Below are 72089 nucleotides of genomic sequence, written 5' to 3' on the forward strand. Positions count from 1 at the left end.
GGACATCCCCAAGGTCTTCAGGTCACCTGCCTATCCTCTTCCCTCCGGTGCCCTGAATCCCCTGGGCTCCTCCATGGGTTAGAGGGGCAGTTGGAGTGAGGTCCAGAAGCCCCGCCGACCTCTGGTACTTCGGCCGGTTGTGGTGGGGGGGGGGGGGTAGAATGGTGGGGCAGGCCTCCAGCAATGGCCGCAGGTAGGGGGTATATGGCATGGCGTACTTCCCGGGTAAGCCGCTTTTCAGGGGCCGGAGAATCGAGGAAATGGCGCTTCCGATTCCATGCGCGAAAGCGGATTCTCCACCCCGGCCACGCCGGATGCGATTTCGGCATCGGGGTACGGAGAATCCAGCCCAAGATAAGATTGCCCCCACGGTTTGGGAATGGGGTGTGACTACCAGAGATCTGAACACAGAGCCAAAACTGCTGTGTGATGAAATGCGATTGCTGGGCATTGGGCTCTGTGTCGCAAATGGTGCTCACTGTGTCAGGGAATATGGAGGCAAAGAGGTGGGAGAGAACAATCTGCATGGTTATCAATGAAGACCCTAGACTAATGCCATGTTCTCAATATTGTCTGAAATCTTTACAGATTTAAATTGGTTTGTCATTTTTCAAATGTCCCTAATGACCATTTAAACTAGGCATTTGGCTCCTGACACAAGTAATTGAGGAGACTGACGCTTGTCTTAAATCTCCTCACAGAAACTGGGCAGTAAGGAGCTGATTCTTTAACAGCTGTTGTAGTCGAGACAGAAGCTAACAATTAAATGGAAGAGGAGTTATGTTGGTTAAAGTGTACAACAGACCCTAAATATAAACTTTGCTAATGAAGCTGTTTGAAAGTCTGGATTTAAGATACAATTTTGTTCCTAGATGTTGACAATCATAATGTAATCTTGCCCGGATGTGAGAGCCCGACATTTGCAGGTTTAGCCTTCAATTGCGAATTAGACACAAGTTTCCTGGAAAGATACATATAAACTCTCACACCCACACAGGAGCCTGATGCAGGATGATCCAGGGACTGAGGGAGAGGATGCACATGTTCTCATACCTGGCATTGGAAGTTCTGATGGAGAATGTTCAGAAGAGCAAGGAAAAGGCCCATCACCTTACTTTCTGGTCCCTCCTGTCTCTTCGCTGCATCAGCAAGAGCTGTTGTGCCTTGTGCCATGTCTTTCTCTCATTCCTTGTCCATAACTTTCGGGACTGTGAAGCAAGAGGTTCATGACCGCGCACTCCCTTTTTATGGTGACTCCTATCAAGGTGTCCCATAAGATGGAATAATACAGCACGTTTTAATGAAGTCCTCTGACAATTTCCAGAATAAATGTTGCTTGAGTGTTGATGAAGTGTTTTTTTTAAAGTAATCTTTTTATAATAATATTGATTGTCACAAGTAAGCTTACATTAACACTGCAATAAGGGGGCAGCACGGTGGCACAGTGGGTTAGCCCTGATGCCTCACGGCGCCGAGGTCCCAGTTTCGATCCCGGCTCTGGGTCACTGTCCGTGTGGAGTTTTCACAAACTCCCCCTGCCTGCATGGGTTTTGCCCCCACAACCCAAAGATGTGCAGGGTAGGTGGATTGGCTACACTAAATTGCCCCTTAATTGGAAAAAATGAATTGGGTACTCTAAATTTATTAAAGAAAACACTGCAATAAAGTTACTGTGAAAAGCCCCTAGTCGCCACATTCTGGCGCCTGTACGGGTATACTGAGGGAGAATTCAGAATGTCCAATTCACCTAACAGGGGCTGGTGGGAGGAAACCGGTACACTCAAAGGAAACCCACGCAGACACGGGGAGAACATGCAGACACCACACAGACAGTGACCCAAGCCAGAAATCCTGGAGCTGTGATGCAACAGTGCTAACCACTGTGCTGCCGTGCTGCCCTTAGTGTCTGCGAACGTCTCCAACTGTGTTTTAGAGGTCCTGTCCACAATTCCACCAGCGACTGAAAATGAAATGGTGAATATCCACCCCCCCCCCCGATTGCCCATTGCAAATGTCATCCCTGGACGTACTGTTAGGTTACTACCAGTGAATAAAGTGGCCTACAGTTGTGTTTCCCAACGCATGAGCAGCCTGTGAAGGCACAAACGGTGCCTGCAGCTCCCGCATAAAATGTTTACGAGTCCCAAGGCATGAAACAAGGTATGAATTTTTTACCGCGTAACACATTGTATGTCTGTCTGTGTCATTTTTATCACTTTCCTCATGTGTAGCAGTTTGTTGTGCCCTTGAGAGGTGGTTTTGTGCTAATTTCAGTTCAAGGTGTGATTTATGGAAATAGTTATGAGCAGTGCCTTTAATTTGATAAATACCCAATGAAGTAGGATGTTGGCCAACTGTGAGATTCGACTGTCTTAACTTGCTCACAACAGGATTGATGATTAGTAGGATTAAAGGATTGTTCCACTCAGTTGTTTTGTCACAAGTTACCCCGCATTGCTGAGTTTCAGTAAATCTAATTTGTTTTACTGAAAGAACTAGCAAACAATTGAAGCGACAGTACATATCAGTTTCAATAAGTTCATTTCAATATATTTATGGCTAGTTTAAACGTTTGTGCTCACCATCTGTCTCTTTGCATTACTTTTTGATTAATAGATAAAGTGGAGCCGATAGAACAAAGAGTTAATCAAAATGGATTCATTTCAAATAATAAACCCAGATGTTTAGCAGTTACAGCAAACAATATGTAATTCATACAAATGTTAGTGCTAATCAATTATGGCATTCGAATATGGTTAAATATTAAAGTAATAGCCATTGTTGGTACCTCTCCTCTTCTTTTCCATGGCTGCCTTCTTCAATCATACACTATATTATTCATAATTCTAGACCGGTTTATGGCACTAACTTCAAGAATTAGAAATAATCTCGGATCCACTTGATGTAATGCCTGGTGAAATTTAGAATGTATATCAATCACTGTAGTTAGCACAGTCAGAAACACCTTGAGACAAAAATCCTCGGGTGGGATTCTCTGATCTTGAGGCTAAGTGTTGACGCTGTCGTAAAGGCCGTCACGTCAACGGGCCCCTAGGAGCAGTGATCCTGCGCCCTACAGGACGGGACTGGAGAGATTCACGCAGCTCCAGCTGCTGATACCAGCGTCAAACGGGCGCCGCGGGTCTGCGCATGCGCGCTATGGCTGGTGCGGATTCGCGCATGCATGCTACGACTGGTGCGAACTCGCCCATGCTGGCCCCAACACAACATGGTGGAGAGCTACAGGGGTCCGGCGCAGAGGAACATAGACCCCCACCAGGAGAAGCCGGCCCACCGATCGGTAGGCCACGGTGGAGGCCCACCCCCACGGGTGGAATCCCCCCCCCCCCCCCCCCCCCCCCCCGCAGGATCAAAGCCGAGGTCCCGTCGGGTAGGACCACACGTCAATAGCGCCGGTGGGCCTTGGCCTATCTCAGCAGCCACTCGGCCCATCACGCGCGGAGAATCGGCGGACCAGTGTCGGAGAGGCGTCGCGTGAATTGTGCCCCCCCCCCCCCCCCCCAGCGATTCTCCGACCCGGCCCGGGATCAGAGAATCCCGCCCCTCATTTTTCTTAAGGTGAGTAAAATGAGTAGAAACTGCTAACAAAATTTCAGGAGCTAATGGTTTTCAATCAGAAATTTTGAAAAATGTCTGGAGCCAATGACAGCATGCACACCACATTTGTGATCCTTCATACTGCTTAACAAGCCAATGAGGCACTTAACCAGTCTGAACATCATAAATTATGAAGAAGGAAGGAAGGAAGAACTTGCAGTTAAGGCAACTCTAACTGGTTGAGTTGAAGGGCCTGGTTTGTGGCATAATTTCTACACAGCTCAATGATGGTAAAAATTGAATATTTGGCATCGAGTGGCAGCAGCGATTGTGGTAATGCAAGGTGGAGTGTCCTTACTGTGTTACATGTAGATACAAACGTTAGGCCAGTGCGAAACAGAATCTGGAATTCTGAGTGTTATAATATTGAGCAGTCACTTGCCTCTACACGTGACAGTGCAAATTAATCTGTTTTTCTTTGGCCGAGTCTAACACATGCATGTATTGCCAACTCCCACACCAGTAGTTACCTGCACTGCAGTGTACCATTAAGCATATGGCACAAACAGCAGCATCAGCAATGGTGCATCAATTAAGCTTGTCATAGGCACAGAAGGAGAATTCCTCATGTGTGTGCCCATTAATGCTTTGGAGGCTTTGAGGCCTAAATTGCAGAATGTAGTCATGGCCAGCTTTGGCTCTCAGAGAATACTTACAAGAAGTCATTAAATAGATCTACACTCAAATAGATCAGTGCCTCCACGGAACGGCCTACAGTGTTGAAGTAGCATGTCTGATTTGCACAACTGATCGTCATGGAAAGGAATTAGTCCACAACATCTCCAGAAAATGATTCTCTGACAGATACAGGGGGCTGGTTTAGCACAATTGGCTAAATTCCCATACCAGCTTTCCCGAACAGGGGATTACGCTGTAATGTAGCGACTACGTGCTTTTCACAGGAACTTCATTGAATCCTACTTGTGACAATAAGTGATTATTATACAGGACTATCAGTATTCATCATTACAGATACAAGTGGACAACCTTCTATGGAAACTGCAGATAGCTACTTAGGGGCAGCACGGTAGCATTGTGGATAGCACAATCGCTTCACAGCTCCATGGTCCCAGGTTCGATTCCGGCTTGGGTCACTGTCTGTGTGGAGTCTGCACATCCTCCCCGTGTGTGCGTGGGTTTCCTCCGGGTGCTCCGGTTTCCTCCCACAGTCCAAAGATGTGCAGGTTAGGTGGATTGGCCATGATAAATTGCCCTTAGTGTCCAAAATTGCCCTTAGTGTTGGATGAGGTTACTGGGTTATGGGGATAGGGTGGAGGTGTTAACCTTGGGTAGGGTGCTCTTTCCAGGAGCCGGTGCAGACTCGATGGGCCGAATGGCCTCCTTCTGCACTGTAAATTCTATGTAATATCCTGCTGACCATCCCAGTCACTTCAGTTGGTCACATAGTAGCATGGCAAATTTGCAACAATTTAAGAAAACTCTACAAGACACAAATAAGTACCAGTTTACTTAACATTGCAAATAACAGGTGAACGAGAAGGAAATAAACATGTGTTGACCTCTGATATTCTTAACATGTCGATTTCTATCATTGTTAATATCAGTGATAAATTCCTGATTTGGATACACACCACAGACAGAATTAAATGAATTGATTAACCATGGGGCGATCTATCATATATATATATATTTTTCTTTGTGACCTTGCAAGTTAGTGGCATATTAATGTGGCTGGAGATCAAAACAGCTTTAATTTCCCCTTTCTAATTGAAAGAAGAATTATTCTTTGTTGTTGAAGACTTGTCGATTCAGACCTGCTTTCATTATTGGGGGATGGGACTTCCTAATCCCTGGACATTCAAATTCAGTGCATGCATCACTGATGATCTAAGCATCCTGCCCACGTTGCTTCATGTGAATTCTCAAAATGTTATTTCTTCTGAGTGGGTTGTTGGAGGGAATGGGAGGGTGGGCAGGAGGATTTTAAATGCATATAAATTCCAGCAAGTGGCATTTGTTAGTGACATTTTCGCAGATGTTTAGTTTATTTCCCTTTTTACCTCGAGTTAATCACCTCATCAGATGTGGTCAATATATCATTAAAAAATAACTTGTCGTGCATGGGATGTTACATATGTAATGCTCAAGTTTTTGGAATCCAAACTGACTTATAGCGAGCAAACGACTCAATTCCGACTTTAGCTGGCGATGATCCACGATGATAATACCATTATGTCCATAAATCAGAGCAGAGTTCTAAAGATTGGGGATGGAGGGAATATTTTGAATTAACTACAAAAAATATTGGATCAGTGATTTGGATGCATACAGCATTGTTTATAAATCCTTCAGAGAGATGGCCACTGAACCTTTTTAATAATAAGAATCTTTATTGTCACAAGTAGGCTTACATTAACACTGCAATGAATTACTCCTTCCACAATTATTATTTAAATAGAGAGCAGCCAGTAGACAAGTTTTCTCTCGACGTCTGGAGCAACTTGTGATGGCTTTAAAGTAGAATTTGAGTTTCAACGGATTTTCCGTTGGCCGACGCTGAAATAGCAGAACACGATTGGGCAGAGAATCGGTTCTGACGCCAAAATCACAGTGAGCGCAATTTGACGCCAAATTGCAATTCTCCACCACATTGCCAGTGGTGTCACTGCGTACTGGAACGCATGTGCAGTAAACACCGTTTGCATATCATTAGTAGGCCCGACCCGGTATTCCCCGGGGCCTCCGTGATTCTCTGCCTCCAATGGGCCAAGTACCCGACAGAGTGGTTCACTTGTGTTTTTAAAAATCGTGAAACCATCGTTTTGGCTGATGAGGGAGAGAGAGGAAGTAGGACAGAGAGAGGTACCACTGTGGGCTGCCAGGCCGGGCACTGGCTGGGGTGGTGGGGGGACACTTGCAGGCTGGGGGAGAGGGGGTGACAGGGTAACAGGCCGAGTGGATGGGGTGACACCCCATGGGATTGGTGCGGTGTTCAGGCGTGGACCGGCATTACCACAGTTACCTTGCTGTGCACCCACTGACCACACACCCTGGCTCCTGGTTCTGCAGAATGACACCGGTCACATGGGTGCCCCCACAACCCCACATCCACTCCCATATCCCACCCTCTGCACCCCCACCCACACCCACCCACCCAGGGCAACATACACATTAGCCCCTCCAGGGACGCAGTGAGGAAAGCTCTGGTGCTCCTCAGTTGTTGCCAAAGTCTCACTCCTTTCTTTCTGCTTACAGTGCTCACACCCATCCTCAGAATGTGGTCTGCATCGGGGCACTTGATCTTAGGCCACTGTACCCGGTGCGGGGGTAGGGTGGGGAGAGCGAAGCTCAACATGGGTTGGGGGGGTACAGGCAGGCAGGCCCACTGTGAAGATTAATGTGACAGAGGCTTCACATCCATAAGGTGTTACATGGTTTAACAGTGAACATTTTACATTTCCATTCCCCCTAGTTATACATAGTGACCACCCCACTCCCCGCATCACCACTGCCTCCCCCATCCCCCCACCCATCGCAGTGCTGACTCAGGGTTCCTCTCCTTGATCTTTTGTGGTCCACTGTTACGTTTAGGTGTGTCCTCAGGATGCACATTGGAGGTGGAGGCAGCCTGCTGCTTTTCATGCCCTGTGGCCTTCGATGCCCTTGATGGATTTCCTCTGAAGGGCCCAGAGTCAGAAGGCCCAGCTAACTTACCATTGATGTGCCACCCTTTTCTGCCTGATGCCCTTAAGATCCATCAGTGTCAGGATGGAGGGATTTGGAAGAATTGGAGACTGCTGCCATCTCCTTGGTGGCAGACCCCAGGCTGGCCTCCAGTGCTTCCTCCTCCCTAATAGTGCCCTTTGGACCCTGGGGTCTCCATGGGATGGAGGGCAGTTGGATTGAGTTCCAGAGGCCTCTGAGTCATCTGGCTTTGCCAGTCCTTGTGGCTCCTCATTGTTTGCACCATGGTGTCGACGCCCTCAGCAACTGGGCCATGCGTTCCAGTGCCTCGGCAATGCCCACCTGCATCTGGGACATGTTCCTCAGCAACTGGGACACACTCTGAAGTACCTCGGCAATGTCAACATGCGTCCGGTACACATCCCTCAGCGACTGGCACATGATGTTGAGGTCCTTAGCCATGATCATCACTGACTGCACCATGCCTTCGATACCACCACCCAAGATGTTGTCATTGTGCTCCAGGCTCTCCACTGCAGTCACCATCCCAGCAGTGTTGGTGTTGATGCCACACATTGTCAGTATCAACTCCTGTGCCCATAGCCTTTGCAACTCCTCCAATTCGCTACGAACTCGCTGGAATGCCAGACACAACCCCTCCTGTATCTCATTGCCATGTCCTAGCCTCTGCAGCAGCTCTGAGATAACCTTGTCCAGAGGCTCGGCAACTGACTGGGACTCAGCTGAGTCCTGGGATCCAGTAGACCTCCAACTGCTGTTGCCCTTCGATGTTCCTGCCTCCACCTGAGTTGCATCAGCAACTGTGTGGTGCTCACCAGATTGTGCTCCAGACATCTGTCCACTAATGTTGCTCACCGAGGTGTGTGTCTCTGTGCTGGTGGAAAGTGGGGGTGATAGCTGTGATGCCTTGATGGTGGTCTCCTCAGACCTCCCCTCCAAGGTGGTCTTTTGGGTGGTGGGATCAGGACGATTCTGGATAGCCCCGCCCCATCTGATGGAGTTACTGTGAGTCAATGGACACGTGGTCAGTTGGAGAGAACGATCATTTTGTCTGACATAAACAACTCAATTGAGACAGGTCACTGGGTGAAGGGGGAGCAGATCCTTACCTCTGTGATGCAGGCCAACCTATCTGTCACTGACTGCTCTGTACTCCGTCAACTCCACATTCTATAGGCCCGTTTCTTATAGGGGATGAGGACTTGGATCTCTGTGACTTGGATCTCTGTTATGCACTCCCCCTCCCCCCCCCACCCCCCCCCCCCTCCCACCCCCCCCCCCCCTCCCCTCCCCCCCCCCACCCCCCCCCCCCTCCCATCCACCACCCCCCCCCTCGCCTTGGCCCTTTCCATCTACTGTGGGCTATCTTTTCCTTTGGAGACAAAGAGATAGCTTTGTGAGCTGTAGGCTTGATGGATCAAGGGGGTCAGTAGCAGGAGGCATGTGTGGACACTGCAACTAGTTGTGCTAGTGGGTGCCAGGGCTGCTGAGGAACAAGCATGAAAATTGGATGTGGGGAGGGTGCAAGGTGTCAGCCAGTGATTTGTGGGGAGGGGGGCTGGGAATTTCAGGGGCGGCAGGAAGAACCGATGACAGGAGAGAGGTTGCAACGTACCCTTGCAGCTTTGTGCAGGTCGTTGGTCTTCTTCCTACATTGGACGCTGATTCGCCTGGTCATGCGGCCCACACTGACAGCTGCTGCACTGCATCCCAGGCGATATTAGTGGCCCTGCTGCTGGCCTGCCAATGCCCTTGGAGGAACAGGATGTCCTCTCTTGCCTCCAAAGTGTCCAGAAACCTGGCAAGGTCAGCATCAGGGGTTGGTTTAGCACAGTGGGCTAAACCGCTGGCATGTAATGCAGATCAATGCGAGCAGCGCGGATTCAATTCCCGTACTGGCCTCCCCGAACAGGCGCCGGAATGTAGCGACTAGGGGATTGTCACAGTAACTTCATTGAAGCCTACTCGTGACAATAAGCGATTATTATTATTGTCACTAAAGCGAGGATCAGGTCTGCCTGCTGCGATGCTTGTGTGTTGACCAAAGTGAGCTGTAGGGGAGCATTTAAAAGCAGCTCCCCCTTGTTTGCAGCGAGCTGCTGAAATCTGGTGAATCAGACAACTTGTGGGGGCTCATTTCTAGCACTAAGTGCCATTAAATACGGGCTACAATCTTGCCAATGCAGCCATTGTGAAACATCTTGCGAATCATGCCCAAAATTATAGTTCAAAATGTTCCCATTAAATCGTGCTCATTAACCTTTCACCTTTTCCCCGGCCCAAATAATGATTAAATGGAATTGTGATCTCCTCTCTCTCATTCATCCCCATCCTCTTTCTCGCCATCAATTCTCAGTTTGGCTCCATCGGCCTGATTGCACAATATGACTGGAGAGGTGGGCAGCATGATACTCTCCTAGAGAGGCACGGTTGGTGAGTTTGATTGATTGATTGATTGATCTATTGTCACATGTACCAAAGTACAGTGAAAAGTATTTTTCTGCGGCCAAGGGAACGTACCCAGTACGGACATATTAGACAAAAAGAATAATCAACAAAGTACATCAACAAATAGTGATTGGTTACAGTGCGAAACAAGGCAAATAAACAAACAAAGCAAATACATTAGCAAGAGCAGCATAGGGCGTCGTGAATTGTGTTCTTACGGAGAACAGATCAGTTCCAGGGAGAGTCGTTGAGGAGTGTAGAAGCTGTGGGGAAGAAGCTGTTCCTATGTCTGGATGTGCGGGTCTTCAGATTTCTGTATCTTCTACCTGATGGCTGGGGCTGGAAGAGGGCAAAGGCTGGGTGGGAGGGGTTTCTGACAATGCTGTCTGATTTCTGAAGCAGCGGGAAGTGTAGACAGAATCAATGGAGGGTGGCAAGCTTGTGCGATGCATTGGGCTGAGTTCACCACACTCTGCAGTTTCTTGCACTCTTGGGCCGAACAGTTGCCATACCAAGCAGTGCAGCACTGAGGGTGGGCTGCACTGAGGGCGGGCTGCACTGAGGGCGGGCTGCACTGAAGGAGGGCTGCATTGAGGGAGCGCTGCACTGAGGGCGGGCTGAACCGAGGGAGCGCTGCACTGAAGGAGGGCTGCACTGAAGGAGGGCTGCATTGAGGGAGCGCTGCACTGAGGGAGCACTACACTGAGGGCGGGCTGCACTGAGGGCGGGCTGCACTGAAGGAGGGCTGCATTGAGGGAGCGCTGCACTGAGGGCGGGCTGAACCGAGGGAGCGCTGCACTGAAGGAGGGCTGCACTGAAGGAGGGCTGCATTGAGGGAGCGCTGCACTGAGGGAGCACTACACTGAGGGCGGGCTGCACTGAGGGCGGGCTGCACTGAAGGAGGGCTGCATTGAGGGAGTGCTGCACTTAGGGCGGGCTGAACCGAGGGAGCGCTGCACTGAAGGAGGGCTGCACTGAAGGAGGGCTGCACTGAAGGAGGGCTGCACTGAAGGAGGGCTGCAGTGAGGGAGCACTACACTGAGGGAATGCTGCACTGAGGGAGTGCTGCACCTCCATCTTTCGGAGAAGATATTAAACCAAAGGCCCCATCTGCCTTGCGTGGGTGGAAGTAAAAAGATCCCATGGCACTATTGGAAGTGCACGCGTGTTATCCCTGGTGTCCTGGATGATATTTAACCTTCAGTCAAGGTCACAAAAAAGGGATTTTGCCTGGGCTGGTGTGTTTTAGCCTTGAAGAGGGGCTGGCTTGGCTGGGGCTGTTTTCCTGAGAGCAGAGTAGCTGCGGAGCGACCTGATCGAGGTGTACAAAATTATGAGGAATATAGAGAGCGTGGATAGGAAGGATTTAGGGGAATTTGGTGAAACCTTTTCAGCCAGAGGGTGGTGGGAATCTGGAATTCATTGCCTGAAAGGGTGGCAGAGACGCGAACCGTCACAACTTTTAAGAGGCATTTAGATAAGCATTTGAAAAGCTATGGCATACAAGGCTACAGACCGAGTGTTGGAAAATGGGATTAGAATAGATAGGTGTTGAATGGCCGGCACAGACACAATGGGCCAAAGGGCCTCTCTATGCTGTAAAACTCTCTGACTCTATAAGATGATCAACTGCATTAGCAGACCAAGCTAAACAAATACAACACTGCAACTACGTCAAGTTGCAATGTTTATCTTGTAGTTGTTTATTTTATAATGTACTAACAAAGGGTTAGTTACCCAAAATTAAGTATGACAGAACCCAGACATGCCATGGTTGAAGCCTGCTTTGGGGGAAGCCTTTGCACAGGATATTTACAGAAATTCAGCTACTGCTGTGGGCCTCAGAGGCCTGAAGCCACAGCAATGGTCATCCACTGCGAGACTCCAGCTCCAGAAGTGCCCGATGGTTTTTCTGGCATGCATCTTGGAACAGAGAAGAAAATGAGGCAGCTGATTCCCTTCCACTTCATTTGCATGGACTCACCCTGCTTCACATCTGTCATGCACAATAATCTGCCCTCATCTATCACAGAAGCCCTGTCAAAGCCGAGCAATGCAAAACTGGTGGAGACCAAAGGGATCCATGCGTGTTCTTCTATCAATTTGAGGCTGAGAACTGAGCAATCTCAGGATGTGAAAAAGGCAATAATTACAGCGATGCAGTACTCTGCTAATAGATAGTAAATATTTTACACAGAAAGTAATTGCAGAGGCTACTCTGAGTGGTTCATGAGAAAATGTATTGTCTTAACTTTACCAAAACGCTAAAATGGATCAACAAAGTGTCAAAAAATTGAAATTGTAAAAGACATTTGCATTTACATAATGTCTTATACATTGAGATGTCTCCAAATATTTTATTTGATGAATTAATTGTTATGATAGAGAAAAGTAAGTTTTAAACAACACCCTGGCTGCACAATGGTTAACACTGTCGCTTCACAGCGGCAGGGTTCCAGGTTCGATTCCCGGCTTGAGTCACTGTCTGTGCGGAGTCTGCACGTTCTCCCTGTGCCTGCGTAGATTTCCTCCGGGTTCTCCGGTTTCCTCTCACAAGTCCCGAAAGACTTGTTTTAGGTAATTTGGACATTCTGAATTCTCCCTCTGTACCTGAACAGGCGTCGGAATGTGGCGACTAGGGGATTTTTACAGTGACTTCATTGCAGTGTTAATGTAAGTCTCCTTAAATTAATTAGAGATTAATTAAGATTAAATTAATTAAAATGTTTAAGTTATTACTGCTGGCCAATAGTTATGATTCCCAGATTTGTTTAACTCACTTGAACACTGACCTGGATCTTCCAAATGAATTAGCGGTGGACTTTCAGAGAAAGACCCAATGTGTGCACATGTAAGCTTCTTACTCAGGAATTTCAAACTTCTGACGGGTAGAATTACACTGCCTGCGGCCCTCCATATAAGCCGCTAACATTGAACCCCCATTATAGACATGAGCTAGATGCTCTGAACTTGCCCAGGAATTTAGAACCATAAAATCAGTAGTGTGGAAGGAGGCCATTCAGCCCATTGAATCTGCACTGACCCCCTGAAAGAGCACCTTGCCTAAGCCCACTTCCCCATCCTATCCCCGTAACCCCACCTAACCTGCTCATCCCTGGAAACTAAGTGGTAACTTTATCATAGCCAATCCCCTAACCTGCAAATCGTTGGATTATGGGAGGAAACCAGAGCACCCGGAGGAAACCCACGCAGACACAGGAGCAAATACAAACTTCCCACAGTCACCCAAGGTTGGCATTGAACCTGGGTCTCTGGTGCTGTGAGGCAGCAGTGCTAACCACTGTCCTGATATTCCAGGCTCCTGATTACTTCAGGATACTCACACTGTTAGTTACACTGTAGAACCGTAGCGGTGGGACACTCCCCCATAGAGATGCAGGTCGGCACTGCTCCTGAGGCGGCAGAACACCACAGAACACTACCACCCGACCGCAAAACCAGAGTACAGGTTCCGGCTGGCGGTTGCTGGTTGTAGAACACCAAAAAGCAGCCAATCCAGGGAGCGCTCTCCACCCCATTGTCCCGCCAGGAACGACCGCTGCCTCAAGGACCAAGCCCACTACTCCAAGGACCAGGCCCACTACTTGGATGATGAAGAAGAGGCCTGTCACAGGTTGCACTGCGTAACTTCACCTTGGGTTGCACCCATTCAGCTTTAGTTGCAGGTGAATGGGCGAATATCCTTCACATGCAGTTGGACATGGGGGCGATGGTATCCATGGTCAGCCACCGTACCTTTGACCGCATTCACTCCAGTATCCAGACATTGACCCTTGGGGACACCAACGTCCGCCTCACTACATCTACTGGTGAACCGCTGGCAGTAACGGGTACCTCCATGGTCCCAGTAGAACATGGGCAGCAGGTGGCATACCTGCCATTGGTGGTCATAAATGGCAGCGACCCGAGTTTGCTGGTGCGCGACTGGCTGCGCCATCTCAGATTAGACTGGCAAAGAGTTTGCCAAGTGTACCCACATGGCTTTGAGGGGGTTCTGGCCAGGTTCAAGACCATATTTCAGGAGGGGTTAGGCAACATCAGAGGGGCTGTGGCCAATGCCAGCGTTGGCCCAATGGCCCAATCGAGATATTTCCAGTCCCAGCCTGTCCCGTATGCATTATGATCGAAAGTGGACACAGGGTTGGACCATGTCGAAGATTTAAAGATAATACGCCCCTGTCCACTTCTCTAACTGGGAGACACCAGGATCCCAGGCATTGTGTTAGCCCAGTCAGGACCGGTTTCTTATCATGTGAGGGCACAGGGGTGTAAATCGAATTTGGTGTGTGGATCACACCTGTGGACGCATCCCTGAGACGCCAGATCGGACTCCGGATCTTCTGGACCAAAACTCCTCCCCCTCAGCTGGAGTTACCACCTCGGTCCCAGCTCCCGCCATTGACCCTGGTCACACCTGCTGTGGAGAATCCGATTTCGGACATCGAGGATACCGAGATGTCGGACGAGCTCTTGCTAAGCTCTGATTCTGAGGCTGACATCGACATATTGCCACATATTGCCGACATATTGCCGGAGCCCGTTGTGCCGGCGCCCACAGCTGCCTCCATTACGACGATCTCACCAAGGCCTTCATGCAGAAATTCTGCTCCCCAGTTCGATGCACGTCTCCGGGTGCCATGCGGTCTGCCACCGGCGGCTGTCCCCAGGCTAAAATGACTAGAGGTTCCTTGGATCTACCTGCGGACATGGACATGGACATATCTCTGGACTTGGAGGGGAGGGCTGTTATAACCCTCTTGGTGGTCACTGCATCGGGACTATCAGATTCCCTGTGACTTCCATTGAATGCAACCTTTCCCAGTAATGAGGAAGCATGTTAGCATGTCTTTCGGGACTTATCGGAGGAAACCAGAGCACCCGGAGGAAACCCATGCAGACAGGGGGCAAACGTGCAGACTCCACACAGACAGTGACCCAAACTGGGAATCGAACTCATGTCCCTGGCGCTGTGAAGCAACTGTGCTAACCACTATGCTACTCATGTTGCCCTGTTGACCTCAAGGAAGGACAGCACTTTGAAGCTTCTGCAACTCACCATTACCGATCATGGCTGCCTTTATCAGTGACTGTATCCTGCAGCGAAAATGGGAAAGCCACAATTTTAATTGCGGCCGGTGGCAGGCAACTCAGCATTGCCACTGACCAGAAGATCTGGGTCATCATATTTAGTTACCTTGCTATTATTTTTCTCTTCTACAACTGTGCAGGTACTTCTGACCAAAACGTGAATCTGTGACTGGCTTCAAGGCTTCACGGCCTCTACACAAGGTGGTTCTATAAATCTTTTCTATTCATTATGTTCACTAACTCAAGGTCTGACCTGAATAAAATAATCCCTTTCTGACTTAACACTTTGGCTGTGCATCATTGCACAAATTCATTAATTACTTCCACAGCAAAAAAAAATCTGCTTTCTTTTAACTAACTTTTCATTAATGTCTGTTAATGTATTTGGGGTCTGATCAGGGTGCTTCTAACCACAGACAATTAATCTGTTAATATTTTCCACCTACATTTCACTACGTTTTATCCATCCATTTTCTCATTAAAATTTATGAAAGCATTAGGATTTCAGCTGCTGTTTCAACTTCATTGTCCAATATGGGGGATATTTCCATTCTTTGTTATTTGAAAGAAAATTGTAAACATGGGCATAGAACCCCTGCAGTGCAGAAGGAGGTCTGCACCGACCCTCTGAATGAGCACCCGACCGAAGGCCACTCCCCTGCAATCCCACCTAACCTGCAAATACCTGGACAATAAGTAGAAATTTTTTCATGGGAAATCCACCTAAACTGCACATCTTTGGACTGTGGGACAAAACGGGAGCACCTGGAGGAAACCCACAAAGACACGGGGAGAAAGTTCGACCTCCACATAGATAGTCACCCAAGGCTGGAATTTGGTCTCTGGTGCTGAGAGGCAGCAGTGCTAACCACTGTGCCATTGTGCCGCCGCTGGAACTACACTTTTGTGATCTCACTACAAGTCCAGCACGGTAGCATGGTGGTTAGCATAAATGCTTCACAGCTCCAGGGTCCCAGGTTCGATTCCCGGCTGGGTCACTGTCTGTGCGGAGTCTGCACGTCCTCCCCGTGTGTACGTGGGTTTCCTCCGGGTGCTCCGGTTTCCTCCCACAGTCCAAAGATGTGCGGGTTAGGTGGGTTGGCCATGCTAAATTGCCCGTAGTGTCCTAAAAAGTAAGGTTAAGGGGGGGGGGGGTTGTTGGGTTACAGGTATAGGGTGGATACGTGGGTTTGAGTGGGGTGATCATGGCTCGGCACAACATCGAGGGCCGAAGGGCCTGTTCTGTGCTGTACTGTTCTATGTTCTATAAGTCAAAAAATAGAGGACGTTTTCCCATGATTCACCATTCTAGTTTCTTTGTCAAATTTACCTTACGATTATTTACAGTTTGTTCTACAAGATATGTGGATTAATGATAATTAGAGTTAGGACACTCAATGCATTTTACACTGATCAGTGCACAATGCTCTATCTGCTATTTAACAAATGCTTCGATTGCCCATTCGAAGCATTCCCTTGGTGTTGTCTGTTGTTAAGATTTCCAACAGGTAATAGTGCATCGAAGGTAGGCCCCAGGTACCTCTCACTTCACTGTTGCTAAGTACTGGATTAACAGCCACATTTATGATTTGTGTTAAATCTACAACATTCCGTTCAGAGCATTTCAGAAAAAGATAAGGATTTGCAAATGTCCATGCAAGTGGGTAGAGCTTGGTTAACTGTCATCTTTAAATGCTAAAAAAGGAGTATATTGGGGGAATTAAGCTGCAGCTATGGAAGTTAATGATAAAAGTACATTGAACAATAAAGAAAGTATTGAAAGTATGCAAGTAACTTTTTCTTTCGGTCATTAATGCAGAGTAATTCAGATTTTTCATTTAATATGAACAAAAGATTAATGTTTTATGGTGTCATTGTATTTTTTTGCCTCCTATTACAGAAAAATGTTTTGCGAAGCACTTTTAATCAATTCTATTTCTTCCTAGCACGTCTGTGCTGGACCATTCTGTTATCAAAGGCTACCACCTGCTCATAAGTGATTGCAGCTGTACTACTGGGAGAAAAAATACAGTAGGACTAATAATCTATAAAATTCCAGTGTAAAGCCAATTTCATCTGTGCGTGCTTTGTGTGGCACTTGCAGGTGTACAAGGGTTTTATTCTCCTGGGGAGCTGTTTCAACTTCAAGTAATGTCTGGATGTCATTCAGCAGATTACTGTGAAATAAGTAAGGCATGAAATTCCACTAGGCTGAGATCCAAGGAATCACTTTATCATGTCCGATGTCTGCAGAGTCTTTGACTCCAGGCCTCCATTTTACCCAGAACTCGGTTACCAAGTAATTTATCACTCATGTTTCTTTTGACCTTTAATGGGAAGAATCTTTAGAAGACAGAATATAATTGACTAAGAAGCAAATACTTTAGAGTTTAAATCAGTTTCTGGTTTTGTAACCTATGCAGGACATATGAATTACAGCAATTTGAAAAAAAAAACCTTTCGGAATGGAGTTCAAAAATCGTTATCATAGAAAAGAATATGAGATAATGAATGTTAGAATTTTTGTGCCGTTTCATTGTTGGTTTGTTATTTTCTTTGCTGAACACAGGTTGTTAAAGTTTTATCTGTTACATATTCAGGCAGAGCTGAATCCACCTTTATCCAACAGCATTAACAATACACTCTTTCCCCATAGCCGAAAGCTGATTCATTGAAATTAATGTTGGTTACCTTATAGCTGCTGTAGTAGAGCACTCTCAGCAAAGAATTCATAAGCAGAACAAGCATTTATATTTGCATGTACTATACATTCTGTAGGTGCTTTCTCCTCACATTATTAAAGTGCCCTGTGGAGCATTGTGCAAAAAGGATTAAAAGCTGGCACACGTGGTATTCTTTCATGTCACTGAGTCAAAAGTACATGTTTTTAGTCTGAATAAATTTCAACGGCAGTACATGCCATTTTCTTAATCAATTCAGTCAAGCAATTATTATACCTTGGGCATTATATAACATAAATTCAAGATAGGTTATTCCATTAATTTTACATTTACTAAAAGTCAAATATATGGGGTGAAATTCTCCCCAAAATGACTAAATGCTCGATTCAACTAATTGGGAAGAAAGTCCCATAGCGAGAGCGTTTAGCCGCTGTATTTCCCAGTGCTCACAGCACCGAGAAACACGTGGCTATACAACACAAATCGCATTGTGTAAGGGGCTTCAGTGGGAACGCGCAGCCGACGAAGCATTTGGCCCCGTTTTGAGCACTGGGGAGCTGTGCTCGCTGGAATTCCCTAGTGTAGCGAGAGATTAGGATGCCATTTTGCCACCCCAGCACTTATACTCCGATTGGTGAGGGGCGAGCAGCCGTGCCACGTAAAATTGCCCGACCTCCACGACAAAAATGGCCGTCGAATTGCCAGGCCTGTGGCCGCGCATGCACATAGCCACGACCTGCAGCGGTTGCTCTGTACAACATCCCGTCGGCTGTTCGCAGACCCGACCTGCCAGATGATGCCCCCCGGACACTCCCTCGTCACCCCCTGGCCACCCCCCACCAGTCCCCCCAGCCCTAACCGAAGTGCCCCCAGCCAGCAGTGTGGCTCCTGCCTGACTGTGGCATCGCTGGACAGTCTGCAGCCACCACGCCGGGTTCCCGACTGTTGAGACCATACGTCAACCGCACAGTCAGGAACTGGGCCCATCAGGGTTGGAGCATCGGGGAGGGCCTTCAGGTGACATCTTGAGGCCGTCCCAACAGCGTGAGCCACGCCTCACGATGACACTGTTTTGGAGGGGGCGGAGCATGCGCAACTTCTATAAAAAAGGCATCGCCCCTGATTTGGCCGTAAAAATGGATTTTCCGCCCGATCGCCAAGTAGGAAATTGGCGTCAGGAAATGGAGAATCCCGCCCCTGGTCTCTGTTTGTGGAGACCAGTAGTGATTCATGCTGGCTTCACATTGATCCGGAAGGTGGGAGAATTGCAGGAGCAAGGAGAATTTGGTTTCAAGTCCGTTTGCTTATTGAAATTAAATTTTAATGTGGTACTCAGGTTCAGGCCCAGTGAGGGCATGAACCAGATTACATCTACTAGAAGGGCCCGGAAACATCGTGTATTGTTTGGTCATGGCGCAAATCCTGTTTCAAAGTTCTCCTCGTATTTTTCCAACATGGCGGGATTCACACAGGGTGCAACGTGGCGGGAAAATCGCCCCCATAATTTAAAGTTTTAAATATTGGTATACATGTAATTTGGCTCAAAAGCAACGTTGATCATAGAACATAGAACAGTACAGCACAGAACAGACCCTTCGGCCCTTGATGTTGTGCCGAACATTGTCCGAAACCAAGATCAAGCTATCCCACTCCATGTCATTCTGGTGTGCTCCATGTGCCTATCCAATAACCGCTTGAAAGTTCCTAAAGTGTCCAACTCCACTATCACAGCAGGCAGTCCATTCCACGCCCTAACTACTCTCTGAGTAAAGAACTTATAGTTATGCCCCCTTGTAACAGCTACATCCACCCGAGGAAATAGTTTCTGAACATGAAAAGCTTCTTTCTTTAACCAAGTCATTGTCATAGAAACATATGAATTGGGAATAGGAGTAGGCCACTTGACCCCTTAAGCCTGCTCTGCCATTCAGTAATATCGTGGCTGATTGGATTGTAGCCTCAAACCCACATTCGTGCCTAACCCCGATAACCGTTCCCTCCCTTGTTAATCAGGTGTCTATCCAGCTCTGCCTTAATAATATTCAAAGACTTTGCTTCCACTCCTTTTTGAGGAAGAGAGCTTCAGAGACTCATGACCCTCTGAGAGAAAATAAATCTCTTCATCTCGATCTTAAATGAGTGACCCTTTATTTTAAAATTGTGACCCCGAGTTCTAGATTCTCCCAGAAGAGGAAACATCCTCTCCACACCCACCCTGTCAATGTCCCTCAGCATCTTGAAGGCTTTAATCAAGTCGCCTCTTACTAATCTAAACTCAAGTGGGTACGAACCTAACCAACCAAACCTTTCCTCATAAGACAACCCACCTATTCCTGGTATAATCTAGTAAACCTTCCCTGAACTTTTTCTAATGCATTTACATCTTTCCTTAGATAAGTCGACACATCTCATTGTTTAAGGATGGACTAACACCTAAAGACCATGATGTTTCCAGGTAGTCTGCCTCCATGGGTAAAATGTTGTTGCCCATAGCAGCATTTGACTTGGCCTGACTCTCTGGACCCTGGTCCTGATGATCCTCTTTCGAGTCATCTATCGAGTTATTATCTAAGGATGCCAGGCAATCCATGATGTCCCTAATCTGTCAATTCTTCAAACCAACACCCCACTCTGCAATTTCAAGTTGTGCTGCGCATGGCAAACAGCAACGATCCAGGAGGCATGAACCGGTGCATACTGAAAGTTGCCAGCTGATTGGTCGAGGCGGAGAAATTTTGGTTGGGATTCTCCATCCAGCAACTCTGGAATCGCGATTGGGTGAGAATCACATATGAGGCAAAAGTCGTGGCCGGGGCCAGGCGCCTGACAGAATGCCATGCTCCAGTGCCTCCACAGCGGCGTCAATGCATTCTACTCCACACGTACAATAAATGCCTTTCGCTTATCATTAGCAGGCCTGACCTGGTATTCGCCTGGGTGTCCACGATGCTCCACTTCTGCCATGAGGAATAATCGGCAGTGAGTATCACCTGTGGTTTTTTAAATTTGGAAATAGACCCCATGGCTGCTGAGGGAGAGAGCGAAAGTAGGACATGCAGAGGCACGACAGTGGGGTGCCAGTCCTGCCGCTGGCAGAGCTGGTTGCAGGGATGGGGCATCTACCAGGGGATGGGATGCACCCTGGGGTTGGGTGACCCTAAGTCACCCAACCCAAGTCCAGGGTGTCCAGGCATGGACCACCATTGTCAAGGTCTGCAAGGCTGCCACCTCGCTGCGCAGCCACTGACCACCCGCCGGCCGTATGGGTGTCCCTACCCTGCACCACACCAACCCCGCACTCCACCCATCCCCTTCACCCTACCAACTCCCTCCGCTCAACTGACCACCACTTGCCAGAGGGCATTAAACAGCCCACCCAAGGGCAACACCCACAGTAGCCCCTACAGGAGGGCACCAGACGGGGCCGCGGAGCATGCTGTTGGCATGGGTAGCGCCAGCCACCGGTGCCATTGCCGGCAGTGACGTGTGCGTGCCAGCATGGACGGTGCCGTGGCCAGAGGCCGGGCACCGACAGGACCACAGCTGTGATGTGGAAGGCAGAGAACCAGGAGGAATGGTTGGTGGTTGGCCTGGAAATGGGGGAGGAGGTGGGGGGAACACACGGAGGCAGGGGCTGCAAAGCAGGCCGGAGCCATCATGTAGCCCATTGGACCTGGTTGGGCATGCTAACATGTCTGCCTTTCATCCTTTGCAGGCAATGGCTATTGGAATCCAACAAGGAATGTTGGCCTTCATCCTGGCCGGCACAGCCCTGGGGGATGCACTTAGGCTTAGGCTATACGAGCAGGAGCTGCTCGAGGCAGAGCCTGCCCCAGAGGAACATGGGGCAGCCGGTGAGGATGGAGAAGTGTCTACCCAACGGGCCGAGGAGGAAGTGGGAAGGAGGCACCGCATGAGGCCTCATGTTCATAAGTTCATAAGATGTAGGATCAGAATATGGCCATTTGGCTCATCGTGTCTGCTCCGCCATTCGATTATGGCTGATTTCATCCTGGCCTTAACTCCATCATCCTGCTCGTGCTCGATAACCTTTCAACCTGTTACCAATGAAACATTTGTCGACCTCCTCCTCAAATGTACTCACTGTAAAGGCATCCACTGAACTCTGCCGTAACATATTCCACAGAATCTCAACCGTTTGGGAGAACTAGTTTCTCCTCAATTCTGTTTTAAATTTGCTATCTCGTTTCCTAAGATTATAACCTCTCGTTCTAGAATGCCCCACAAGAGGAAACATCTGCTCCATGTCTACTTTATCCACACCTTTTATCATCTAGTTTATCTCAATTTGATCTCCCCTTATTCTTCTAAACTCGAGAGAATATAGGCCTAAACTATTCAATCGCCTAATTTCTGGAATCAACCTAGTGAACCTCCTCTGAACTGCCTCCAATTGCATTACATCTTTCCTCGAATAAGGGGACCAAAATTGTGCATAATACTCCATCTGAACTGGCAGCGCCTGTCCATCGAGGGCCTGTCAAACCAGGCATGTCGCTGAATACTCTGGCAGTGCAGGGGGACCGTACGCATATCTGCAGGATGATGGCACCGTGCAGGTGTGGGGGAGGACACCTGCTCCCAGTGGCTGTCAAGGTGACAGTCACCCTGAACCTTTACACCATGGGGTCCTTCAAGGTGCCAAGTAGGACCTATGACAGGCCGGTCTTCACAAAACAGAAGGGGTTCCACTTGATGAACGTGCAGCTGGTGTGTGCCTGATACATGTCTGTGCCTGATACCAGGCAGTGTGCGTAGCGCCTTCATCCCGACACACTCGATGGTTGCTGACACCTTCAATATGCACCCCTGGGTGAAGGGCTGTCTCTTTGACGACAGGGGTTATCATCTGTGGTCATTGCTGATGACACCTATTTGCAGGCCACAGACCAACACGGAGAACCGCTACAATGAGCCCATGCACAGGGGTGTGATCAAGCAGTGTTTCGGCATCGTGAAGATGCTGTTCAGGTGGTTGGACTGCTCTGGAGGAGCTATCCAGTATAGTGGTAGGAGGGTCTCCCACATTGTGGTGGCCTGCTGCATTGTCCACAACATTGCTCAGCAGAAGGGTAATGTGCTGGAGGAGGGGGATGAAAGCCAAGCCTCATCCGACGAGGTGGATGTGGACGAGGATGAAGATGGGCACAACATGTGGCATGGGCAGGTCCAGGAGGCTGCACAACGTATGCACCTGGACTGGTGTCCATGGGTCGCCCTCATCGCCTCCAGGTTTGATGACTAAGGAGCCTGGCCAGCGACACGGTCACCCGTCCCAACCCTATATCGATGGTGGGGATGGTTGGCGGGGGTTTGGGATGGAGAGGGATGGGGGTGGATCAGTGCAGGGGCGGTGGCTGAATTGTTGTCCCTGGCCCACACTCACTCCAAACGTCCGCCTATCTCCCTCCCTTGCCTCCTGGCGCATCCCTGCAGCCAACCCATCCCATCCCTCACACCCTTCTGAAAGAGCACCGAGGCAGCTTGCAATGTTGTGAACAGTCGTTTATTGTGAAACGGTAACATTTTTGTACAGGTTTGTGCCCTAGCAGTTAACGCTATACGGCGTGCTGCACCAACTTAATTGGTGTCTACCTTTCTAGCCTTACGGGCCCTAATGCTACATCTAGGTGAATCCCCAGGCGCTATATCAGGAGTGGAGGTGGCCTGTTGCAGTGCCCGCCCTATTACATGAGTCCCCTTTGGTGCCGGCCTCTGGAGTAACCGTTCCTGGATGGGCCTGGCAGGTACTCAGGTGTCACATGTGGTGTAGTTCCACCCTGTTCTGCCCACTGCCCATCAGATGTGCCAAGGACAGGAGTGGGAGGGTCCAAGGCGCTGTGGAGCTCCAGCACCTCCCCCGCGGGTGTCCTATCACATTCTCCCCCCTCAGGTTTCCCAATGGCTCCGGGGTGGGTGGGTGACATGAGCAAACCCCTGAGGTTCCCCCGCCACATGGCACTTCCAGTCCTGGAGGCCCGCTGCCCTCTGGACTAGGTTCCCAATTCTCAAGGCTGTGGAGCACAGGGAGTGGGCCACCTCCCTCTGGGGCTGTGCTACATCACCCAGTTACTGTGCTACATCCCTTTGGGACTGGGTCACCTCCATCTGGGACTGTCCCCCATCACCCAGTGACAATGCCACCTCCCTCTGTTACTGGCTCAGGTCAGCCAACGCCCGGGCAATGCCGCTGACACCCTCAGCAATGATCCGTTGTTGCTGGGCCAAGTTCTGGAGCGCCGCTGCAATGTCCAGTTGGCTCTGGTACATAGCTGCCTGTGACAGGGCAGCCCTGCCCTGTGTGTCGGCCACCGCTTGCACAGCGTTCCCCAGGCCTTGGACATCCTGATCCTTGGCCAATTACTTCACCCCCAAGGCCTCCACCGCAGATGTCACTGTGCGGTATTGGCCTTGGTACTAATCAGCGGCAGAGTGACCACTTGCTGGGGAGACTGCTGGATGATGGGAGGCCATTGGATAATGGATGGCTCTCGTTAATTGTATGGAAATGGGGCTTAAGGGGTGATAATTGGTTTCTCGCCATGTCACGGCGAGATCCCAATTTCACCTACGGGAGCGGACCGGTTGCATCGCAAACTGTTTGGCTCTTGGCACGGTTCTCACTTTTGGCCTCTCCCACAATTCACTGTCCTCATTTCGCTTGTGCGAGAGGGTAACAAGGCTGGAAGATCTTGGTGGCTATAAGAGCAAGTCAGATGCTTGGAATCCTGTCACGAGTAACTCACCTCCTGACTCCCCATTTATAAGGTATAAGTCAGGAATGTGATGGAATATTCTCCATTTGCCTGGATGAGTGCAGCTCCAACAAAACTCAAGAAACTCAACATCATCCAGGGCAAAACAACCCGCTTGTTTGCTATCTGTCCACAAACAATCAATCCTTTCACCAACAACACACAGTAGTAGCAGTGTGTACCGTCTACAAGATTCACTGCTGGAACTCATCAAGGCTCCTTACATGGGAACACCACCACGTGTAGGCCCCTCCAAGACACTCATTTGTATCTTTACTTCAAAATATATCGCTGTTCCTTCACAGTCGCTGGGTCAACACTCTGGACTTCCCTCCCTTACAGCATTGTGGGTGTACCTACGTCTCAAGGACTGCAGCGGTTCAAGAAGACAACTTACCACCAGCATCTGAAGAACAACTAGGGAAGGACAATAAATGCTGGCCTAGATAGTGATTCCCTTATCGGCTAAATGATTTTTTAAAAATGGGCATCACTGGCAAGGTCAGCATTTGTTCCCTAATTGTCTTTGAAATGAATAGTGCCCTTGGCCGTTTCAGAGGGTGGTTAATAGTCAACCACAATGCTGTCAATCTGGGCTCACATGTCGGTCAGACCAGGTAAGGCTGGTAGATTTCCTTCCCTAAAGGACATTCATGACCCTGATGGGATTTTAAGACAAACTATGATAGTTTTGTGGCCACCATTACTGAGACTATGGGCTAAATTTTATAGGCCCCCCCCCGCTGTGGAAATCATCGCAGATGGGATGGATAATTTTGTTGACCTCAGCTGGGAATTTCCAGTCTCGGAGCCGGTGGGACAGGAAAATCCCAACCTATAGCCCCAATACCTCTTGCACTCTCAGCCCAACCATTGCGATCAGTGGTAAAATTAATGAAGGCGCCACTGCCCTGAACAAACTACTTTGATGCAATGATGGACTGAGATCGGCTGCTGAAAGGAGCTTGAGATATAGAACTTTAGAATCACTGTGACCTTCAGTGCCAGAGGTATCGGATGGTCATCCACCTAGTTGAAACTTAACTCTCCCACAAGCAGCTTATAGATTGATGTGACTGCCTCCCTGGAGAGACTCAACTTTTAGCAACTCAAGGAATTTGAGTGCTTCCTTCTAAAAGAACAAAGAACAAAGAAAAGTACAGCACAGGAACAGGCCCTTCGGCCCTCCAAGCCCATGCCCACTATGCTACCCGACTAAACTACAATGTACACCCTTGCTTCAGGGTAATGTCTTCTCCTCATACAGTCCTGCCCCTGCTCCTCTCTGAAGTCTTCAGGTCCATCACTATGCTGCTCATGTGACTGCCATGCTGCTGCCCCTGACCAGATTCCCTTCTCTCCCTCTCCCTCTTTTCATCTTCCTCACTTGACAAGCCTCCCCCAGCGTCAAGTCCCATGACCCCAGTGCCTCCTTTGTTGAAACTTGATCTTTAATGTTCCCTTCTTGCCTGAACCCCCTCTTCCTAGTGATTCCCTTGAAGCTGAATCCTTCGCTGGCTCAGTCTCACAACACAACCTGACTCAGTCAAAGCTGCACCCGCTCTGGTGCACTTTTGACATCTGCTGCAGTTCCTACCCTCCTGCCCGCCCACCTATGCACGAGTTCTGAAAAAGAGCAGCAAATGTGCAATTTGCTCAGGTACAGAAATTGGGCGGCGCTCGGACTTTGTTTCTGGTTCCCTTACCTAACATAAGAATTGAGCATAATGACTTGGCCCGATGTCATGAAGCCTGATTTGCAGCAGATTAGGAGGGCCATCTGTGTGTTTCCCAACCGTGAACCTCTGCCCAACGTTTTTTAAATGGGCAAGCTGCCTGTGGAGGTATGATAGATAATTGCAGCTCACCCAAATAATATTGACGAGTTGCGAGACCCATTTTTAGACTGATCTTGAGTGTTCCAGTTTGACCTACATCCTGCATGTATGGAAACTACTTCTGGCTTTCCAAATGGGCTGAAAGGAATCTCCACCCAGGTGTTACCTTGAGACATGTCGTACCTTCCAGACATGTAAACTATACTGTCAAAGGTGTGAAATTCTGGTATTTAATCCAGTAAACCTGGATCAGCACCCAGTCAACATGATAAAAAGTTTAGTTTATTTTTCAGAATCAATTAAATCAATGATGGAGATGGAGATAGGTGGGTTATAAATAATGAGAGAAGCAGATCCAGTATCATCATGACTATAATGACTCAGGAAATTGCACACAAAATAAAAACTAAGGTACATCTCCTTGATGGAAATAACTGCTAAAGTCTTGAATTGACTGCTGAGTGGATTAATAAATCACTAAATCTACATCCAAAAGGAAAACACTTATTCACCAGAGAATATAAGAACAGGTTGGGGTAGATGACACATGGCATGTAGGATTCTCAAAGGACTCGGGCAAGCCAGCTGAGCTGAGCATCTTTATTATACTTCACATCTTTGTGTTCTCTTCGGAGATGGCATGAATGAGATTTCAATTAATGTGTCAGAATCATAGAATCACAGCATTGTTACAGTGCAGAAGGAGATCAATTGGTCCATCATGTCTGCACTGGCTCTCCAAATGAGCAATCCATTTAGTGTAATTCTCCTGACTTCTGTGCATGTTTTCCTTTTCAGATAACAGTCCAATTCCCTATGAGCGCTTTGTTTGAACCTACCACAACCGTACTCTCAAGCAATGCCTTCCAGAACATAGTACCACTCACTGCATGAAAAGTGTTTTCCATATCACTTTTGCTTCTTTTGCTAATTACTCTCAAGGTGTGCTTTCTCGTTCTTGATCCTTTCACAAGTGGGAACAGTTACTCCCTACCTGCTCTGTCTGGATCCCTCATGATTTTGAACAATTCTATTAAATGTCCTCTCACCCTACTTTTCAAGGAGAAAAATCCTCCTTCTCCAATCTATCTTATTAACTGAAGTTCCTCAGCCTTGGAACCATTCTTGCGAAACTTTTCTGCACTTTAAGCAACTGAACGGGCAGCTGGTGGCTCGGCTGAACTTCCTGTAGTTCAACCTGGCTGCAGAGAGAGAAAGGTCTTTACTTTAAACTTTTTGACAGAGCCCCTCAAGTAAGAGAGACAAAGATAAGGGCTGTGGCCCTCTAGCTTCTTGATCAAACCAAAACTAAAAATGAGATGAAGCCCTTGGCCCTTTAAAACTGGTGCAGAAAACTTTGCTCATCTCTCAGACCATTCTGGTGAAGTTGGAAGCAAATAAGAATTACATGTTCTTTTGAGTGAAGACCCAGGTTAGTAAAAGTGAAAATGACTCCCCAGAGGGAATCCTACAGCCTGGAAGTTCATACTCAATATTGCTGCTGGAAGATCCTCATTTGCAATTCAACTGATGGTATCAACACTCCACGTCCTGGAAAAATAGTTGGCTTCAACAACGTCAATATTAGAAACAGGATACTCATCTCTCTTATTCCATTTTAATCCTTATCATTTTACCTTTTCCCTTTCTTCTGTGTGTCTTTCTTGTGTGTAGACATTTGGGTAGAGGGTGGGACAGTAGAAGGGGAGTGTAGTAGATTAACTGGCTGCTATTTCAGTTACAGTTATTGCATGTTTCAACTTTGTTCCTGTTCTAAATAAACAATTAATGTGTTTAACCTTCAAAACTGCTGTATAAAAGTTATTGAGCAGTCAAGGGGCCAAAGAGTCCACAAATTGTATACAAATTATTGGTTAACTCACTTGCGTTGGGACTCCGGGGTCTGGGGGGCTAGAATCAACCACACAGTAGCTCAGGGTGTCCTAACACTATTTAATTACAATTGGTGTTAATAATAAAAAGTCATTTGTGTTTATATTCATAAACCTAGTGACTGCAGCTATTGGGCAGCCAAAGACCATGGGTATTTAAAAAGAAAAGTTCATTTCAACCATGTTGCGAGTCCAGGTCACGTGGAGCTGATACGAAAGAGAAAATGCTGGAAAATCTCAGCAGGTCTGGCAGCATCTGTAAGGAGAGAAAAAAAGCTAACGTTTCGAGTCTGATGACTCTTTGTCAAAGCTAACAGACAGAGAAAGTGGGAAATATTTATACTGTGGAGTGAGAATGAAAGATGAGTCATAGCCACAGAAACCCAGGGAAACCAGGTGCTAATGGCCACAGATACCAAAGTCCCCGGAGAGAACAAAAGATGTGAAAGGTCAAACAGCAGCGAAACTAACATCAGAGGATGAACTGTAGATGTGGGGGGAGGGGAATGGGGAAGCAAAGAGGAGAAAGGTAAAGGAAAGGTGGATAAGATTGGGGAGGGATTAAATATATATTAAGAAAGAAAGAAATGGTAAAAGACAGTTGAAATGAAATGGGATGAAAGCAAATGGGTCGAGGTTGGATAGAGCTGATCATCTGAAGTTGTTGAATTCGATGTTGAGACTGGAAGGCTGTAGTGTGCCTAACCGGAAGATGAGATGTTGTTCTTCCAGTTTGCGTTGAGCTTCACTGGAACATTGCAGCAGGCCAAGAACAGACATGTGGGCATGGGAGCAGGGTCTTTTGTTAAAATGGCAAGCAACAGGATGGTCAGGGTCCTGAATGTGCACAGACCAAAGATGCTCAGCAAAGTGATCACCGAGTCTGCGTTTGGTCTCTCCGATATAAAGGAGACCACATTGGGAGCAGCGAATGGAGTAGACTAAATTGGAAGAGATGCAAGTGAAATGCTGCTTAACCTGGAACGAGTGTTTTAGGCCTGGAATGTTAAGCATGGAAGAGGTGAAGGGGCAAGTGTTACACTTTCTGCAATTGCATGGGAAGGTGCCGTGGGCGATGGGAGAGGTACTGGATATGGTGGAGGAGTGGACTAGATTATCAAGCGGGGCTGAAATTGACCATGCAGTGGCCCAGGGTTTCATAACAACATCTAGGTCATTAATGTACATCGGGAAAATTCTCGACCCAACACATTTCAATCTTGAGAACAAATAACGAAGAACAATACAGCGCTGGGACAGGCCCTTCGGCCCTACAAACCTGTACCGATCATGATACCATCCTTATCCAAAACTCTCTGCACTTCCTGGTGCCATATCCCTCTATATCCGTCCTATCCATGTATTTGCCAAGATGCCTTTTGAACACCGTTAATGTATCTGCTTCCACAACCTCTCTGCGGCACGTTCCAGGCATTCACCACCTTCTGTGTAAAAAACCTGCCTTGCACATCTCCTTTAAACTTTCTCCCACAGACCTTAAATCCCCCCTAGTGACTGATCCCTCCACCCTGGGAAAGAGTGTCTGCCCAACCACTCTATATATGCCCTTCATAATCTTGTAGACCTCTATTAGGTTGCTCCTCAACCTCAATTGTTCTAGTGAAATTAGTCTATTCAGACTCTCTACATAGCTCCAGACCAGGCAGCATCCTGGTAAGCCTCCTCTGCATCCTCTCCAAAGTCTCCACATCCTTCTGGTCATGTGGTGACCAGAATTGTGCGCAATATTCCAAGTGCGGCCTTACCAACGTTCTATAGAACTGTAGCATGACTTGCCCGTTTTTATACTCGACGTCCCGTTCAATGAAGGCAAGCATTCTGTATGCTTTTTGGACTACCTTGTCCACTTGTGTTGCCACTTTCAAAGATCTGTGGTCCTGCACGCCCAGATCTCTCTGACTTTCTATATTCCTAAGAGTTTTGCCATTTATGGTATATTTCCCTCCATGTTAGACCGACCAAAATGCATTAACTCACATTTGTCTGGATAAAACTCCATTTTCCATTTTTCTGCCCAAGTCTCCAACCTATCTAAGCCCTGCTGTATTCTCTGACAATCCTCAAGACCATCTGCCTTTCCACCAATCTTTTCCTCCAAATCGTTTTATGTATACTTTAAACAACAGAGGCCCCGGCACAAATCCCTGTGGAACCCTCTGTCAATCAGTTGCCTCAAACCCTGGGCGGCATTCTCCCCTACCCGGCGTGACGGAGGGTGCCGGAGTAGGGGAGTGGCGCCAACCACTCAGAGGTCGCGCCTCCCCAAAGATAGGGAATTCTCCCCACCTTTGGGGGCCAGCCCCGCGCCGGAGCGGTTTGCACCAGAAGACTGGCGCAAACACCCGGCGCCCCCGGCAGCGGGGCTGGCCGAAAGGCTTTCGCCGGTCGGCGCATGCGCCGGCAGTGACGTCAGCGGCAGCTGGCCGCTGACGTCACTGCCGGCGCATGTGCGATGTGCTGTTCCCTTCCGCATCTGTCATGGCGGAGGCTGTGGCGGTCGCGGAGGAACATAGTGCACCCAGGGCACTGGCCCGGCCCCTGATCGGGGGGGCCCCGATCGCGGGCCAGGCCACCGTGGGGACACCCCCCGGGGTCCGATCGCCCCCCCCCCCCCCCCCCCCCCCAGGACCCCGGGGGCCTGCTCGCGCCGCTGAGCCCGCCGTTCCAGAGGTGGTTTAAACCTCGGCGGCGGGAGAGGCCTCCCAGCGGCGGGAACTCGGCCCATCCGGGCCGGAGAATCGCCGCAGGGGCCTCTCCGATCGGCGGGGCGAGATTCCTGCCCCCGCCACTTCCCGGGTGGCGGAGAATCTCTGCCACGGCGGGGGCGGGATTTTAGGCGCCCCCAGGCGATTCTCAGACCCTGCTGGGGGTCGAGAATTTCGCCCAGGCCTGTCTCAGAAATTCATCTGAGCTGACAATATCTTCTGTGCCTCTCAGGCTCAGACACGTTCTAAACTAGAGGCAAAACTAAACAACGATGTTTCAAAGCTGGACAAACATTGCAAGATATGGTGCCTTGAACCTAACAGCAAAAAAAAGGTCTCAAGTTGATTCCACCTCCACAGTGTCAGCGCCAAGAGGGAACTCAATATTTCCTTGAATGGCAAGAGACTGAATCACAACAATATTTGGTTTATCTTTGATGAGAGAGATTTCTATTCTTCTGGCAGTCTATCTCTAACTATTAGTTCAAATCCTGTGTCTCCATAAATAAAATGGTGTCCTTTACAAATGCAACACAGTGGCTGCTATGGACCAGTGTCCTTTGCTTAAATTTTTCCAGAAGTTCAATTTATATGTCTCTGACTGATAGCATTATAAATGAATATTCTATGAAGCACAACTTCATAACACCTCCACTTCACAGGGAATGAAGCGTGATTTGCAGACGTTTCATTGCAAGATGTTCAAAGAAAATAAGAAACAGATACATACATATTCACTCTTTCAGTCCAACTGATACTGCTATGTTCTTTAACAATCTTACTACCAAGATAATTCTGACTGGAGTTAAATTCTAAACAAAACATCAACTGCCACTTCTCCCTGCAATGTGGGCGATCTATAAATGATATTACTGGAATAGCAAACTCCACCAAAATACCATGGCCAGGATTCTCCAAAATCCCGGCCAAGTGTTGATGCCGGTGTAAACACCAGAGTGGTATTCACCGGCGTCAACGGGCCTCCTGGCCCAGCAATTCACCGCTCTTCAGGGCGCTAGCACAGCGCGGAGGGCTGCGTGCTGCTCCGGAGCCGAAAGGCGGCCTTGCACGACTGGCGCGGTCCGGCACATGTGCAGGTGCATGTGCGTGGTTGCGCCTCCCCGCCGGCATGGAGTAACATGTCGGGGACCTCACAGCAGGACGCGCAGAAGGAGGTAGGACCCCTCCAGATCGCGGCTGCACACCGATCAGGCCATTGCCTGAGGCCTGTCCCCGAAGCTCCGCCCCTGACCAGCTGAGTTCTTGACGGCGTGGGACACGTATGGTCTCATCTGTCGGGAACTCAGCATGGCGGCTGCAGACTCAGTACAGCGCCGCCACAGTCGGGGGAGGGACGATCCGCGGGCTGGGGAGCACATTATTTGGAGCTGGGGGCACTGTGGGAGGGCAGTCCAGGGCACGCGAGCTGGCCGAAAGGGGGAACTATTTCTTGGGCCAGTTCCCCGAGCAGCCTTTGCCATGAAGCACGGCGCGGCCCCTGCAGGCTATCGCTGTTCGCATGCACGGCCACAGTCCCAGCAGTTCTCCGGGGCATATCGGAAGCTAGAGCCGGGTGCGCTACGCTGCCGTCCTGCTAGCCCCCAGCAAAACACGGAACCGGTGGCAATTTTGCGCCAGCTTTTCTGGCATTTCCGGTGTTCCCACACCGGCATGGGGACATAGCCCCCGAATCGGAGAATCCAGCATCTTACCTTTTACTGTGGCCTGGGAAGCATCTTCTTCCTTGGCAAAATCAGATGTATAGCAGAGGTAATCATTTAGTAACTCAGCTATGCCCTCTGCCTCCATGTGTAAATTCGATTTTGGACCCTAATCGTCCTTACTCCTCCTTTTATGGCCGTTTGACTATTTATATGGCTATCAAAAATTTGGGGGCTCTCTCTTATGTTAACTGCCAGTCTTTATTAACACTCTCTCTTTGCTTCTCTTACTTTCTTTTTCATCATTCAGCCTGGTCTTTAATTATAGTTTTTATCTGACATCTGTCATAAGCATGCTTTTTAAATCTTAATTTCTAACTCTTTTGTCATCCAAGAAGCTCTGGGTTGGTTTGTCCTAGACTGAGAGGGTTGTCTCTCTGATGAGAGTAAATTGGGCCAATGCTCCCTGCAGCTTTGAAGAATGAGAGATCATTCTTTCCGAAGTATAATAGATTTGTAAGAGAATAAACGCAAAATGCTATGAATGCTGGAAATATGAAATAAAAACTGTGAGTGCTGGAAAAACCCAGACAATCTGGCAGCATCAATGAAGAGAGACATTTAGTTAACGTTTCATGTTGAACATGGCTCTTCTTCAGAACTCAGCTTCTGAAGGTGCTTGACAACTGAGAGATTGGAGAGAATTATATGAAATGGGAATAAGGCGGGGTGGCTGGTAAAATGGCTCCAAAGCTGTGGTTAATGGGCTCTTCGATGATGTCCCAGCATCAGGAAAATTTGTTGGCAGCAGGAAAGAGATCAGACAGCCTTCCCACCATAAGAAGGCCACCAGTTGAATATGAGGCAAACTTGCAGCACCAGCCCAGGCAGATTGAAATGAAATGAAAATCGCTTATTGTCACGAGTAGGTTTCAATGAAGTTACTGTGAAAAACCCCTAGTCGGCACATTCCGGCGCCTGTCCGGGGAGGCTGGTACGGGAATCGAACCGTGCTGCTGGCCTGCTTGGTCTGCTTTAAAAGCCAACGATTTAGCCCAGTGAGCTAAACCATCCCCTCGTAAGCCCCCTTGTATTTTGGAACCATAGAGAGAGCCATGAGCAGAGAAGGAAACTGCGGCCCTAGCCATTTCCATGGAATGGTGCCTCTCCATCATTTGAACATTTATCTTTTACTACATTTTTCTAGTGTAACTCTTCAAGGCTGCTAGGCCCTTGCCTGTCCCAATGGTGGCCACTCTTTCTGGTGACGTTGCGGAGGCTGCTGAGCTGTTGGGCTTCTGATTGGGATGACAACTCTCGGGGGTGGATAGGCATCTTGAGTAAGATGGAAACCTTGGCAGCAGCCATTTAAAATCAGGCGAGTGGTCTCTCTGGCCACCCGTTCCTATTGCCAACCGGCATTTCTAGACAATGTTGGGACCTTGAATCTATTGATAAATATCATGCTCATTGTTTCTCTTGCTTGGGAAATCAAGATTACAGGGGTCACAATCTCAGTATAAGGCATCCATCATTTAAGAATGAGATGAGGAGAAATTTCTTCACTCAAAGGATGGTAATTCTTTGGAATTCTCTGTACCAAGGATTATGGGTGCTCCATCATTGAGTATATTTAACGTTGAGATAGACAAGTCTTTGGTTTTGTCATGCCCAGTACGTGCATTTCATATTAACTTCAAAATAATTTTCTATTTGATAATAAAAACTAGGCAAAAAGGCTATAAAGATGTCCAAAGTCACTTGACTTCTCTTGTGATTTTAAAGAACTCCCCTGTCTCAAGAGTAAACCAACGGATATTCCAGACTGTTGTGAGTTGATGTTCTTTCTTGAAATTGATCAAAAGTTGTCTGATTTGAATGGGTCATTCTAAACTAAAGGCGCTGACTGTCTCAACTCTGCAAGGTATTAACCCACAACACAGGATGTAGAATCAACCTGAACACAACATTTGATTGGGAAAAGTGTTAACTTGTCAAAATCCATATGGAGACATCCATGGACTCTTTGCCAGTTTAAAAGATCAGCCAGGAGCTGTTTGGAACCAGTTCCACCAAAGTCATCAGAAGCATCAGTTCAGCCAACCTGTGAACAAGACTCAGGAATAAGCTGCGAGACATCAGGCAGCCAGAATATGTAGCATGAACTAATTTACAACCAACCTCCTAACTATTTAACTACAAGGAAACTAACAACCTGTTGTGAACCCTTCTCACTCCAACTTTAAATCATCACATTTATTCAATTGACCATATACCTGCCACATGGAGACCGTAGGCTGAAAATCAGTGACTGAGGTCATCTGTATGCAATCTTTGTGCATGTGGGTAAGTGAGCGAAAATGAGTGTGTGCGTTATTGCATTTAATTTGGTGTGTGTGTGTGTGAGAGAGAGAATAAATCACCTTCTTTATTTTAAATTCACCAAAGCTTGCTCCTGAATTATTTAGTTGGAGTGTACACTTCAAAGATAAGATAAAAAAGACATGCTTCTTTCCATACAAAGCAGATTGATTATGGGAAGTAAGAAAACAAATACATTCTTCCATGGCAATCTGTTAGTGAATCAAGAGATATGGGAAGTGAGCAGGAAGGTGGAGTTGGGGCAGAAGACCAGCCAAGATCATATTGAATGGCACAGCAGGCCCAAGGGGCTCCTGCTCTGACTGGGTCTGCTCAGTCTGTTGCCCAACTTCACACTTTACTTGCTGCTCTAATCCACTGAAATATCTGTACTGTCAGATACTTATAAGAATGCATGCCTCTGGGAAACTTTCACACTCAGTGTCATTTGACACCATAACTTTTCCCTTCTGGCTTACATGCCAGCTATTACATATCAGCTGAGTTGCAAATCAGATCAGTGCTCATCCTTGTTGCATCATATACTTTTGTATGTTGCAGACTTCTTTCATCAGAAGTGTAGGAGATATACCGTATAAAATCAGACATACAATCTTATTCTACTACTTCTGACTTTTATAGTCAAACATATATTGCTAACTGTGCTTGTCCAGAGCTACCCCAGGCTTATGTCTAATGTAATTGATTACTACTACTGACTTCATTACTTTCGCCAGTCATCCTGTCTCTCTTGCTTGTACACTTGACCCCCTGCACCATAGAAGATAGACAAGGCATAAATATCATTCTTATCTCACCATTATAGAGCCAACAGTAATCCATCACTTAGAAAACTTTATTTCTCCTTCTTTCAGGTGACCTTGGTGCAAGATACAAAAAAAGACTTATCACAGTTAACCAGGGCAAACCTTTTTTTCCCCAGCTAGATCATGGAACAAATTAACAAAGTTGTAAAAGTGGTCAAGATAAAGAATACAGCTAACGTTTTTCATGATGCTTCCGACCAAATTCCATGTGAGTTCTGTTGAATTTTCTTTTTTAGCCTAGAAACCCCAAAAAAATAACTGGATCACATTTCAGAGAGACAGAATGCTGTCATTCGCAGGGAGTAATTAAATTTGGAATGATCGAGTTCGAACTAACATTTTGTAGAGGAACATTTTGTACATGATCAAGGAGAGTCATAAAGATGTACTTTCATATATATTACTGAGAGACAGAGAAAATGTTGGAACAAATATTTTATGGTTAACTAACTGCATCCTAGAAAAAGAGAAAAAAAGTTCACCCGCGCAATGATGTGACATTGTGACATATAAACTGTGTCAAACTGAAATAATACACAAAAAATCTTTCCAAGGATTTCATGCTGCACAGCAGGAGATTCGACCACTGTCAGTCTAAGTCATTCTATCAACAGAAATAACATGAGAAAAGCTACTGTCTCCTTTTTTGAAATCTTGGTGTGTTAACATGCTTGAAATCTGACAAGTGTTGGACATTCTTTAGTTCCACACACCATGAGTGCCCTTTGGGTTCATTTCAGCTGCTTTACATTCCCCCTTTTATCGATTTACTATTTTTGCCTATTTTCTGAAAAGGATATCTCAGAATGCTCTCTTCTGCCTTCACATTTTTCACACCACTTACATTTTGAGTGAAAATAATTACTGATATTTAATACTGTATGAAATTGTGTCTAATTGGTGCCACCTGTATAGTAACTTGTCTCTCGGGTAAATATAAACGGCATGCTAAATTGTTATTTTACTTTCCCTGGTTTGTCTTTCCAATATATTGTCAAGGCATGGAAACTCATGACAGTATAGTAGCACAGCACGTTGATGTTCCAACTCACTGCCTTGCAAAATTGTAGATCATGGTTACAAATCCAGCAATGTTATCAGCAGGAAAATGTCATGCAGATGTCAAGCATCTTTAAATTCTGAGGTGAGAAAAAGTGAACTTGCACTACAAGGATATTATATGTATTAAACATTAATAGTAAAATATACATTAAAAAATTGCAAAGGGAATGGTTTGCATCTTTTGATTTATGCTTTGTGTTACAGACAGGTTCAGGAGAGGACTGAATCACATGTACCATTTCCCTTACTCTCCGTAATCTGCGTGCTTTTTTTGAAAAGGCAAGTGTGTGTGCCCATTAGCCTCCAGAGTGAGTGATGAATTTAAATAACAGCAGCAAGTTTTTGTAAATTTAAATAAAAATTATTACTTACTCTTGCATTCACCCCAAAGGTCGAAACGCTACATGATTTTGCACACATGAGAAAGAAACAGTTCTCGAAAATAGTGCACTTTTACAAGTTTTAAACAAGAGAATAGTTAATTGATAATGGGTGGGATTCTCCGACCCTCCGCACTGCAATCGCGGTCGGCACGGGGGCGGAGAATTGGTGTTGACACCGGAATTCGGCTCAACGCCGCTCCAGCGATTCTCCGTTCTCCAGAGAATCGGCGCAAATCGCATGTGCGTGGTCTATGCGGTGAGGGTAGGGGGCCATTGACAGAGGCCCCCCAGGCGATTCTCTGACAAAAGCTGGCCGAATTCTTGACGGCGTGGCTCTAACCATGGGCGGAATTCTCCGCAACGGCCGACGCTGCCGTGAAACCCGGAGTGTTTCACAACGGCGTTGGAGGCCGCTCTTCACCCCCCTATTCTCCCCCTCCCCCGGGGGGGACTAGGAGCGGCGTTTCGTGCAACTCGGTTGCCAGGCCTTGACGGTGGCGTCAAGGCGGCGCGCCGAGAATGATGCAGCCGGCGGTGCCTAATGATGTCAGCCGCGCATGCGCAGGTTGGCCGGCGCCAACCCGCGCATGTGTGGTTGCCGTCTGCCCCTCCGCTGTCCCGCAAGATGTGGCGGCTTGATCTTGCTGGGCGGCGGAGGGGAGAGCGTGCGTCTCTTGGAGACGCCGGCCCGACCTTCGGTGGGCACCGATCGCGGGCCAGTCCCCTCCCGAGCACAGCCGTGGTGCTCGATCCCCGCTCCGCCCCCCACAGGCCCCAAACTCACCTTTTGCGCTATGTTAACGCCGGCAGCGACCAGGTGTGGTTGCCGCCGGCGTGAACAGGTCAGGAACGGCAGACCGCTCGGCCCATACGGGCCGGAGAATCGCGGATCGCCGTGAAAAACGGCGACCCGCGATTCTCCGAGTGGCGTGTTGCAAAACGCGACACGCCATTTTTGGGGGGGTCGGAGAATCACGGGGGGTGCCAGAGCGGCCCTCCCACGATTCTCCCACCCGGCCTGGGCAGCGGAGAATCGCGCCCTATGTTTTGCCTGTCGGGAACGGCCAGTGGCGACTGTGGAGTCAGTCCGCGGCCGCCCTGGTTGGGGGGGGGGGGGGGGGGGGGGATCGTCACTGGCGGGTGCTGGAGTGGGGACATAGCCCCATTATTGGAGAATCCCGCCCCATGTGCTTGGCTTGTTTTAGGAAAACAGTATTATGTGCCCATCAGAGGCAATGTTTTAACTCCAAAAGGGTAGTTTAGGATTATTGAGGGATTCCCTTTAAGACATGAATGTTCAGCAGGCTACAAAATTATTCACTGGCAGTTTCTCTTACTAGTAGGTCAGATATCTTAATAAGTGGGTGGGAAATGTAAAGGCTGGGAGACATCTAAGATGGAGCTGTCTCCAGACTTAAAAAGACAGGTATTACTGCCTGGTTTGGGATCTGATGTCCTGCAATGGGTTTTCTTCGCATGTGACTGAAATTTTCCCTGTATTTTGAGATATGTATTATTTGTTATCTGAAAATGATTTTGATTAGATGACCAACCTATATTGACCAACACCTGGAAGTCTGAAACCATGGTTACATAATGGGATAATGGATGAGTTATCCACACTCACTCGAGATGGATTAACTTATGACCTGTTTTCATTGTCAGGGTTCAAATTCTGAGAAAAAGAGGGTAAATCAGTGAACAGTAGCAATTGTAAATTCCACAGATAGCATTCATCTTCGTATTTCCTTTGAAGGGGGAGAACCCCACCCATAGGCATCCAAGTGCAAACTTTCTGAAAACCTCAGGTAGTCTGTGTAGTAAAAGGCATTTATCCCTCGGCAGCCATTTTAACAGTCTTGCTGGTGTGCATTTTATTAAAAAAGCAGGCAGTTCCAAAAAAGTATACACCGAGCACAATCCACATTCAAAATTATAGATCGGATTTGCCTTCACTGGGCATGATATTCTATATGTGCATATCCCACAGCAATTATGTAGCACATGTTTTGCAAGGCCAACTTCATTCATGAGACCATATATGCAGCCAGCACATGGCGTAAAATTGCAGGTTCACTGTCCTTGATTTTCCATGTTTAGAAACAATGGGGCTGATTTTGAGCACTCTCTCTCTATCCATGAGAAACCTGGCACAGGTTCTAAATCCTCAGAGAATCAAAAAATGTGATTCTCTCCGGCGTGATTGACTTTCAGAATCCTCCCCCTGCCAGCGGAATAGTGCGAATCGGACTGTGCGAGGCCGGGACCCTCGGCCAGAATTCTCCGACCACTGCGATTCACTTTTCCCTCCGGCAGTGCACCCCACCTGGGTTTCCCAGCAGCCCAGCATGGCTTCAATCGGAAATCCATCTGCTGAGCACCATCCAGGAGTCTGATCAGGGCTCCCTCTGTGAAATGCGATGCTGGCTGTCGTCAGCCATCCCCTCTCATGCATCGGAAACAAGTGCTGGGCAATGCTGGGAAAGCGTTTATATGGAGATTCCCAGGGGCGAGCAAATCAGTGGGAGGGAACCAAGAGCACAGCGCGATTCTAATGGGGAGATGTGGTAGTCACCTCTGATGTATATACTGTATATATATGTGTTTTATGGTAAGGCCCCTGTACTACAGCTACGGGGTAGATCCCTGCCTGCTGGCTCCGCCCAGTAGGCGAAATATAGATATGTGTGCTCCCCATACAGCAGCCATTTCGTCAGCTGCTGTAGGAGGCCACACATCTCAGTGTAATAAAGCCTCGATTACATTCTACTATCGTCTTCTCGTAATTGATAGTGCATCAATGTATTACGCTGAAATGTGTGGCCTCCTACAGCAGCTGACGAAAAGCAGACAATGCCAAAAAGGACTTCGAGCATTGGCCAGCCTGTTTTGAAGCATACATCGGGTGTGCGCCAGACGCAATCCCAGAAGCTCCAGATTGTGTACACCCGGCTGAGCTACAATGTCTTTCCCCTCATCCAGGATGCGTCGACCTACGCAGAGGCCATGGCGCTACTGAAGGAAAACTATGCTCAGCGGAATAACAAAATCTACGCCAGGCATCTCCTCTCCACACGGCGCCAACTTCCCGGTGAGTCTGTGGAAGATTTCTGGCATTCCCTGCTCGCCCTAGTTAGAGACTGTGACTGCCAGGCCATTTCGGCCACTGAACACTCAAATCTGCTGATGAGAGACGCATTCATTACGGGCATAGGGTCTGACTACATCCGCCAGCACCTCCAAGAAGGGGCCACGCTCAACCTCACGGTGACCAAAAAACTAGCGCTCTCACTTACGGTCGCCTCATGCAACGTTCAGGCCTGTGCCCCTGACCGCACGGCCCACCCCCCCCTGTGCATAGTGGATCCCGCCAATGGCCACCCCATCAAGGACCCCATCAGCGACTATCTCCAGCCAACCCCACGCCTGTGCTGCCCAGCACCCAACCAACCTCGGGGGACCCAAATGCTACTTCTGTGGGCAGTCAAAACAACCCCGACAACGCTGCCCTCTGCAAGGCCTGTGGCAAGAAGGGACATTTCGCTGCAGTGTGTCCTCGGACCACGTGCGGCCAGTGGGCGCCGCCATCTTCCCCTCCTCGGAACACGTGCGGTCCGTGGGCACCGCCATCTTGCTCTACTCACAACCCGCGGTACGTGTGCGCCACCATCTTGTCTCTCTCAGAAACAATTGGCGCCGTCATCTTGCCGGCCTCAGGACACGTGCAGCCCAGGGCACCGCCATCTTGCCTCCCCAGGACATGTGTGGCCCATGGACGCCGCCATCTTACCCGCCTCAGGTCCCCTGCCCGTCGGGCACCTCATCAGGCCGCTCATCGCCTGCAGCCACCAATGACCAGCCGCATCTCGCCTCGGTCACGATTGACCAATCTCCACCACACAACCTCGCGATCGCTTCAACAAAGGTGAAGGTCAACGGGCACGAGACCTGCTGGAGACCAGCCCTTTGGCGTATGCGTGAACTCGCCCAGTCCCTTTGGTGCCGACTGGAGCGGCGCCAACCCCTCCGGCGTCCACCTAGCCCCCGAGAAAGTGGAGGTAAGTGGTGAATTCCTCACTTTCGGGGGCCGTTGACATCGGAGTGGTTCACGCCGGTTTGCACACCGCCGTCAGATTATTTCAGCATAAAGCAGAGAATCCCGCTGTACACCTGTATGTTCACATTGTTTCTCTGGGCTGCCCAAAGATTTTCCACCAAAATTGCATTTCCTGTGGAATGATATGCATATGCAAAAATTCCATGAACACAGGATTGAAGTACAATAGTCTAAATCTAGGTTGAGAGATGCACAGAATATTGGTGAGAAAGGACAACTGTCTTTCATTTTTTAAAAATAAATTTAGTGTACCCAATTTATCTTTTCCAATTAAGGGGCAATTTATTGTGGGTAATCCACCTACCCTGCACATCTTTGGGTTGTGATCGAACCTGGGACCACAGCGCCGTGAAGCAGCAGTGCTAACCACTGCAAAACCATGCTGCCCTACAGCTGTCTTTCATAAATATCTTTTATATTCTTAAATCCTTGCCGATTATGTTTTGTTTAAGCACAGGCTGTCTTCCCACCAAATCCCTTTCATTCTCCATTTGCCGAGCATCAACTGTGTACCTCTTTTGGTTGTTAGGGAGGAAGAGGTTACCTGCTCCCCAGTTAGTATCAGTTATATTACATTCAATTGCTAAATGGTTTATCAGAACAACCTGGCACAGAATTTTTATCTGATTTTCCCCTCAAAACTGTTCCATGGAATTGAGTTTACGCTCTAATTATAGTCATGGATCAGCCTGTTTTCCATCAAACCACAACACATTGGTGTATCAGTGTCCGCAGTCATTGTGCCAATTTAACTAGTTTTAATTAACAATCCCACAATTAGGAACAGAAAGGTGTTGGTGATATTCGGCTATAATATATCCCATTTTCAGGTAGTTTCATTTAATCTAATTGAGGTTAATCCAGGTTCAAATTGGCAAGGGACTTCAGTATACAAAAATCACAGAATCAGATTACCTATCTCCTGTCATGATGGTGAATATTGATCATGTGATTACCAACTAAAAATGAAATAAAAAAGCCAAAGTACTTCATTTAAAAAAAATATTATGAATTTGTATCTGATTTTCAAAGAACAAAATGCATTGTATTGCGGATAATCCAATGGAAATGTTGTCCACTCTCTGATGGGTTTTCTCCGATTGGCAGTTTGTTGGCAGAGTGGGTATTAAAGGCACTTTATCGTCCTCATGATTGATTGATTGCTTCTTTGAGGGTGGTGCATCTGGTTTAGCTTCAGTGTTTAAAACATTGGTCAGACTAGTGGGATTTTAAAATGGTTGCAGAGGAGCAAAGGGAATTGGGGATGTGAAGGATCTTAATAAGTGGATTCCAGAGCATGGAAGCAAAGCAGCTAAAGGTACGACCACAAATGGAAATGAAACTCAGGAGGAATGCATCATGGGCGGCTGAATTGATAGCCTGTTTTGCACTCACCCAAGTCAAAATTACCCAGAGTGTCTTCAATATTCCCTGTTGGTATCCTGGAAGGGGGAACAAATCTAGCCGTCATTTAATTGTAGAACAGTCATCCAGTGTGCTGAATACATTGGAAATCTCATTGCTGCATGGCAAAATGGAAAACATAGGTTTCCTGTTGATGTGATGGTCAATAGTGTTTTATCTTAAGTTTTGGGGTCTCGATTGGGTTTCTTTAGGGTTTGCCTGTTACCTTAAGAATGCTTCCATAGATTTGTATTCGTAAAAACTATTCTTGTTTATTTATAGGTAAATATACATCTCAGTATTCTGCATACGGTTGTACTTTTGCAAACCACCAGATTATGTGACACTGCATCACAGTTCCATTGGTATCAGGTGCTTCTGATGTTAACCCTTTGCTCTACATATCTCTCCAAGACTTTATCCCAATTATATACATCCATCTACATTTCTCCCCAAAGCCTCCGACTTCATAGGGTTAGTCTCTGTGATGCTTTGACCAATCTCTGTGATCTGGTCTGAATTTCATTTTGAGGTTGTGGATGAACTGCACCCTCGCGCAAATCAATAGGAGTGTCTTCCACCTGGATGGTTGCAGAGTTTCTACTTGTTTCTGGTTAAACAGCTTGTTCAAGAATCCTTCCCAAGGACATGCAGGTTGTTTGATTCCTTTTGATATTTCCCTGGTTCTTCACAATTCTTTAAGATCTCGGCTATGGAGCTCTTCCTAGCAATGCTTTCTTTCTGTTGGTCTCATATCCACACTCTATCCCTGGACTGTAGCATTTTCAAGTCTTGTTTTCTGTGCCTGCATGAAACCAGATTCTTGCGCAAAGTTGTAGAACTGCTTGTTAGCGAACTGAGGGTCACTGTCTGACACAACAATGTTCGCAATTTCGTGTGTCATGAAGATTCTTCTTTCTGATGTGTTTCGGCTGTGGTGCTGTAAAATATACTCCTTTAAAATCTTCTGAGGTATTAGTCAATGATGATAATGAACATTTTGCCTTTGAATTTAAAGAAATCCATGCCCAGATGGCCTCGAGGGAAAAATGGAAGGCGCCAGGAATTTGCTCTGCTGTTGGCTATTCACTGTACATGTAAAGCAATTTATGATTGACTCTTCCATGGAATGACTGATTCCTGGCAATCAGACTGACTGCTGGTATCTTGCTCAGCATTTTGCTCTATAACCTTGGTGGGGAATTGAAGAGTTTTAGGGATGATTGGACTGAAGTTTAAAACTGACAAATCATTGTTTATTGTGAGATGTTATCTCTTTGGAGTATTGGGTTGTATGGAGTATAATCTAACCATCCATTTTGGCAATATTCCTTTATTTAGATGCACTCGTCATCCTGCTGTTGTGCTCGCTTGATTTCTTGTAACCTCTTCCAAGCGTCTGGTAAGTGGTTAGTCATGAACTTGTATGCTCCCACTTCCTCAATAACATTTTTATCTTCCCGCTTTAATTCCTCCCCTTTTATTCTTGACAATGCATCTGCTCTCCTCTGATACTCCTATTAAACGTGCTCCATAACTGAATTGTATCTCACAAGTCTATCTAAAACATTGAATGCATTTTTCAAGGCTGCATTTTTCCAATTTCCTTCAGGTTAAGAAGAGGAACCAAAGGTTTGTGGCTGGTTTCAGTGTTTAACCTTAATTGCATGACATAATCAGAGAACTTCTCACATGCACCTGCAGTTGCTAATGCTTCATTCTCAATGGTTGCATAACCTTTCTCTGTGTCCATGAGGAAACTTGAGGTGTAATGAACTGATCTTCTTTGTCCATCTTTTTGAACTTGAAAAAACACTCTGCCCAAACCTGTAGATGGTGCGTCTGCTGATAGAATTGTTGGCAACTCTAGATTATAGTGCATTAGAATTTCTGATGTAATTAGGAGATTGTTGACCTTGTCTCAACAGCTATTGTAACGGCTCGTTGACTTCTGCCATATTTTGTAGGAATTTTCCTAATCGACTGATCATCTCAAGAAATTCTGTGATGTGTTTAGGCTGTGACTTTAGTTTTCTATGGGTCGGCTGTAATTCCCAAAGCTTCCACACCCTCAGAATTTTATGACAACCTTTTCCAAAATCACATTTGTCATTTAATCTCAAACATGCTTCTTGTAGGTCTTTAACGTCAGCTCCCATTCAATGATCCTGTCCTTCTCCCGATGAACCCTGGACAAGAATGTTGCCCAAATGGAATATTTCAGGGTATGAGACATGATATTTGTGGAATATCTCGGGTGTAGAAGCAATTCTGAATGGTCAACTGTTAAAACAATAATTACCGATTGGGGTGATAAAAGTAGTTAGCAAGCTGGATTCTTTGTCCGAGGTAACTGCCAAAAGCAACTGAGAGCAAGCAATTTTGTGAAGAAGGTGCAATTTGCTAATTTGGCGAGACTTTCATCCACTGATACCATTGGGTGGATCTCACCCTCCACTGACATGTTTTAATTGAGTCAAGTTTACACAGATTCTAATTGAACCATTAGACTTTGGTACTGTGACAATGCTAGAACACCATTTCATCAGTATGGTTACTGGAGAGATGACACTGAGTTGAAACATGTTCAATATCACTCCTGACTTTGTCTAAGAGTGGGTTTAGGCACCTTCTTTGCTGCAAAGAGAAACAGTGGGGGTGATTTTGAGCCCTCACTATCTGTGCACCGGATTGGCGATGTGGGTGTAAAATCTCACGTTAATTGGGAAATGCAATTCTCTCTGCAGACATTGCATTTCCAGATTTCCCCGCCCTTCACCAACAATGTTGTTTCAATGTATTTACATATATTGTAATATTATTAACAGGACCCCAATCACATGATCACCCCTCACTAAATATTCATACCTTGCCGACATGATGTTACATCGGCGTGGTTTATAGAACAGTACAGCACAGAACAGGCCCTTCGGCCCTCGATGTTGTGCCGAGCAATGATCACCCTACTCAAGCCCACGTATCCACCCTATACCAGTAACCAACAACCCCCATTAACCTTATTTTTTAGGACACTAAGGGCAATTTAGCCTGGCCAATCCACCTAACCCGCACATCTTTGGACTGTGGGAGGAAACCGGAGGGCCCGGAGGAAACCCACGCAGACACGGGGAGGACGTGCAGACTCCGCACAGACAGTGACCCAGCTGGGAATCGAACCTGGGACCCTGGAGCTGTGACGCATTTATGCTAACCACCATGCTACCGTGCTGCCCGAAACTTTACAACAAGTTTAGTCAAATGCGAAGTAGTTAAGGGGGCTCCCTCTGGGGAGCAGATGTAAGTGCAATCCCTGGAGGAGAGAGGGTCATGCCCGGACAATGCCCTAGCACTGCTAGGCTGGCACAGTGCAAACCTGTTCTGGGGCAATACCAGGGCGAGCCCCATGAAAGGGGTTTTTATATGTGTGGGGCAGGGGAGGGGGGAAAGAGTCGACACTGGAGGCGAGGGGGGAATGCCAGTGACGAATGTTGCGGAAAGGAAGAGGAAGGCTGGTGATGAGTTTCAGGAGGGGGGGGATATGGCACCCCGATCCCTGTGGAGCCAATTGCTGGCACAATCGGGCAACGTCCTTCCAGAGTGATGGCATAAACCACGCCACTCTTTTTTAATTTCTTAGAGAGGCTGAATATCTAAAGAGAAAACTCGACTGTACAATGAGAGAGTTACATGCCAATTTTCAGTCTGAGTCTGACACTTTGCCAAATTCTGGAACGGTGTTGACTATTGGCTTAGCATTTGAGCTTAGGGTTATGTGTTATTCCATTTTCAGGTTTTCAAAATCTGAAAATATGGATAGAAATTAATTCCTAAATACTTCACTAGACTGCTCGTCAGGAATTTCATCAACTTTATAAATGAGCCTCAGCTGCAAGCATACTTTCTGTTTAATAATGATCACTGCTGGTTCTGTATAATGCACAGTGGTTCAATACTATATCTGTCCTTGTATCTTAATCTTGTCAAGTGTTGTCAAGTAAAAAGTCTTTTACTTTTACAGTTGTCGCTCCTGTGCTTTGCAATTAGATGGAGGATAGCTGTAATGTGATATTTGTGAGCCATTTTATTTTATTAGATAATACTGAAACACTGCTTCTGCGTCTAGCTTGAATTCTGTGGGGTGACTATCAACTTTTAATGTAATGCTCCAGGAATTGTTTCCTGTTTCATGAACTTTTCCTAAGAAGGTTATCTGTTTTTTGTTTGTGGCTTTTCAACTTCTTGAATTGCATTTGGATTTGTTGTTGTTTCTTCCAATGAGCTACAGAAATTTGGGATGTACAGGCTATATTAAAATTCCCTAATTTCCTACAGTTGTGGCCCTCAGCTCCACCTGCTAGATAGTCTTCCTGCTTATGTATGGTTTCTCCGCACACCAAAAGCTTGCATCTGCAGTACACACAATGTTCTGTTTTCAGCAGAATTTTAAGAATGTTGCCATAAACATTATTCATAAATAAACTTTCTTGTTCTGACTTTTTAGGATGGGGAGGGGCTTGGCCTCCGCCATCCATGTGTTATCGGGCAACACATACCTGATGATTCCAACAGCCTCCTGCCTTTTTAAGCTCTAACGAATGTTGATTGTCATAATGCCGGACTTCTGCCCCTCACTTGGGAGGAACTCCCACCTTGGAGAACTGCTGGCCAATCAGATTGGCTGGCAGATCTCCAATTCCTCCACGAACCATGCTGCAGTGGCAGGAGGAGGCACAAAATGCAGCTTCCTGAGCCTAGGTCCTGGTAACTGGAGAAAAAGGTCAGTGTCAGAGCCACCTATAGGGAGGGCAGGGAAGGTCTGGGAGATTGTGAAGGGATGATTGAAATCTTGGGGATAGGCCGTGGATGGGAGAATGTTTGGAGGTCACTGGTTCCTAAGAGAGCGGAGCTCCCCCCTCCCTTCTCATCCAAGGTCTAATTCTCTTCATTTCTGGGTTTCCCCTCACCCCCCAACAAGCTTTCATCCTCCAGCCAACATAATAAATGGGGAAAGGCCTTTAATTGGCCACTAATTGGCCACCTGAGGGCCTTAATTGGAGCAAGGGTGGGCTGGGGCTGTTTAGCACACTGGGCTAAATCGCTGGCTTTGAAAGCAGACCACGGCAGGCCAGCAACACGGTTCGATTCCCGTAACAGCCTCCCCGAACAGGCGCTGGAATGTGGCGACTAGGGGCTTTTCACAGTAACTTCATTGAAGCCTACTCGTGACAATAAGCGATTTTCATTTTCACATCCAAGACCCTCCTGCCCCAGCATAAATTTGCTGTGAGGTTGCGGCGGATGGGAACTCGGAGGGAATCTCATCTGTGCAATTTCATGTTCCTCCGCCCACCTTGGAACCCGTTGGAGGGGAAGGTGTTCTGGCCTTTCTGGATTTACAGATATATGCACATCTCGGTATTCTTCGCGAGGTTGTATTTCTGTTTTCCAGCAGACCTGTCTCTTAGTCATGTGACATTGCATCACAGGCACATCATTAGTTACATCTGGTGCTCCAGATGTTTTTTAAAATAAATTTAGAGTACCCAAATCTTTTTTTTCCAATTAAGGGTCAATTTAGCATGGTAAATTCATTCTACCCTGCACATCTTTTTGGGTTGTGGGGCAAAACCCAAGCAGAGACATGGGAGAATGTGCAAACTCCACACGGTCAGTGACCCGGGACCAGGATCGGACCTGGGTCCTCAGCGCCGTGAGACAGCAGTGCTACCCAGTGTGCCACCATGCCGCCCTGATGCTCCAGATGTTAACCCTTTACAAACAGTATTCACTTTGTGACCTGGATTTTGCAATAAATGATTTGCAAAAAAATTCATTCGACATCTCAAGGCATTCAACAATGAAACCCAAAAATGCCATCTTCCCCCTTGAGCGTACCTGTATTTTATATTTTGGGAGTATGCTTACTGCAGCCACCATAGGCGGGATTCTCCGGTCACCGACACCGAAATCGCGATCGGCGATCACCCAGAGAATACCCGTTTCCGACCAAATTGAGGGTGGCGCTGCATTTACAATGCTCCACCTACTCCAGTGGCGAGTATGCTGTGTGCTGTACCGACAGCCTCAGGACGTTCCCTGAGGTCCACACCCCGATGCTCTGCCCCCAACTGGCGGAGTTCCCGACGGCGTGTGTCTCTCATGGTCTCACCCGTTGGGAACTCAGCGTGGCGGCTGCGGACTCAGTCCAGCGCCGCCACAGTTGGGGGAGGACCGGCCCGCTGGCAGGGGGGACTTTGTCAGGGCCTGGGGCATTGTTGGGGGCTGGTCCGGGTCGGGTCCGCCAGCAGCCGGCACCATGTCGCACGGCTACTGCAGATCGCCGCTGTGCACATGCGTGACCAGGGACCCAGCATTACTCTGAGCTGTATCAGCAGCGAGAACTGGGTGCTCTACACTGCTCGGCTGCTAGCCCCAGCCAAACGGAAGATCGTTCGGTCGTAAAATGCCACCGTTCCCATGCCGGTGTGGGGGACATAGCCTCAAAATCGGAGAATCCAGCCCCATATTTAGAACTCCAACCAATGTTTTCTGTTTTGTTTGCAGAATTAAATAAGAGGCAACTTATCAACTGCATTTGAAAGAAAATTTCTGATTAATGTGATATGGATGTGAGCTCAATTCTTTGAATTCGATGTGAAATTAGTATGCTTCCATATCACTGACCTGCACTAATATTTGTGCTGTTCAGCTCAAATTTCTTTCCAAATTTTTTCTCCCATTTCTCGTCATTAACTGGGTTTGTGTACCTTTGGACCTTTGTACAGGAAGAGTTTATTTTCCGAAGAACAAATGTGAAGTCATTCAGAGTTTGTTCAAAAACAACAAAGTGCTTCAAACAATCTTCAATTCATCAACTGTTGGTCACCATTAGTATCAGAGAGCTTGTTTGACAGCATAGCTTTTGAAACATGGGTCCTAACAAACCCACTGACCTGAAACGCTAATCCTCGCATCCTCTCTCTGCAGATGCTGCCTGCCTTGCTGAGCACTTGCAGCACATTCTGTCTTTATTTCCCATTTCTAGTACCTATGGTATATAATCTTCGATTTAGGTTCCTAAAATTATCCTTTTTAACCTGGTGAGTCTGTATTTCATTCCACGTTGGAGAAATGGAAAGGAAGTCTGCTGTCTCTGCTGACAGTTGAAGATCCTGGATGAAAAGAAGTTGTTTAGTTTAAATGTAATTTAAAGGAAGCATCAAAAACACAAAAGCATTCATTGATTCAATACATTTGTCATTTGTTTGTTTATTGCAGAGGGTGAATAGTTGACAGTGTGGAAAATAGAAAAGTCCCATTGGTGCAGTAGGGGGTGCTCTTCCCCATTGGATGGTCAAATATGTTTTTCAGCACTTCCAGAAGTGGTTTCACATTTTGGTGCAGATAATTTTGATGCAATGAAAATATATGCAGCCAGCTAATATATATCAATCATATGCCAACAATATAAATTGCATAAAAATTAAGTAATCATACAGGCAGTCATGACAGCGTTCAAAGGTTCAGTAGGGGACAGCAGAAGTTAATTGAACCATGAATGAGAGAATACCTGGTTGGAAACCATGAGAGTCTTCAGAGGGAAAGTATGGTACAATGGGAGGGAGCAGGGGCAGGTAGAAAGAACTTGCGAGGGTGGAGGTGGAGGTGAGGGGAAGCATGTAGATCAGGGTTAGAGGCTTGGTGGAAGAAATGCAGAGAGTACCAGCTGGTACAGCTAAGACCATCAGGCATTGGAGCAGAAGTAGGCCATTCGGCCTATCCAATCTAGTCAGCATTCAATTAGATCATGATTGATCTGTTATGATAATCCTCAAATCCACTGTCCTGCCGATTGATCTGTTATGATAATCCTCAAATCCACTTTCCTGCCTTATCCCCATAACCTTTGATTCTCTCACTAATTAAAAATCTGTCAATCTCAGCCTTTAACATATTTAATTACCCAACTTCTACAGCTCTCTGAGGTAAAGAATTTCATAGATTCACTACTCTTAGAGAAGAAATTCATCCTCAATTCAGTTTTAAATGTGTGACCCCTTACTCGTTGATTATGTCCTCTGGTCCTGGACTCCACCACAAGCGGAAACAACCTTTCAGCATCTACCCCGTCAAACCCCCTGACAATCCTATATGTCTCAATAAGGTATGTCATTCTTCCAAACTCCATTGAGTACAGACCTAATCTACTCAACCTCTCCTCATAAGAAAATCCCTCCATACCTGGGATCAACACAGTGAACCTTCTCTGGACTAGAGGAAAGGAAAACTGCTGTAAGAGGTTATGAATGAAGGAGTAGATAAAAATTAGGAATGAGGGGAAAGATTAAGCAGGGATGGTGGAGAATGGAAGACCAGACTGGGAAACTGGGTTGAGGAGGAAGATACGGCCTTGTGACTAAGGGAGCAAAGAATGGGAATGGGGGCGATCGGGAAAGAGATGGAGAGGGGAGAAGGGGAGAGGTATCGGGGAATATCAGGTAAGCAAAGGAGGGTGAGAGGAAGAGCAGGGGGAAAAAAAAATCTCCGAATAGGGAATTATTTGTTCTATGGCTGCATTAGCAATTCCACGTTTCATTAAATATTACAGTAAATCTCCACACTAACGCTTGCAAAATTGCTTTTTGTGATTCTCTTCTTTCACTCTGAAACAATTATCAATTATCGACAGAGTGTTTCACTGCAGACTCTGGGGAGGGTGTCTGAGGAGATGGGGATGGGGGTATTTCCACTTCAATGTGCTTGTGTAAAAAAGGGTGAAATGTTCAGCCGCCTGTTATACATGGCGGCCAGCTGAATTGATATCCGTACCCTGCACAGCCACCTCCCACCATGGTCTTTTCAGGTTGGATTAGAGACCCTTTAATATTCCAAAAGCATTTCATTTGATCATTTCATAGAATTTACAGTGCAGAAGGAGGCCATTCGGCCCATCGAGTCTGCACCGGCTCTTGGAAAGAGCACCCTACCCAAGCCCACACTTCCACCCTATCCCCATAACCCAGTAACCCCACCCAACACTAAGGGCAATTTAGCATGGCCAATCCACCTAACCTGCACATCTTTGGACAGTGGGAGGAAACCGGAGCACCCGGAGGAAACCTTCGCACACACGGGGAGAACGTGCAGACTCCGCACAGACAGTGACCCAAGCCGGGAATCGAACCTGGGATCCTGGTTCTGTTAAACAATTGTGCTACCCACTATGCTACCGTGCTGCCCATAAGCTTTATTTTAAAGAAAAGACAGACCAACCAATGGGGAGGAAGTGGGGGTTCCAGGGGGTGTTGTCAGTAGGCTATCAGTGGCTGTGAGAAGGCCGCAGTGGAATAACTTGAGCAAGGAGTGGTGATGGTGACACAAGGTGAGGGAGGAAAGTCCTGTTTTGAAGGAATGATAGAATCATCAAATTCCTACAGCAGTGTGGAAGACGGCCATTCAGCCCACTGAGCCTGCACCAGCTTTCTGCAAGAGCACCTTACCTAGACCCACACCTCGCTCTACCCCTATAATCCCACCTGATTTTTGGACACTAAGAGGCAATTTAGTATGGCCAATAACCTGCAAGAAAAGTCAAATAAAATTACACTGCAAACAAGCATCAGTTGCTGGAGGAGGGCAGGAGGCCAAAGAAGAGCCAGGATTGAGATTGCAGGAAAAACAAAACTTTGCAGCAGATAAACGGGCAGAGATCCAGTGACGATGGATATTGTGGCAGGTATTTTCAAATTGAAAAGTGTCCAGCTGACAATGAGAGTAAATCAGGCCATGATTGAGCAGTCTGAAAACTATATCCTCATAGTGGTTGCTTTCTAAAATATATTTCATCCACCATTTTGTTTCTCGGTAATTCAATTTCTAATTTACAACATAAGGGTGAACATTTTCTTGATAAAGTAAAGATATTTTGCAATAACATGATTACATTTGGCCACTGAGTTGAGTCCTTTGTTTTAATAATTTCATTAATTTGTTTACATTAAGGTATTGGTTTCCTCTCAAAGTGTGGACTTGATGTTTTCACCTCATGCTCTGAATCTGAGCTGAGTTTAGATTGTGCAGTCTCAATTTCATTCACAGCTGGAGTATATTTAGCTATAAGCACTTTCTATATCATGGGCGGGATTCTCCAACCCCCCGCCGGGTTGGCAAATTGGGGGGGGGGGGGGGGGGGGCGGCGTGAATCCCGCCCTCGCCAGTTGCCAAATTCTCCGGCGCGGTGATATAGCCGGGGCGGGAATGGCGCCGCGCCAGTCGGCGGCCGCTGGCAGCGAGCCCCCCCACCTGCAATTCTCCAGCCTGCAATGGGCAGAGTGGCCACCCATTTATGGCCGGTCCCATCGGCGTAAATTAAAACACATACTTACCGGTGGGACCTGGCTCCGCGTTTGGCCTCCAGGGTCCTCGGGGGGTGTGGGGGGAATCTGGCCCTGGGAGGTGCCCCCACGGTGGCCTGGTCTGCGATCGGAGCCCACTGATCCGCAGACGGGCCTGTGCCGTGGGGGCACTCTATTCCTCCGCGTCGGCCGCTATAACAGTCCGCGATGGCCAACGCGGAGATGAACCCCCCTGCGCATGCGCTGGGTTGATGCCAGCACATGCTGGCGCTCTCACGCATGCGCCAACTCATGCCGACCCAGTGACTCTATTCAAATAATCTGCAAAATGTTGCAAGTTTTGAATTTTATAGTATAATCTCTGCATAAATTTATGAAAAAGAGAAGCTGTGTACATGTGCATGTGAAAGAAGGAAAGATTATTTTCAGATGCACACTTGTTGTTTTCCAGTCACTTTATAAGATGTATTTAGCCAGGAATGAAAGATCGTGTCAGCAAGAGTCTTCTTGTTCATGCTCATTTCTGTTATAATATAAAGGAGCGGAATTCTTCATCAGCGGGATCTTCCGGTCCACCAGCAGCACGCCCAGGCCCGTGGGTTTCCCGACAGCGCAAGGTGTCCACAATGAGAAACCCCATTGGCCGGCTGCGGGAACGGGGAATCCCACTGCCAGCAGGGGCGTGCCGTGCTGGAAAATGCAGCGGGAATACCAGAGAATCCCGCCTCAGATGTATTTTGAAGCCAACTGGTTTGCCTCATCATTTGTTTGTTAACAATTAAGACCTGGGGCGTAGAGAGAGGAGACAGACGCCGAGTAGAAAGAAAAAGAGACTCAAAGTAATCAGAAATAAGTAAAACTGCATTTCTGTCGTTTCCAAATGCAGAATCGTGAAGATTAATTCATAAAAATAAATATGAATTGGCAACGTTTTAAAAAGCATTACTCACCTTATAATTACTGTTACAGCACCCTGAGCTAGTTCACAGTCAATTCCAGCCTACTTGACCTGGAGTCGCAACACAGGTGCAATTAGATATTATATTAATACCCATGGCTTTAGTTGAGTTTAATTAACTGCAGTCACCAGGTTTGTAAACTGTAAACAAAAATAACACTTTATTAACAGTAACAGTAACTATAATTAAATGGGCCAGAAATACAACTAGCTATCTATTATCTGATTCCCAACTCCCCCCTTTTTGACACCCCCCACCCCCATTCCCTACACACACACACACACACAGACAAACAACACAGAGGGAAAATGGTGGTTGAGAGATGCAGAAAAAATAATAAAATAAATGGATAATGATCTTTGATTCAGATGGATGTCTTCCAGTTAGTTTATTTCTCAAAGCTCAGGGTATGATTTAACCAAAAAATTTCTAAGTGCAATTTTGGGTGAGTTTGGCGGGGTGTTCCATGTTGGCTGCATTGGTGAGATCGCGGCCTGTACTCAACCAAACCTAGTCCCCAAAAATGAGCCCCCACATGAATCTCAACAGCCTGGCTCCTTCCCCACCTGATTCGCCAGACCCCTGCCTCAGCTGCTCTCTGCTATCAAGTGGGAGCTGCTTTTAAATGCTCCCTCACCACTCACTCCCAGTCAACACATGAGCATGTCAGGGCGTAGACCTGGCCAGGCTTCTCGATGCAGAGGATGCAAGACCGGCATCTGTTCCCCGAGGGAGCTCTGAGAACCAATAGCAGGATCAGCAATGCCACCTGGGTGGCAGTGGCAGCTGCAATCATTGCGGACAGCATGACCAGGAGTGCCACCATCCAATGTAGGAAGAAGAACAACCACCAAAGAGATGCAAGGGTAAGCTGCTACCTCTCTCCTGGAACCAGTTCTGCCTGCTACCCGTCAAATTCCAAACACCTCACCGCTACCCCCCAAATACACTGGCTGAAGCCTCGCACCCTCCCCACATTCTATATTCAAACTTGTTCCTCAGACATGCTGGCACGCACTGGCACAAACCTTTCCTGTCTAGCTGCGGTGACCACACATGCCATCCGCTATAGACCCCTCTGGCGCATCAAGCATGTGGTACACAATTCCCTCTCTTTGTCCCCACAGATGGAGATAGCCCATAGTAAGAGCAAAAGGGTGCAGTTGGGGAGGCAGAATCCGAGTCCTCACTCCATATGAGGAACGGGCCCAAGAGATTGCAGGGTCGCCCGAGGAGAGAGCAGTCATAGACAGTGACGTTGACATGCGCCAAAGAAATGAGGATACACTGTCCCTTCATCCAGATGATCTGTCCCAAGTGAATTGTTGATGTCCCCTAAAATTATTGCTCCCTTTCACTGACCACAGCCTGGATTCTCCGACCCGGAGATTCGGTGGGGGCGGGAATCGCGCCGGTCGGCGGGCACCCCCCGCCGATTTTCTCCAGCCCGTGATGGGCCGAAGTCCCGCTGCTGTAATGCCGGTCCCGTCGGCGTGAACCAAACCACCTCCCTTACCGGCGGGACTGGCGGCGCGGGCAGGCTCCAGGGTTCTGGGGGGGGGGGGGGGGGCGTGGGGCGATCTGGCCCCGGGGGGGTGCCCCCACAGTGGCCTGGCCTGCAATCGGGGCCCACCGATCCGCGGGCGGGGCTGTGCCGTGGGGGCACTCTTTTCCTTCCGCGTCAGCCGTAGACTACACGATGGCCGACGCGGAAGTGACCCCCTCCCCTGCGCATGCGTGGGGATTACGTCAGCAGCCGCTGATGCTCCCGCGCATGCGCGGATTTCCGCTGGCTGGCGAAGTCCCTTCGGCCCCGGCTGGGGTGGCGCCAAAGGCCCTCCACGGCAGCCGGTGGGAGGGGAACCACTCCTAGCCCCTCAAGGTGAGGGCTTAGCCCCTAAAGGTTCAGAGAAATCCGCACCTTTGGGGCGGCCCGACGCCGGAGTGGTTCACGCCATGCCATCCTGCCGGGATCCCCTGCCCCGCTGGGTAGGGGAGAATCCAGCCCCACATGTCTACTGACTTGCATGATCACCATCTGATGAGGCTGACCGTCAGGAGTCATGGACCCCGCCCCCCACTACCCAAGAGAAGACCTCGGAGGGGAGCTCCAAGGAGAACACTGGTGATGTGGCCTAGCTTTCACCTGCACCTTCCACCAGTGCAGGGACAAACACCTCAGTGGGCAATATTAGTGAGCAGGCTTTGGGGGCATTATCAAGTGAGCATGCACATCAGATGGAGGCAGGAACAGATGCTAAATCCCCCACCCCCTTAGCGGTCAAAGGATGATCTCCCAATCTGGACCATGCCAGCACCCCCACCCCGAGCACAGCAGCAGCAGCAGCTCCGGTGCCCTTGAGCTGGATGCCAGTAAATAGAAAGAGCTATTGACCTTTTCACTCCACCCCGCCCCACCCCCGACCTCATCCAGGGGTAGGCATTGTGCCAGCTTCATGTTGTTGTAAAGGAATACGAAACAACGCCCGCTTGACTTCTCGCTGGGAAGTTGGGTAGGCAGGCACCTGCATTCAACTTCAAGCTCATTAATGAGATTGAAATTAATACAAATTAGGCTTGATGATATTCTCGCCATTTTTGGGCAAGATCCGAAACTCGCCACTGGGAGCCAGCCGGGTGAATCACAAAACTTCATTGGAGACTGACAGAGATAACAAGCGACCGGCAGCAGAGAAATGGAAGAAACACAGTTCCTCTTCATTTAAGAGCTGGAGGCATTTCCACAGTTTTCTCAGAAAACATCACACAGGAAGCAATCACTGACTTGACAGGCAGAACACTGGTCCTGGCCAACCCACCAGTTACCAGTTAACCAATCAAACTGACTTCCTCCAAAACTAGTTCCTAAGATTAATTTAGCCCCAACAAGCCTGGTTTTTCCTCTCCTAAATACAAAACTATGAATACTTTGGGCGCAATTCTCCGACCCCCACGCCGGGTGGGAGAATCGCGGGAGTGCAGGGCGATTCCCGCCATGCCGGCCTGGCACCCGCACGCGATTCTCTCACCCCCCCCCAAAACGGAGTGCCGCGTTTTACGACAGGCCGCTCGGAGAATCGCCGCTCGCCGTTTCTAACAGTGAAGCGGCGATTCTCCGGGCCGGATGGGCCGAGCGGCCTGCCCAATATGTCCGGTTTACGCCGGTGCCAGCCACACCTGGTCGCTGCCGGTGTGAACAGCGCGTGAACGCTGCGTGTGCAGCCCTATGGGGGGAGGGGAGGGAGGATCGAGCACCAGGGGGGTGCTCAGTGGGGGTCTGGCCCACGATCAGTGCCCACCGATCGACAAGCCGGCATCTCTAAAAGACGCACTCTTTTCCCTCCACCGCCCCGCAAGATAAATGCTCCATGTCTTGCGGGGCGCCCGTCGGCCAACCTGCGCATGCGCGTGTGATGTCATTTAAGCGCCCTCCGGCCGTGTCATTTAGGCGCCGCCGCTTTGACGCGGGCGCCAAGGCCCAGCGCGCGAAATTGACGCGCCGCTGCTCTTAGCCCCCTGGGGGTGGAAGAATAGGGTGCGAGGAGCGGTCTCCGACGCCGGAGTGAAACACTTCAGTTTTCACTTCGGCGTCGGCACTTAGGGCGATATTCTCCGCTAAGGCCAAAAATCGCGGAGGCCGTCATGAACTCGGCCGTGGTTCACGACGGCCTCGGGGCCCGCTCCCCGCACCTAATTCACCCCCACCCGGGGGGCTAGGAGCGGGCCCCCCGTCGTTCCCGGCCGCAACCTCGGCCGCCAGAAGTGACGTGCGAACGGCGCTTTTCATGATGTCATCCGCGCATGCGCGGGTTGCCGGTTCCAACCCGCGCATGCGCGGATGACATCACCGCGCAGACAGCATGAACCCGCGCATGCGCGGTGCCGTCTTTCTCCACCGCCACCCGGCAAGACGTGGCAGCTTGATCTTGCCGGGCTGCGGAGGGGAAAGAGTGGGCACCGATCATGGGCCAGTCCCATCCGGAGCACATTCACGGTGCTCCCATCCAAATTGGGCCCCTGGATGCCCCAAACGGGCATCTGCCGCCCATTTCATGAATGCAGTGACCAGGTGTGGTTGCTGCCGTGGTGAAACGGACGTGAAGGGCCAGCCGCTTGGCCCATCAGGCTCGGAGAATCGCCGTTTGCCGTGAAAAACGGGGGTGAATCTCCCGCGATTCTCCCAGGCCGCGTGGGGAATGGAGAATTCCACCCTTAGTCTCCCGTTGGGAGAATGGCGCCCCCTATCCTGGCACAGACTCTTTTACTTAAGGGCACATTCGAATTGTGGGTCCACAGACCAAAAAAACAAAACAAAATAAATGGGAATAAAAGAAAGACTCTTACATTACTTGGTAGAGAGGAAAGTCAATATGGTTGACAAATTTCTTCTGTAAAAATCTAAAATATTTCTCCACAGCATCATCAAAAATGGTTTTCATGAGAATGGTCAATTAGTTTGGTGGGATAGATGGCAAAAGTTCAGAATAACATCAACAACATAGGATTAATACCGCTTCTGACTGAGTTAGTGTGTCCATGTTAAGGAGTGGGGTGACCCCCTGAGGGTCATGTGACCCAATCGGCCAATGGGGCCGCAGCATGCAAACCCTGAGGGAGGAGAGTGGGTTCCCAGTCAGTTAGGTGGCTGGAGTCTTGGAACATGGTGGCTTTTATCTCACTCTCCGTAAACAGTTTCTTACTTTAGTTTTCTTCCTACAAGCAAAAGTGAGCTCGCCACTGTCATTTATGTTGGAGTGGCAGGGATCCTGCCCTCAGCGTAAAATTCTGCCAGCGGGTTCTTTTATAATGATATTTCCCATGGAAAATGGTTTTCATGAGAGGTGTGAATGGTCACCATGGCCCAACTGTCAAATGTTCTAGATTGTGGACTGACTTTAAGACATGTTGGGAAGGCAGTAGGAGCAGATGGTTATCCCATGTCAAAGACAGTAGGAGCAGATTGTTAGCCCATGTCCAAGTGTATGTTGGAGGCCTAGTAAATGTTAACTGCCAGCCATGTTTTGAATGCAGCTATCTGTCAGTTTGTGGCAGAAAGCAACAGTTAATTTGGCACAAAGAGAAGGTTGCCAGTAGTAAGGTGAGTCCTTGAAGAAGGAGGGCCGGGAACTGGAGGGGATCATTCTGAGGGTGTTGCAGCTTGACATAAGTCCTGAGAAGTAGTGGCCTAGAATTTCTTTTAAGATCTTGAAGGGATAAGTGTGGAGTTTTTAACAAAATTGCCTGAGAGCCGTCCTGCAAGATTTGCCGAATGGAGCAGACATTGGAAGTGCCCGGCTCACAGGTAAATGAGAATCCCATATGTGTTCTGTACTTATCAATTAGCCTTCTGCTGGAGTATGACAGGATGCAATCTGCCGCCAGCCACATTAAAATTACAAATTCCACCTGAGCTGCATATTGTTCTTAAATATCTCTACTCCTCACATTTTTCTGCTCAGCAATTATAGGCCAGTCAATTTAACCTTGGTGGTGGAATGCTTTCAGAAATGATAATTTCGGTCAAAATTAAGTCACTTGGCTAACTGTACACTAATTATGGAGAGTCAATGCAGATATTTAATAAGGGCAAATTGGCTTGAACTAATTTTATTGGGTTTTTAAAAAATAAGATAACAGGGAGGGTTGATGAGGGTAATGTGGTTGATGTGGTGTATGGGGGCTTCCAAAGACATTTAACAAAGTGCTGCATAACAGGCTTGGAAGCAAATTTGAAACTCATGGAATAAAAGGGACAGTGGCACAATCCTGGCCCCAGACATGGGTCTACAGGGCACCATTTCAAAATTTATCAATTACACAAAATCATAGAATTTAAAGTGCAGAAGGATGCCATTCGGCCCATCAAGTCTGCACCAGCCCTTGGAAAGAGCACCCTAAGCCCATGCCGCCACCCTATCCCTGTAATCCAGTAACCCCACCTAACCATTTGTTCCCGAAGTCTGAACACATATGGGCGGCACGATTGCACAGCAGTTAGCACTGTTGCTTCACAGCGCCAGCATCCCAGGTTCGATTCCCGGCTTGGGTCACTATGCGGAGTCCACACGTTCTCCCCGTGTCTGCGTGGATTTCCTCCAGGTGCTCCGGTTTCCTCCCACAAGTCCTGAAAAACGTGCTTGTTAGATGAATTGGACATTCTGAATCCTTGCTCAGTGTACCCAAACAGGTGCCGGAATGTGGCGACTAAGGAATTTTCACAGTAAGTTCATTGCAGTGTTAATGTAAGCCTACTTGTGACAATAAAATTATTTTAAAAATCATGAACTATGAGGAGGATGGTGATAGACTTCAAGTAGCAATAGGCTGGTGGAATGTGTGAATATTTGGCCAGAAAATGTACAGGAAAATGTGAAGTAATAATTTTGATAAAATAAAAGATACAGTTCTAAATGAGGTGCAGGAGGAGAGGGTCCTGTGCATGAATCACTTAAGGTGACATGCGGGTTGAAAAATTAGTTAATATGGCATATGAGAATCTGAGCTTCATAGCAAGAGGTCAACAGTCCAAAAGCAAGGAAGTTATGGTGAAAATATTGGTTTGACCTCAACTAGAGTATTGTGTCCAATTGCAAGCACCACACTTGAGGAAGGATGTGAAGTAATTGGAGAGATTGCAGAAAAGATTGACGAGAAGGTTCCAGGGATGATATACCTCAATTACATGAATCTGTTAGCAAAGCTGGGGCTTTTCTCCTTAGAAAAGAAAAGGCTGAGAATAGATTGGATAGAGGTGCTCAAAATCAAGAGGAGTCTGGACAGAATAGAAAGAGAGAAATAAGGGGTACAGATATTAAGTGATTGACAAAAGAATCAGAGGTGACAAGGAGGAAGCGTTTTTTGCAACAAGTGTTTCGGTTCTGGAATTTACTTCCTGAGAGTGTGGTGGACGCAGGATCAATTTCAAAAGGGAATTGTACAACAAACTGAAGAGAAAATACTTGCAGAACTGTGGAGAAAAGATGGGAGTGTGGGTCTAGCTGAGTTATTCTTGCAGTAATCCAGCAGCGATCACGATGGACTCAATGACCTGTTTCTGTGCCTTATACACTTATACGATTTGTCTGCTCTGTTGCAAGTCCTTCATCAAATTGTGGACAAATATATTTTCTTCCCTTGGTTGGGATTTTGCCAGGTCGATGGGGCCTTGCCCACTGGTTGGATAACTAGCGTAAAACCCTTTCAGTTCCAGAAGGAAGGTCTGTCTGAATCAAATGCCCTTAATTGGCCACCATCAGACCTTCCATGCAATTTAGGTGCCTGACAGTGGAAATTCCACGCACAAAGAACTGATGGCCATTCAGAAACCAGCAGTTTCTCATGCCCCCAGCTCTAGCAGGAGCAGCTGCTGGCGGCACTGCACCCACCTGAGGTCCAGGATCAGGGAGGGATCCTCAGCCGTAGGTGAGTGAAAGTGACATTGGGTCACAGAATGGTTGCCGTGGGAGAGGGAGGGAGGGGTTTTGTGGCAGGGACGAGGGGAGGGGGGAGCTGACACTTAGCGGCCAGCCTCTGTTCAATACTAGGTCACTCACTTTAGCACTGAGTACCTGATAATCTGATGGTGGCCAATTAAGGGCATTTGATTCAGACAGACCTTCCCTATGGAACTGAAAGGGTTTTACGCTGGTTCTCCAACCACACACTTCAGAGGTTTATACTCTATACTTGCCACTGGCAAATACAACAAGGGCTGAATTCTACGACCCCCCGGAGGGTCAGGGAATCGCCCGGGGCCGGCGTAAATCCCTCCCCCACTGTAGCCGGAATTCTCCGCCACCCGGGAATCGGCGGGAGCGAGAATCACAGCGCGCCGATTGGCGTGCCCCCCGTGGTGATTCTCCGGCTCGCGATGGGCCGAAGTCCCGCCGCTGACAGGCCCCTCCCGCCGGCGGGAATTGGAGCACCTCTGGTGCCGGCGGGATTGGCGGCGCGAGTGGAGTCCTGTGGGGGGCGCGGGGCGATCGGACCCTGGGGAGTGCCCTCACGGTGGCCTGGCCCGCGATCGGGGCCCACCGATCGGCGGATGGTCCAGTGCCATGGCACTCTTTTTCTTCCGCTGCCTCCGCCATGGCGGAGACGGAAGAGACCCCCCCTACCACGCATGCGCAAACCGGCGAAGGCCTTTCGGCCAGCCCTGACTATGGGCGGCGGGCGTCAAAGGCCGTTGGCGCCGGTTTTGCCGCCAGTCGGCATGGCGCCAACCACTCCGGCACGGGCCTAGCCCCTAAAGGTGCGGAGAATTCCGCACCTTTGGTGAGGCCCGACGCCAGAGTGGTTGGCGCCACTCCGCGACGCCGGGAACCCCCGCTCCGCCGGGTAGGGGAGAATCCCGGCCCAGGTTTCACATGGTATGGGAAACCCATGCTGCCTCTATTTATGCTACAACTAATTGGCGGTGGGCTCAGGGATAATTGGTGTCAATTGGCTCATTAATGGGCCTGTTTGAGGTCCCAGTACCAGCGACTGGGAAACTCATGTCAGTCCCTTCTGCCCTCCTACTTAATTGGGGGAGACTTTCCTACCATTGTGGGGATTGGATTGGATCGTTTATTGTCACGTGTTCCAAGGTACAGTGAAAAGTATTTTTCTGTGAGCAGCTCAGCGGATCATTAAGTACATAAAAAGAAAAAGAGATAAAAGAAAATACATAAAAGAGCAACTCAGAGTACACCATGTAAATAGATAACACCTGCATCGGGTAAAGCATATAGGGGTGTACTGTTAATTAGGTTAGTTCATAAGAGGGTCATTTAGGAGTCGGGTAACAGTGGGGAAGAAGCTGTTTTTGAGTCTGTTCATGCGTGTTCTCAGACTTTTGTATCTCCTCCCCGATGGAAGAAGTTGGAAGAGTGAGTGTGATGAATGGTATTAGTAACTGCTGTAACTGTACCTTGCCTTTAATACATTGGCCCTTTAAGACCGGGCTTGGAACCCTGGGGGACTCCGCCTCTGGCTCTGCCCCCAGGAAACGGTATATAAGTTGAGGCTCACTCGGCAGCATGTGGTGAGCACACTTCTCAGCAGCTGTTCAGTTCTCTGATGATTAAAGCCTTTGAATTACAAATCTTCTCTCCTGTGTCGTAATTGAGGGTATCTCAGTGAGTAAGCCAGGTGGAGGGGTCTTTCCCCAGGTAGCGGGAGGTGTAGATGGAGTCAATGGATGGGAGGTAGGTTCGTGTGATGGACTGGGCTGTGTTCACGACTCTGAAGTTTCTTGCAGTCTTGGGCCAAGCAGTTGCCATACCAGGCTGCGATGCCGCCAGATAGGATGCTTTCTATGGTGCATCTGTAAAAGTTGGTGTGAGTTAATGTGGACATGCCGAATTTCCTTAGTTTCCTGAGGAAGTACAGATGCTGTTGTGCTTTCTTGGTGGTAGCGTCGATGTGGGTGGAGCAGGACAGATTTTTGGAGATGTGTATCCCTCGGAATTTGAAGCTGCTAACCATCTCCACCTCAGCCCCATTGATGCTGGCAGGGGTGTGTACAGTACTTTGCTTTCTGAAGTCATTGGCCAGTTCTTCTGGCATTAAGGGGTAATTGTTGTCGCTGCACCACTCCATTAGGTTCTCAATCTCCTTCCTGCATTCTCACTCAACATTATTCGAGATCCGACCCACTATGGTCGTATCGTCAGCAAACTTATAGATGAAGTTGGAACCAAATTTTTCCCTATAGTCATGTGTGTACAGGAAGTATAGTAGGGGGCTAAGTATGCAGCCTTGTGGGGCCCTGGTATTGAGTACTATTGTGGAGGAGGGGTTGGTGTTTATTCTTACTGATTATGGTCTGTGGGTCAGAAAGTCGAGGATCTAGTTGCAGAGTGAGGAGCCAAGTCCTAGGTTTTGGAGCTTTGATATGAGCTTGGCTGGGAGTTGGTGTTGAAGGCGGAGCAGTAGTCAATAAATCGGAGGCCAATGTAGGAGTCCTTGTTGTCAATATGCTCTTGGGATGAATGTAGGACCAGGGAGATGGCATCTGCTGTGAACCAGTTGCAATGGTATGCGAATTGCAGTGGATCATGTCGTTCTGGGAGTATGGAGGTGATGCGCTTCTTGATCAACCTCTCTAAGCACTTCATTAAATCGCTGGCTTTTAAAGCAGACCAAGCAGGCCAGCAGCACGGTTCGATTCCCGTACCAGCCTCCCCGGACAGGTGCCGGAATGTGGCGACTAGGGGCTTTTCACAGTAACTTAATTGAAGCCTACTCGTGACAATAAGCAATTTTCATTTCATTTCATTTCGTTACGACTGAAGACAGGGCCACCGGATGGTAGTCATTGAGGCACGTTGCCTGGTTTTTCTTTGGCACAGGTATGATGGTGGTCTTCTTGAAGCAGGTTGGGACCTTGGAGCGGAGTAGGGACAGGTTAAATGTATCCGCGAACATCTCTGCCAGCTGGTCCGCGCAGGCTCTGAGTGCACGAGCAGGGATCCCGTCTGGACTCATCGCCTTCTGAGGCAGCACGGTAGCATTGTGGATAGCACAATTGCTTCACAGCTCCAGGGTCACATGTTCGATTCCGGCTTGGGTCACTGTCTGTGCGGAGTCTGCACATCCTCCCCGTGTGTGCGTCGGTTTCCTTCGGGTGCTCTGGTTTCCTCCCACAGTCCAAAGATGTGCAGGTTAGGTGGATTGGCCATGATAAATTGCCCTTAGTGTCCAAAATTGCCCTTAGTGTTGGGTGGGGTTATTGGTTATGGGGATAGGGTGGAGGTGTTGGGTGTTGACCTTGGGTAGTGTGCTCTTTCCAGGAGCCGGTGCAGACTCTATGGGCCGAATGGCCCCCTTCTGCACTGTAAATTTGATGATAATCTATCTATGAGGGTTCACTTTCAGGAAAATCGATCTGACTTCGGAATCTGTGAGGGTGGGTACGGGTGTGTTATGGGCGGCTGGGGCACTCAACAGCGGATAGTTGGGTTCCTGCTTGAACCAAGCATAGAATGCATGGAGTTCATCGAGGAGGGGTTGTGCTACTGATGGAGATATTGATCGGCTTCGCTTTGTAGCCCGTTATGTTGGTTAGGCCTTGCCACAACCGCCGAGAGTCTGTAATGCTAGTCTGTGACTCTAGCTTGGTCAGATATTCTCTCTTGGCATCTCGCATGGCATTACAGAGGTCATACTTGGGTTTCTTGTATAGGTTAGGGTCGTCTGAGTTGAACGCCTCAGACCTGTCCTTCAGTCGGGAGTCAATCTCGTGATTGAGCCATGGTTTCCGGTTGGGGAACATACGTACTGCTTTCTTTAGCATGCAGTCGTCCACATATTTGCTGATGAAGTCTGTGACGATGGACGCATACTCATTTAAGTTGGTTGCTGAGTTCTTAAATAAGGACCAGTCCACTGTCTCCAAGCAGTCACATCGGAGTTCTTCTGTTTCCTCGGACCAGCACTGCACGACCTTCTAAGTTGGATTCGCCCGCTTGAGTTTCTGCTTGTATGCCGGGAGAAGGAGCACTGTCTTATGGTCTGATTCCTCAAAGTGCGGTCGGGAGATGGAACGGTAGGCGCCCTTGACTTTTGAGTCGCAGTGGTCAAGAGTATTGTCGCCCCTGGTGGGACAGGAGATGTGCTGGTGGAATTTTGTCAGTACACTCTTGAGGTTGGCCTTGTTGAAGTCACCGGTCACAATGAAGAAGGCCTCCAGTTGTTCTCTTTCGTTGTTTATAACCATGTACAGTTCATCCAGCACCTCCTTCACTTCTGCCTGGGGTGGGATGTAGACCAGTGTTCTTCAAACTTTTTTTCCGGAGACCCAGTTTTACCAACCGGCCAACCTTCGGGACACAACCCGGCCGACTTTCGCAACCCATGCCGGCAGACCTTCGTGACCCACGCCGGCCGACCTGCGCGACCCACCATTTTCTCTTGCCTTGTTTGCTGCTGAAGAAAATGGAGGAAATGGTTTTGGGTTCCTTTGGCCCTCGTACACACTCCTCCAATGGAACCTGGTGGATTAAGGTGAAGCCTTCCAGTGTCGGAATGCATTGAGTCTCCATCTGTCCAAAGTTCTGAAATTTGTTCCTGTAAAATTTTATCAAATAAAGACCCCCCCGAACTTGTAATACAAAATAAAATAAATGAAATAAATGAATAAAACCCCCCCGAACTTGTAAAAAAAGGAAAATGAATCAAATAAATGAAAAAAAAATTAAATGAATAAACTAAATGAATAAATGAATAAAAACCACCACAGAACTTGTCAAACAAAAAGCTGCAACCGTTTAAAAAAATAGCGGCCGCACTGCGCATGCGCGCCGATCATGGTCCGCGCAACACCATGCGGCCTAATTTATTTTTTAACATGTTCGTTGCCGCTTTCAGCCGGCGTTATGAAAAGCCGGCTGCTGCACGGGGATTTGCGCGACCGGGAGCGCCGCGGACAACGGCATCGCAACCCTCCCAACACCCGCCCGTGATCCACCTGCGGGTCGCGCCCCCAACTTCGAAGAACACTGGTGTAGACCACTGTGATAATGGCTGAAGTGAACTCGCGTAGAAGATAGTATGGGCGGCACTTCACGGTCAGGTATTCCAGGTCTGCAGTGCACCCAAGCACTAGGAGGAGCTGATGAGGAGGCAAACCCCTCCACCCTTCGCTTTGCCTGATGACGCAGTGCGGTCAGCCCAATGAATTGAGAAGCCTTCAGGTTGTATGGCACAGTCCGGTGAGGCAAGGGTGAGCCATGTCTCTGTGAAACAGAGCACACAGCAGGGGTGGGTGCATAAAATGATGTCAGGCCTCTCCCAGGAGTGGGCCCAGTCACCATGGTTCCTACTGAAATGTGTAGTATAAAATCCAGTTTTTTGCATCAAATATTAATCATACTGTTTGGTTTCCACTGACATTGTTGGGTAATATTTACTGTTGTCTGGGATCCTTATTTGTGAGTTTTTTTCATAATGAATACTTGGGATGACTTTTTCTTACCTCATTTAAACATTCCTTTCAGTAAGATTATACTGAGGAATCATACTGAATCTTACATATAGATAATGAATCTGTGCTTAATTTAACCCTCAGATAGTGGATATTCAGTGTGGAGGAGGTGATGTCTCAGATGATTGAAATAACTTACTGAAAACTAATTTGGATATCGCTTTACCTGCTAGTTCTAGAGAGAATAATTCAACATCAGGTTAAGCATCAGCTGCATGAAAAAATGGAATGAAAATCGCTTATTGTCACAAGTAGGCTTCAAATGAAGTTACTGTGCAAAGCCCCTAGTCGCCACATTCCAGCACCTGTTCAGGGAGGCTGGTATGGGAATTGAACCGTGCTGATGGCCTGCCTTGGTCTGCTTTAAAAGCCAGCTCTTTTAGCCCTGTGCTAAACCAGCCCCATTAAAACCCATTAAGCCCCTGCATGGAACCAAAGGTGAGCACAGATCTGATGCCCATATTAGAGATACTTCAGATGATTTAATTATAGCAGGTCAGAACTGAACTGATTTATAAATCCGTAAGCCGAGAAATCTGAATACTTGAATTAGTCAACAGATGGATAATTGAACAAGATTTGAGCCTAGTCAAGAGAAACCAAATAGTGGAACTTGTGGAAATATTACCATATGTAAAATTCTTGTCAGGAACTATCAGGAAATTAATAGGCAATCATTAGCTACACGGACAATTAAAAGTAGCTAAGTAGAAATAAAATGATTCTTTCTGAATCTTCATTAAACATGCTTGATAACTAGTTAACACATGTTAAAGATAATTAATGATAGATATGACTAAATGTTGTTAAAATATTAGACATAGGCATAATGTTGAAAGGCGTAATAGATAATGGTAGTGATACAGAGAGACTTTAAAGGTCATTTTTTTTGAGTGTTTGGCGAGTTTTCAGTAAAGTTAAAAGGAATCTGTGAACCACAACTGGAACATTAATTCTGATATTTGTTGAGAATCTGCGGTTCTTATGCTAAACTATCAAGTATAAACCTCTGAATTATGTGGTTTCTTGTTCGTTTGAAGGACAGATATGAATCTTTATTTGGATTATTAGTTCAGTCTTCAGCTGTTTGTTGTTCTCTTCTTCCCCATTAGAGATATATGGCTGTGTCACATAACTGACAGAAGATAGAATGCAGATTCCTGCCTTTCTCTACATCGTCATTTCTCCATAAGAAATGACAGGTGGCTTTTAAACAAAGATTAATTTGGTGGTTGGATTGGTTCTATTCATTAACACCTCCATATTAATGATCTATTTACATGAGCTGAGCTGTAAAAGCACACTTCTAATTGTGAATTTTGTTTCTTTAAAGGTACTCGTCTCAGACTGATGCTATAGAATTCAATATGGACTTGGCAGAGCCAGTTTACACAAGCAGCTCCTGTGTCACCTTCCATTACATAAAGCCCAGATAACAGTGGTGCTGCACTTGCCGGTTATACATGAGTATAAATAGCAAGCTGTGTGCGATTTCCTCTTGGAATTGATCTCCTATCTACAACAGAAGCTTCTGTTTGTACAGTGCTCGTAATGCCAGAATAAAACATAAGAAGATAGTTTAGGTCTTTTTAATCATTTCATGGAATTTAAGTGTGGCTGACGAGGCTACCATTTGTTGTCTAGCCCTAATTGTCCTTGAGAAGGTGGTGTTGAACTGCCACCTTGAATCACTGTAGTTTATTTGGTGCAAGCATATCCCAGTGCTGCTGGGAAGAGAGCTCCACGATTTTGATCCCACAGTATAATTCCAGGTCAGGATTGTATGTGGCTTGGAGGGGAACATGCATGTGATGATGCTCCCATGCATCTGCTGCCCTTGTCCTTTGAGGCGGTAGTGGTTGTAGGTTTGGAAGATGCTGTCAAAGGTGCCTTGGTGAGTTACTGCAATGCATCTTTGTATTTGGTGCATGCAGTGAACAATAAGCTAAGCTATAGAGGGTAGAGGGCGTAGGAGAGTTGGACAAAGCGACTGTAAAAGTGATAGATTTTACAGAGGTTTTTAAATGCACCTCAAAAGGATTTAAAGAGTTCCATACAGTGTGGGGAGAGCTGAGAACATCTGAGGAAATTTAGGAGGAGAGAGAGTTAAGGGTAGGCTTTAGGGTTCGGGTTCCAGAGTCAAATTTACTCGGACACAAGCTCAGACAGAGGACTTGAGACAGAATTATCCTCATGTTTACAAAACCTTACCTACCACTCCCTCTTTCTGTAGTCTCTTGCAACCCTGCAGCTCTCCAAGAAATATGCATCCCTCCATATCTGGCCACTTCCTTTGTTCCCCCGTTGGTACAGATGCCTTCAACTGCCCTTGTCATGGATTGCTCCAAGGGTTCTTTGTGATTTGAACACAATGTAATTAAGAGAACAATGACTGAAGATTGTCTACTCTACTTTATTGATCAGAATAATATGATATAAGAATAATATAAGATAAGAATACATCACAAGAATCTCTCGTCCATGCATACTGGGCATGCACGGTAGCATGGTGGTTAGCATAAATACTTCACAGCTCCAGGGTCCCAGGTTCGATTCCCGGCTGGGTCACTGTCTGTGTGGAGTCTGCATGTCCTCCCCGTGTGTGCGTGGGTTTCCTCCGGGTGCTCCGGTTTCCTCCCACAGTCCAAAGATGTGCGGGTTAGGTGGATTAGCCATGCTAAATTGCCCGTAGTGTAAGGTTAATAGGGGGATTCTTGGGTTACGGGTATAGGGTGGATACGTGGGTTTGAGTAGGGTGATCAATGCTCGGCACAACATCGAGGGCCGAAGGGCCTGTTCTGTACTGTACTGTTCTGTTCTATGGTCATCAGCTCATTGTGGACCCCGGCGTCGACAGCGGCTTTGAGATTTGGCTCCTGGCACCTGTCATGACTCAGGTCCGAGGTGAAGTCCAGCAAACGTGCAAAAGGCCTCATATTTATACAAAGGAGTAAATAAGCCTAGGTAAGATAAGTGTTGGGAAAGTCTCCAAGAAATATGCAAGTCTCCAAGAAAAAGTCAACAAGATGTTGCAAATAGTTGGATAAATAAAGTATTAAACAAGCATAGTTTGGCATGAAAATGCCTGAGTTTGAACACCTGGTGCTTTATGCCCCAGTCAACATCCTGGCCCTGGAAGGCTGCCAAGTACTCTCACAATGGACAGAATTAACCCATCTCTTACAGCCCTGAACTCCAAAATATCCTCCATAAGACTTTTTACCTCTTCACCTCATTTAAGATGCTGCTTGAAATTTTCCTCTTTCAAGAAGTTTTTGCCACTTATCCTCACACCAGCTTTGTCAGCTCGGTCTCTGTGACTAACTTCCCCTGGGCAAGGGCCGGCAGCTTTTTATGCATTTGGAGTGTTAAATCCTGTTTAAAAAATGTCCAGTCAGGATCCTGTTGCCATCCCAGCCTCATCCAATTTCATCCAGTCAAGTTTGCAGGTGATTGGGGAGTTCATCTAACTGCAGTCCCTCAGGTCCCACAGCAGAATTTCTGGGTAAGAGTGGGACCTGGAGAGCAGCCTTCCCAGGTCTCCTCTCCATTTCTGTGGGTTGCTTCAGGCTCAAACCTCTCAGTCCAGTGCAGAAGTGGCAGGTACTTCAAATCATCAGGGATTAGGAGGTGTAATGTTCAATGATGATCATCCATCGGCCATCGATCATCGCCCCTGAGAGAAGCTGGGCCCTCCTAGAATCCAGATAGCTAGCTATTAGCTTCCTAATGAGCTCAATTAAGTTGCTTAGGACTCTCACCTCTCGGCGCTTGCCAACCTCGATGTCAGCAACTGCTCGCTCCTCGGCCTCGCCCGCGAATTCCAAGGCCCTGTACTCCGAGGGGGTGAGGATGTGTATCTCAGGGATGTCCATGGCCATGTTCTGATGCTCCCTCCTGTTTATCCTTGGGACACTCTGAGGCTTCAGCAGCCAGGCATTGGGGCATTTATTGTTGGTGGGTTATGTGGGCAAGGCACCTAGCCAGCAAGGATAGGGGTTGTGATGGGAATTGCTGGAGGGTCCATTCTGAGGAAGATGCTGGCAGGTGGGGTGTTAAAGGGTTACAAGGGTTGAAGGGCAGATGGCCGAGGTTAGGGACTGGAGTGATGCCAAGGGCACACAGGTGATTAATCACCCTAGCAGCTTGAAGGAGGTCATTCATCTTCTTTCTGCGTTGCATGCCAGACCTCCTGGACAGGCTGCCAGCGCTTATTGTCTCTGCCACCTCATCCCAGGCTTGGTTCGTGCCAGATAGTTGATCTCTGCGGCTCACCCTCTGAAATTGGGTCTCCTTTCTCTCCTCAACAGTGTTCAGCATTCTTTCAATGTCATCATCCAGGTAACTTGGTGCTGGTCTTCTTGCAGCCACCTTCTTGTCTGGAATGACAGTCTTTAAACACTGCTGCAGCGTGTCCAGGTAACAAGGTGATACCTGGCCCTAGCGAATCACTCACCTGGGGAATCGGGAATCTGGCGAGATTCACCTGTGGGCAGATCGATAGCTCGTTTGCATACTGTGAATCCTGCTTCTCCAGCTCTCTCAGCACCAATGGGAGGCACTCCGGTGATAGACGAGGTATGATAGGGCGAAGGTGTGCAAAGCAGCAACCATTGCTGGACTACATTGGGTGTTGTCACATCCAATTTATTGTAGGCAAGCTGAAACCACTGTACGTTTATATAAATTGTGTGGTGCAGTTCCCTAGTCAATTACTCATACAGCTCCCAATTGGCACGGTAATTCTATGTAGATAAGCAGAAAATGAAGCCCCGCACCCATATAATCTTTATCAGTGTCAAAAGTAGGCTTACATTAACACTGCAATTAAGTTACTGTGAAAATCCCCTTGGCTCCTGTTCAGGTACACAGAGGGAGAATTCAGAATGTCCAATTCACCCAATTTGGGTCTTGTCATCACAGAATTCACAGTGCAGGAGGAGGCCATTCTGCCCATCGCGTCTGCACCAGCCCTTGGAAAGAGCACCCTACCCAAGCCCATCCCCCCACCCTCACCCCATCCCCGTAACCCAGCGACCCCACCCAACCTTTTTTGGACACTAAGGGCAATTTAGCATGGCCAATCCACTTAACCTGCGCATCTTTGGACTGTGGGAGGCAACCAGAGCACCCGGAGGAAACCCACGCAGACACAGGGAGAACGTGCAGACTCCGCACAGACAGTGACCGAAGCGGGAATCAAACCCAGGACCTGGGCACTGTGAAGCAACAGTGCTAA

Source organism: Scyliorhinus canicula, chromosome 5 (genome assembly GCF_902713615.1).
Source record: "Scyliorhinus canicula chromosome 5, sScyCan1.1, whole genome shotgun sequence".
NCBI classification, from domain to species: Eukaryota; Metazoa; Chordata; class Chondrichthyes; order Carcharhiniformes; family Scyliorhinidae; genus Scyliorhinus; species Scyliorhinus canicula.